General features: G+C 33.1%; 3 protein-coding genes and 1 pseudogene across 3 annotated transcripts; 2 read left to right on the top strand and 2 right to left on the bottom strand.

The window, feature by feature from the left end:
- Positions 1–31,759: 31,759 nt before the first annotated feature.
- On the top strand, positions 31,760–35,201 carry LOC122608970 (pentatricopeptide repeat-containing protein At1g60770). The gene is made up of 2 exons (XM_043782036.1): positions 31,760–32,080; positions 33,563–35,201. Exons 1-2 carry the CDS (start codon positions 31,841–31,843, stop codon positions 34,799–34,801), a joined length of 1,479 nt encoding a protein of 492 aa, XP_043637971.1. The 5' UTR covers positions 31,760–31,840; the 3' UTR covers positions 34,802–35,201.
- A 585-nt stretch (positions 35,202–35,786) lies between these two features.
- LOC122585291 (protein ALP1-like) lies at positions 35,787–38,085 on the top strand. Its single transcript, XM_043757412.1, has 4 exons — positions 35,787–35,959; positions 36,073–36,395; positions 36,590–37,263; positions 38,011–38,085. The coding sequence occupies exons 1-4, from the start codon at positions 35,787–35,789 to the stop codon at positions 38,083–38,085; spliced, it is 1,245 nt and encodes a 414-aa protein (XP_043613347.1).
- Positions 38,086–38,168: 83 nt separating this feature from the next.
- On the bottom strand, positions 38,169–40,430 carry LOC122585277. The gene is made up of 7 exons (XM_043757397.1): positions 40,344–40,430; positions 40,137–40,223; positions 39,603–39,809; positions 39,228–39,392; positions 38,902–38,955; positions 38,664–38,807; positions 38,169–38,540 (listed from the first exon to the last, which is right to left on the bottom strand). Exons 1-7 carry the CDS (start codon positions 40,428–40,430, stop codon positions 38,169–38,171), a joined length of 1,116 nt encoding a protein of 371 aa, XP_043613332.1.
- Positions 40,431–52,406: 11,976 nt separating this feature from the next.
- Positions 52,407–67,064, bottom strand: LOC122585254 (annotated as a pseudogene).
- Between the last annotated feature and the right edge of the window lie 5,025 nt (positions 67,065–72,089).

Below are 72,089 nucleotides of genomic sequence, written 5' to 3'. Positions count from 1 at the left end.
GGTGATGATAAATTTTCCACTTCATAATCCTTTTAATGGAAAATTTATTAACTACCTCTTCTAATTATATCTTTTTATTGTATCATGTATCATGATCATATTGTTAAAGAGAACTTTCAAAAAGATATCTCATGGATTAATCATTTTCATTACTGTATAACTTACTGAATTAAGCATATTGTTTCAAATTAAGTGCAAAAAAATACATTTTAATGTACATTAATTAATACAATATAATAAATAATCAGTTTTCTATGAATTATTATAGATGCATATTATCATATTTAGGAGAAGTCGGACTTTATTAAATACATGAATCATGATAACTAGTGTCCATGTGTCACTAGTTTGCAAATCTCATTTATGAATTACATAAGTATCAATCCAGGGCCTACTAACTTCTATGTACAAAATTTCTACTCCTTAAAATTAAGACTATATTCTTTTTTTTTTAATATAATTCGGGAGTTGGAAATTTTGGTTCATAAACTTAGCAATCTGATGACTATCTATACAAATGATACTAATGGCGGTGAATAAAAATGTCCCCGCATTTACTAATATATTCTCGTAGTTGTGTAGAATAATTTAAGAGCGAGGAGACTTATTAAAAAGTCTATGTTATTAAAACAAAAATTCGGAAAATTAAAAACAAATAAAAACAACAATTAAGAAACCAAATAACCGATTGAAAGCGTCTACACCCATACAACGACGAATATCCTACTTGTGTATGAGTATAATGCATCATCATTCGTCCAATTGGTTGAAAATTCTATATATCAAAAGCAAATTTCAACATCTAAGAAAGCTCCACCATATTTTCTATTGGAACCTATTGGAAAAGATGACAAAAATTGCAATCGGGGTTCTCATGGTTACAAAGTGATATTAGGGGTGTTCATCAATTCGGATCCGGTTCACCATATAAACCATATAGGTTATTTCATATACCAACACAACATGTCCTTTGGACCTTTCGCCCTTCCACCACCAATGAAAGCAAGTACCTTCAAGGAATTTCCATCGCGAATGATTCAATTCAACCACAGGTTACCCAATTGCTACCTTGTTACGTCTTTACCTTAGTAAAAAATGGTATGTTTGGCAGTTGTTAGCTGAAACTTTTTTTTATATTTAGTATTTGTATAATAGTTGAAACTTTAAATAAAGGAAACTGATTAATCTTTCTAACCAGTTTTTCTAAAAATCCCTTTAACTATGTGATCATGATACTTGGTGGAATAAAAAAAATGAGATTAGGATAAATAATAAATGGATTACATTTGTCTTCATTTAAGGTTCTTAGGAAAATTATTAAAAAGATATATCATTTCCCTTAAATAAAATGTGTAAAATGATCAGAGTAGACATAAATAAAAAAAACATATACAATTATGTATAAATAAAAAAATACTTTTCCATTTAAGTCCATAAGAATAAAGTTCAATTTATTTATATTCGTATATAAAATTGAATAAAAAAGAAACTCAATTTCAAATGTATAAAATAATTACATGCAAATTCTCACTTATATATTAATTTGTGTCTTTACAAATCAATTTACAAATCAAAGAACTTATATGTGTCATAAGACTAAACTAGGTGCTAACTCCAAAAGAATACTGGATTTCAAAACCATTTTATAAGGCCTTTCGGAGGAAGGAGATTCTTTCTCACATCTTCCTGATTAGCATTACATATTTCTCTCTCCAGAACACACCAAATAAGACTCCTTCACAATAGATCCTCTCTCTCACGTCTTCCTCAAATTTTTTATTTTCATTTTATTTAACCCCAAATTAAAACAAATATCAATTTATAATAATAAAACTTAATAATATGTTTAGATGATAATTTTGAAACTACTTTATCGATATTTTAATACTACAAGGGTTAAAATAAAAATTTTCTAAATACATATATATAACTTTGAATTTTTGAGGACTAAATATATAAAAACTAAAATCGTGTTTTCTTCAATGTAAACCCGCAAAAAATTATAGACACACATAGAGAGAGAGAGAGAGAGATCTATATGTGTATGTATACGTATACACGTTGTATTTGAAAAAGAAAAGGACAAAAAATAAACAGTACATCCTCCCACGAACACTTGTCCACGTTCTTCGACCAAGATGGGACAACAATGATACTCGATGAAGACACTGCCAATAGCGTCCATGTCAACGAGTTGGGTCGACTAAGGTTCGATGGGCTAATGGGAAAGGCCTAAGGCCACATCATGGTTACTTTTGTAATTTAATATGTCAAATGCTTGTAGCTCTTCAAAAATGCTAGTCCTAGAAGCATTTAACAATGGAGCTTTTTCTCAAATTCGAAAAGCTTGAAGTTCGTTAGCCAAATGAAACTTTTGGTCGGATAGGAGCTTTACTTAGAAGCTTAAAGTTTGAAACTTCTAAAAACTACAAAAACTATTTGCCTTACTTTAGGGGACTTTGGGGAATTTAAAAACCTTAAGCTTTTAAAAATAAGTTTCTTTCATAATGATTGCCCGGTTTAAATATTCATTTGAGATCAAAAATCCTAGCCCTAAAAAGTTCCTAAAAGCCTAAAAGATCTTTAAATTAAAAACTTGTGTAAAAATGGTTCAACTAGAAGCCTTAGCTTCTAACTTCATTTCTAAGTTCCAACTCTATGTCCTAGCAACAACCCTAGCTTGAAGTTTTGGCTAAGGAAGTCATGGATTTTTAATATCGCATATTTTATATATATTTATTTTATGCGATATCATTTTTTTTATAGTTGGTTTATGAATATTTTGATGGACTTTTGATGTTTTATATATGATTTATTGAATTGTAGGTTCATTTGGTGGAATACGAAGAAAATAAGCATAAATGATTAGGTTTTATCAAATCCGAAAAGATTACAGATATGATCGAGCTTATTATGAGAAACAATTTAGCTAAGGTCAAAGTCTACGCAGATTAAGGACAAGTCCATATTTAACCAATTTAATTATGGGCTTTCATTATGGATTTTCAAGAGATTTATTTAGGCTTTACAATTTAATAAAGAAGGAGCCCAAGTCTTTGTGTGAGGTCCGCTACAGTGTCACGTGGGCATCACAATTCAACTTCATAAAGCCTATATATATCATAGAAAATTAACGAGTTATGTCACCCAGGCGTTGCCCCGGAAGACATTACATTCATGTATACGGTAGGATATAAATTAATAGGATTTTTTAGAGATTACCCAATTATTTAAAACAAAGATAAAGGATCCCAGAACAAGGAAACACCACTTCAATTGTCTCCATGTTTGGTTCGGGAAGGGATCATGGAATAATATGTAAGATTTATAACGTGTTTTCAGAATCATTTTATACATAATTTAAATGTCATGAGGATTAAAAAATGCTACTGATTTGTCATTGAATTGTAGTTGTCATATAACATATAAGTGGAAGAACTCGGCTATAAAACCCAAAAACTGACAACATAATATGTAAAATTTAAAAAACCAAAACAATATATTCGAGTTTATATATTCTTTAAAAACATCTATATGAAAGAGGTCAATAACATGAACTACATATACGTAAAACTCATTTGTATCAATAATTTATATCGTCGTATCGATGCGTAAGTTCGGTAGAAGATGGTTGTTATTAAAAAAAGAAATAATAAGAAAATAGAAGGAAAGATAACCTGTTAGTGCAGTTTCTGTGCACTTATTATTGTCTGCTGCAATACAATTCTAAGGCTTATATTTTAAAGGCTTTGAAGTTAATTCATTGAAGTTAATCCTTTGATGTTAATCTTTTGCGGTTAATCCTTTGAGGTTATTAATATCAAAGCTATTATGTCACACACGAGTTTAAGAAGTCCATCCCATGTATGTTGAGCCTATATACAATTTTCTTAGGTTATTGTTTAGAGTTGATGGTTCTAGTTGCAACAAAGAGTGGTCCATAGGGATCGGGGTAGAGATCTATGCGCCGCCATTCCGCCACCATGTAACTCATTATCAAGAGTCGTCTCGATTGATTGTAATCCGGAATCATTGAGATGTATTTTAAACGGGTTCATTCTTGTAATCATTCGATTAATGATAAAGGAATTATTTTATGTCTTCTGTTCTATATCTATATTGGTTTGTATATATGCGTGTTTGTTTCTAGCCTCAAGAATGGATCTAGATGGATTCCGCACATCTAGATTCATACAGATCTCGATATGTAACATCCGTCAATTTTGACCGTTTGACATTTCGCATAACTTGACTAATAACTTAAATCATTAATGAAAATGTTTTTGTTTCGGAACAGTATGACTAACGGGATGCTTGACGGGTCAAATTATCGACTTATTATGTGACACGATAACTAACGACGATTTAATGGACTAGAAGTGTAGAAGGGTCAACCCGTGGGTCAAACCCACAACCCATGATCCAAGAACTTACCCAACCCTAACCCCTTTCCCCCATTTCATCCTCCCTTTCGTCCATTCATTTTCCTTTTCACTCTTTCTCTCTAAAATCCTCTCCAAGAACACATACTTACACATATCTCTCTCCCTCTAGATTTCTATTACATTTAATAGAATTTAAGCAAGATTAAAACTAGAAAATCGTCATCATAATCTTCTAAGCAACATATCAAAAATTTGGTTCTTCAAGCTTAAGAAATCATCCATTTTGGGTCAAATTCGGGTTTGAGCACTTGCTAAAGATTTTGGTAAGTTAAACTCATCCCATAATCATCATTTTATGTCTATTAAGTTTTTTTCTAGTTGATTTCAAGTATATTCGGGTCACAAATCGGGTCAAAACGATTAGGATTCAGTTAGGGTTTTGAAATGGGTCAAAATGGATTTGAGCAAGGATTTGATGTTATGAATCGAAACTAAGATGTAGGTTATGTTTGTTTATGTCAAATGATGTTAGTTTATGCTTCAAATGATGTCTTGAAGCTTCCTAGATCGATCCTTGGGTCAAATATGGGGTTTTAGTGTTGTTTGGCTCGTAATCTGTTGAACTGGGGCAGGCCTTGACCTGCTGCAACGCAATTGCTAACTGCTGCAAAGCAGTAGAATTTCCTGCATTTTGACTGCGGCACAGTGGGGCCCATTTCTACCTTGTCATTTCCTAGCTTCGATTCTAGCATCCTAGGATTGTCCCGACCTTTCTGGAATGTACTCTTATGACCTTTTTCGTGCCCTACACATGACAAACGAGTTGTTCAAAGTCGAGTGTCTTTTTTGAACCTAATTCAAGACATTAATATAAACTATATATATATATATATATAGTTAAGTTATTACGAGAACTAATTATTTGTCGAGAACCAATTATGTTCATTGGATTAATTAGATCAATGGTTGAAATGAAGGGATGACATTTTTGTAATTATGGTGAATAGAAATTAATTTATAAATAACTAATAATTGAAAGAAGGTCAGTATAGGAAACTAAAATAAAAAAAATGGACATGCGAGATTCTCTAATAGACTTCAGTCGTTATTATTTTCAAAATTTAAGGTGAGAATCATATGTTTTTCTTTGTCTTTTTAAATGACTAAAAAAATGTAAGTTATACACATGTATATAAACTTTTGTTTTATAAAATTATTAAAAAAGTAATAATAATTGGTTTTAATATATATATATATTAATAATGTAAATATTTATTCTTAATTTTATTAATTCACTAATATATTTTAAAAATATATTCTTATGAACATTTGATTATATTTAAATTGTGAACATGTGAATTGCAAAAATATAAAGTTTTAAAACCATAAATCTTTTGGCGGTACACATGTGATTATATTTAAAAATGTATAGATATATTTTTTTTAAGAAGGTTTATAAAAATATCATATATGAATTTCGGGTACTACACATGCGTACAACCATGTTCACATGTGTACAAGTGTATATATACACATGTATACAACCCTATTCACAAGCGTATACATATCTTTTCTTAACAAAAACAAAGTTCACACGTTTATCTCATATATGGATTGCGTCACAAGTGAACGAATAAAGTTTTACCTCAAAAGCAAATATGTACATAGCATGATTTTAAATAATAATAATTAAAAAAAACTATTCTTCTACATAAAATAACAAAACCATAACTTTAATATTTCACTAGTTAATATATACAAAATACGAACACACATATATTTTCATTGCCAATAGCATTACGAGTACTTGAATCATCACGAATGACAAATATAATATTGAATCAAATTATTGATATGTATAAGTTTTACGTACACGAGATACTTGTTAATTAAATATAATATTGAATTAATTTATCTTATAGTCATAAGAGATATGAAAAGTGTAAGACCTTCATATTTATCTTAATAGGACGTGCAAAAATTTGAGAAACATTTAAATTAAAAATACATGATAATCTAACTTTTTAAATGGTTTAAAATGAGAGTGTCTTATAACTGTATAAGATATACATGAGATTAGTTTTTATAAAAGCTTTTATTAATTTGAATAGCCATTATTAAAGTACTCAATTGCCCTTATAATTAATTAATGATAATTGGTTCTCGCGGTTCTCGACAAATATTTAGTTTTCCTTTTATCTTTTTACTATATATATATATCTATATATATATATATCTTTTGATCCGTAAGTCCGTTTTAGATGTATGACCTATCATTGGAATCGTGAGAAAGTCTACTTTCTCATAGTATCATCCTTTCAAAGTGAAACCATTTCCATTTCTAAAAATGTCAAGTCAAAGTGTCTTGTTCTTACTCGGGAAAGTTGTTTAAGCGTTTAAGAGTTGTGACTCGACTTTAATCTTGCTAAATCAACTTGTTTAGGATTATAGAGTTGACTTTGTTGATATTATGATATTCATTGCTAGGTTGTAAACACGTAGCGGTTGTTGAGCGTTAATAACTCTTCGCCAACTCGTTATTGTAGCTTGAAAACCAAGGTGAGTTTCGTAGCTCCCTACTCAATTGAGATTCGGGATGGAAAGTGCACCCATATGTGTTTGATTGTTTGTTTGACTTATTGATGTTTTGATTGGTTTATATGAGTTATTATGCATTCGTTTATGATCATATATTGTGTGATTGGATGATGAATAGAGTTGTGGTTTGATTTATGGATAGATTGTTGATTGTTTGATGGTTCATGCATATGATTGTGATATGATGATTATTTAGGATAGATGTACCTACATGGAAGTCGGTTATACCTAGTTTGAGATGTGGTGGGAAGGCTGCGGGTGACCCTATATATAAGCATCGAGAACTCGTTGAAAGTAGAATCCTCTTAAGTATATGTACGTATAGCTTTGGTTGGTTGAGGATTGATGGATTGTGATTGAGGTAACACGCATTGTTGGTTATTGATGAGATGTACGTAGCCCTAAGCTAATGGGAAACGTGAGCGAGAACGTACGCACCCCTTTTGTATGGGAAACGTGTGCGAGGCTGTTCGCTCCCGGGGTACGTAAACACGCATACGTATTGATATGGTTATTGATGAGACGCAAGCACCTCCAAGCTAATGGGAAATGTGTGCGAGGCCGTTCGCTCCCCTTATTGCTTTACATACTCTTGGATGTTGATATTACTCATGCATAATTGTGACACGCATCTCTCATTCTTGTTGATACATTATTGGCTTGTTATACGATGAGGCTACTTGTAAGCCTTTACTTACCTTATTTACTTATCGTGATATTTGTCGATGGTTACTTGTGAACCATTACTACGAACTCACCAACCTAGTGTTGACTTTGTTTAGTGCACTTTTCAGGTATACGTGTGAAGTTGGAGACTTGATGGCTACATGTTGTTATTGCTAGGACTTGGTCTGGGACTCTCATGGATCCGTGATCCGTTTGTCTATTTAGGGTTTATGTTCAGAACTTATTAATTTAGTTCACTTGTCTTGAATCTATTATGACTACTTGATTACTTTGTATATCGGATCTTAAATGTTGGTTTGGGTTCACCGAAACCTTCTATTTCATGTAGTTTATGTTCTACGATAATTCCACTGTGCGCTATATAATTTCCGTAATATTTCGAGCCCTAGCTCAGGGTGTTACACGATATTCATCGGTCAAACGGACCTAACATAACCAAAAAAATAAGAAAGATAAAAAAAAGATAAAAGGAAGAAAGAAATAAAAACTGAAAAAGATTAAAATAAATAAATAAATGCTGGCACGAAATCCAATCGACATAGTAATTTGTTGCGGGTGAGACATATTGACTTTGTTAAGTAATGTTTGATGTTAGATACAAAAATGTAACATAAGTCAATCTGTCTATTTAGAAACTCAAATAAATATTTAACAATCGTTAAGACCCGTTAGTAAAAAGGACATAACTCCCTGTTAGAGAAAAGAACCCGCAACAATTTTCGTAACTCCCGTTAAACACCCCAACAGAACTTAACGGTCGTTAGCTGAAAAGGACCATTATTGTAAGAGTATTAGAACATAGGGACTTTTGTTGTGTTCATAAATAGTTGAAGGAAGAAAAGACAAATAAAGTTGGCACACAAAACGATTCATGGTTTTTAGGATATATATAATTAGTGAAAGAGGAGGAGAGTTTTAGTTGTCAGCTAGTATGGAGAATTAATTCGTATGCGAGGTGCTCGTTCAAAATTCTGGATTTTAGTCGATCAAGATAACAAGCATCCTCAGTCGACTTTACATATTTAATTTCTTACCCTTTTTGGTTTCAGATTTCATTTTTTTTGAAGGCAGAAAAATCTATTATTCGAAAAAGACTATTAGCAAGTCGCTAGTCAGTCACCAAAGTACAAACTCATATACCTTTACAAGAAGAACTTCAAAACACCATAACAACTAGAAAGCTACATTTTAAACACCCTTTTATTTGAAGTCTTCATGAATCATAAAATCGCACCACTTTTCCCAAGATAAACTGTGATGTTTTGCACGATTCTTGATCTAAAGGAAGCTTAAGCTTTTTACCTCCTTTTTTAGCCGTTGCCACGTGGGAGGTACTCCATTAAAACATGCATCATTTCTCAATTTCCATAAACACCAACAAGCCGTGAAGATAATTGCACGAATGACTAAGTTTTTTAGACTTTTATCCTTTTCAAAAAGACATACGAGATAACGGATAGAAAAAGCAAAGATGGGGTTATATTACCCCATGCACTAATATAGCACCATAACATGTTAGCATATTCACAAGAGATCAAAAGATGATCAATGGATTCTTGGAACTAGTTGCATAAAGAGCAAAGGGAAGAAGAAACCTGAATCTTTCTTTTTGCCAATGCTACTTTGGTGGTACTCGATCCATTTTTGCCCTCCAGGCGAAGATATTAACTTTTGCAGGAACCCATTTACTCCGGTTGAAGTGGAACTCTTTAGCTCGAACATAGGAGTTTCTTAAAATATTTCTTGCTGAAGCAACTGAGAAACAACTAGAGGTGTAACACCCCATCGAAGGCGGAACAATTAGATGTACAGAAAGTCGAGTATTCAAAACAAATGATTATAAATAACATTCACCATAGCTTTATTTGATAAAAGCTCTTTATAATGCACAAGCATGTGAACCAATTTCCAAGTACAAATGCGTCCACCATACTTGGATATTAAGTCCACGAAACAAATAACAAGTACATGAAACGATAAACTACAATGATCAAGGCAGATTCCATTGCCCATCACAAGGTTTGATCTTTGACTCCAAAGTGCAATGCAAACAATCATGATGCATATAATTCTTCATAGCTTACACTAATTCCTGAAAAGCATGAAGAAAAAGTGTCAACTACGAAAACGTAGTTGGTATGTGCACATGTTTTTATATAAATCTTGGTACATATTCATTTTAACGCTTAGAAAACATATTATTGTTACATTTCGAAATACCCAAACCATATGACTGACAAAATTCTCATCTCCAAATATTAAGCTTTCCAAATACCATAATGTCATTTCAAGACTTGGAAAAATCCATGGTAACTTATAAAGTTCTCATTTGTCAAAATCATCGTGAGAGAAAAATATATTAATCGATTAATCATATGTCACATCAAACCATTCGGTCATCAAGATTTCAATATCGTCAATTTCAACAACTTTCAAGATTCCATATAAGGTCCAATACCCAAACCGTAGGTTCATTCCATAAAATCCATCCATAAACAATATCGATATGATTTAGCCAAAGGCATGATAAGATGAGTTTGTGCTTGAGCCACTACTAAGACCCTTTCACATCCAAACCAATATAATATCCCATTGTATAACAATAATAGCACATGCTGTAGCATATGAGTTTGTGTGTTAACCATAATTGGGTCGTGCCATGGAGACGACTAATAAAATAAAAAGTAGATTAGAGCACTCCTAGGTTGGCAGCCGTTGAGTGCGACCACGTAGGCGGCCAATCAACCTGTCACCATCTTCGTGAGTGAGGGGACGAATCCTAGTTGCTCAACTCTCTAACTACAGGCCTCAATGAGTTAATAGTAGTGTAGCGGGGACTAGACTTTGACAGTGTTCAAGCTCATCATATAACAAATATCACATTGAACATACACCATAAATTCCATATCATACACATCCTTTCAAAGTATCATTTCATAAAAGAAAACAATTTTATTTTTCATGCTTTTCACCCCGAAAGTAAAAGAGTTTGAAAGGGGGCTATGACTCACCTTGATATGCCGCATATTATATTCACTTATCCAAAATGGGTACTTCCCATCTATCGCTTCCTTGATCATGTATCCGTCATGTTCCTCAATCACATTTCAAGCCAAGACTATCCCTACGAGAGTACTAATACACATAAGTTTCTATCTTAAGCCATCACTTAAAAATGCCACTTTCATTAAGTTGTCATCAATTATGGAATCCAAGTGTATTGCCAATATTCGCATCTTTTTGGTTGTAGAGAGTGTTGGTGAAAAAATTCACATTTTCATTATACATGTAGTTATAAGTTGTTAGAACTTCGGTGACTTGCCTTCATTTGTGGTTTCGTTTGACATCTTAGGTTATCATATAGAAATGCCGTGTTAAGTTATGTTATCCTTATTCATCATTTGATGTGTAACCGATTTTAGCACGGATTAGCATTTGTGATATCAATTTATAGTTTGGTTAACGTAATTACTTATGTCCATTCCACTTAATTATCTTTTGTGTTACTTTGATTTCGCTTATCTTTCAAACTCACATACTTCTGGGTATGTCTTATGATTACCCGGTTTATGAAATTCATTTAAGTGTTATTGGCCATTATCAATTTGGGCCTAAGTGTCATGGGCTTCTAAATGTTTTGGGCTTAACCTTATTTGGGCCATATGCTTAGTGGGTCAAGTGGGTTATTGATCCAAATGGTCCTACTGATTTATGGTCCTTTTGGGTTCACTAATTAGGCCGGTTTAGCCCATCATGGCCTTTAGTCCATTCCTTAGCCCATTACACAAATTATTAGTTTACTTCAGAATTTTCTGTTTTATACTTTCATTTTTATAAAATGTTGGCTAATGTTTAGTGATTGAGACTATTTATTTTGATCCTCCTGATTTTTATACAATGACTTGTATGTGTCTTATTACTTCGTAAATTTTGGCTTAATTTTTAAGTAATGTTTACCACCTCGAAATATTTTTATAAATGAAAGTGGCCAAAGCAGCCACTGTTTTACATACCCAAATGTTTTATAAAAGTTCTTTGGGTCATGCTCTTAATAAAAATTCCATGATTTTATTTTAAGTTTTGGACACATTGAAGTTACTTTCCACCAAGTATGACCTCCTGGAACCTTATGGTTTAGGAGGAAAAAATTGTTAAAGTTGATAGAATATTCAGACAAAAGTGCAGTTTTGACCAGTTTTAGTAGAAAAATTATATCTTTTGTTTGGTTCAGTATTGTTGAGTAATTCTAGTTGGAGGTTAAACTTAACTCGTTTATCTACAACTTTTATTTTGAAAGTTTTTCTTGAAACGGCTCTCACATGCACAGTTTATTCGTTACAAGACAGAAGACCAATTCTGTCAGAATGTTTATTGGTTAATGCATCCCACCAATGGTGTTGGTTGCTTGTTTTAGCCTCTAAATTACCACTAACAAGATTATCACTTATTTTTTGTATCTCTTAACATCAAATATACAGATTTTAAACATATTCAAGATCATTCTTCATCAATTTAAACTGAATTTATACAAGACTTAATCAACAAAAATATAGTTCTTACAAAAATCATCTAAAATGTGAAAGCATGTAACCATCTAACCATCTTATGAAGAAATCTCTTAACAAATCTTTCACACAACACAAAAATAAGTTTATTCATGAAATCACTGGAAATAAGTCTCATCCATATCAACAAAAATCAATTTTTATGGAGATTCATTAACTAGTTTGAAAGCTTTCTCATGAATCATCACTTTTGGGTCTTATGTGAGTTGAATCCTTGAATCTTTCCTCTAGATCTTAACATGCAATGGCATGAAAGGAAAAATTCTATCAACATGCCCTCATTAAGTGTATTTTCAAGAAGAAAAAAAAACATGATTTTTGATAAAGATCTTTTAGTATATACAAAAACAAGATAGATTAAACATAGAGATGATGAGTTATACCCTCGATGAAATCGGATTTGAAAGTGATTTTGGGCAGAAATTTCGTGACCTATTAAGCTCCAAGTAAACCTTATTCCAAGCCTTAAACAACCCATAATCCTTGCTTGAATCAACCCTTGCTTAATCCTTTGTAAACCCTTATTATTGTTTAGATTTGATTTGCTCTTGTTTTTCTTGGTTATTTGTGGCTGGTCGAAATGGGTGAAGGAGGGGGAGAAAATGCAGAATTTTTTTTGAGAGAAATAAGAGAGAGAAGTGTGTTTTTGAGAGAGGAGTGTGTGTGTGTTGTGTGGGAAAGTGTAGAAAAAAAGATGATGGAGTGAAAGATTGGAGTGTAGGAGTATCCAATATGCCTTGGAAGTTGAAGAAACAAGTCTCTAGTTAAATTTTGATTGGACAAGTGGTTATGGGGCATGGGGGGCTGAAATTTTGGGTTTAAAATTTGAAAAGTAGGTGATTAATTTTGTTAGTTAATTTGTGTATATGTATTTGTTGTATGGATATGTTCTTGCAAAAGTATAAGTTAATTGTCCTAGTCGGAAACTAAGGGTTGTTACAAGAGGTGTCTCCCATCCATACCCAACTGTCTTTTTCTTTTTTGAAGAGATGGGAAACATCGAAGTTGTAATGCACCAGGTCCTTCTGCACTTTACTAATATTTACCCTAAGTACTCGAGAGTCCTTTTTTAATGGGTAACAATGAAGAGTTAACTCTGTTCTTATGGATTGATCTGATAGCTTTACTCCATGTGGCATTTGTTTCTTGAACTTATGTTGAGTTGTTTAAGTGATCAAAGTCCTAGCCTACCCTCATCCTTTGGTGCAATTACCCCCCCCCCCCAATAAAAACCGTCTCCTAATTTTTTTCAAGATCTTCAAGAACTTTTGCGGGTGCTTTATAGATTGAGAAATAGTATACTGGCAGGCTATCAAGAACGGCTTTGATAAGAACTACTCTCCCAGCTAGGGAGAGTCGTTTTGATTTCCAGGACGACTCTCAAAAGTATCGATAACTCCATACCTGTATTTACATCTGTTCATATTTGCCCCAATTTTGAGACCAAGATAATCTAAAGGCAAGTTTCCAACTTTGCACCCATTCTGTCCAGCAACAGAGCTGATCACATGTGGATCTACATTAATACCCGACACCAATGCAAAGCATCTCATAATTCTCCTGATATTTAGGCGTTTGTGGTAGACCATTCCCCTAGTTTGATTATGATGAACTCTTTTTCATTCGTATCAATTCATGATTCCATAAGTTTGATTATGTGTTGCTAAATCGTTTATCTACTTAAATGAAGTGAAACAATATGTGACGGCTGCATGATTTTTATTTAAAGTCGAATTCACTTAACGTTGTGTCGTAATCTTAATATATTTAATCTTTGTCACTTATCTATTGGTTTGTTGATAATATATGCATGACTTTTAGTGGTAGCTAGATTATGTATGTGTTATTTTAATTGATTCAGTAGAATTAATTGACTCTAATTCATGGTAGTGCATTAGAGAACAATCATTGATAATAAGATTAAACGTATTAATGTTTTGGTAGAATCAGTAGACATAACTGTTATTTAAATAATCGAACAAACTAGTTGATTAGGAAATTATAAAGTGGTTAGGGTGGTACTCACACTTGCAATGGAACTAGTTAATTAGAGGATTTAAGTAAAGGATACAGATTTGTCAGCGGATAGGGTGATACTCACGTGAACAAGTCTAATGATTTATTTGAGTCCCCATTATTGTTTTCAACATATATGAATTTGAGCTTAATTAAAGCGCAACCAGAACTAGTTGTGGATCAAAGTCTAAATAGATGGCTTTTTAATTAACTTTGATTACAATAATCTTCTTTTCAATTGAATTCTTAGGAATTGCTAACTTTAATTTTTGCTAACTTCTTTTCAAAAACCAAGGTGACGAGAGTCCTTAAATATAAATCTTTCAGAACTATATTATACTCGCTTTATTCTTAGAATCAGTCTCCGCAGATCGACCTGGTCTTACCTTTATTCTATACTATATACGGTTGGGTCAATTGTCCATAAGTGTGTAGTAATCGATAATTAGGTATTTCTAGTTTCTAAATTTAACTCGATTTTTACACATCAATTTTCTTGGTGGATCATGTGTAGGAGGCATAGTTCGATTCAATGAAAGCACCAATTAAATGATAGATTTAGAGAGAAAACTTACAAACTTCCAATAATAAAACTCGTAGAATGGGTCCAAAAATAAAAGAAGACAAAAACTAAACTTTCATAATTTCATTCCTAATATTTGATGTGTGAAATCGAGTAATAAAATTTATAAACACAAATTACGAAAAGACTGACTACAACGCACTTACAGGCAGTGAATCTAATCGCATGCAGTATAGTAAATTCAGTAAATCCAAGGTCGTTCAAAAGGACTTAATTAAGCAATTGTAGAAATAAAGTAATTTAAATAAAAGGGGGGGGGGGGTTGTGACCGAATTGTCACTTTGCAAGTAGTTAGTAAAAAAGTTAGTAATCCCTAAGGATTAATCAAAAAGAGAGTTTGTTTAAAACAATAATTTAAAAGGCATCTATCTTGATTTCGTTCGACAACATGTTAAGATTGCACATAAATGAAGTTTAAATCCAAATTGATTTGATAAAATAACCGAGACTCAAACTAGGCACCAACCCCGTACCCGTTAAGTTAATGACATAATTTGACTCTCTTGTTTTAACCAGTTTCATTACAAAGACTGGTACCCCAAGACATCTTTTATAACTTCCCTAATCAAACAATTGTTTTGGTTATTGAAATAACAATTATACATATCGATTGTATCCAGCCGTTAACACATTCCCCCTATTATCATTGAATGATTATCTACTTACCCTTATAGATCCAATTATTTGTACTCAAATAATCAAAACAACATATATGCAATCAATAATTACCATTAAAGCCACACATATATCACCAATCGATTCAAGATAATTTAAAAGGAAGAAACACGCTAAGATCTCGATATAACGTTAAATGAAATCAACTTTGAATTATAAAATTTTTGCAATCCTTACATATTGTCTCACTCCATCAAGATGGATGATAAAGTGAGTAGCCACTCATATTAAGTATGAAAGAACAAATCAAAATAGAAGAATTCATCGTTACCGAATACAAAGAATTGAAAGCAAATAACGAGAATAATCCAATCGTGTTCTTGATCTTCAAAGAAATCTAATTGGATGAAAAACCCCTTTGAAAAGTGCAAAAATCGGCTGGAACATCTAAGGTAAGGTTTATGAATGTTTTGCAAGCTATTTATAGATTTCCCAAAAATTGTCAAAAATCTCGAATCGCACTGCATGACAGTCTTGTGTTGACTTCCTTTGACTTTGAGGATTATTGACTTTATGTTGGCTTGTGTCTGGTCCTACTGCGTCGCAGTCCTTCACGACTGTGAAGCAGTTGATATCTCTGTTTTAAGACTGCGGCGCAGTCTTATGATGCCTCGCAGTTCTCTGTTGACTTTCTTTGACCAGTTTCCAACTTCAGTTTCGTGCCTCGTAAAACATCCGTAAGCACTCATTTCGCCTCAGAATCATCTTTTTTTCCAAAATGATGTACAAGTACCTGCTAATATCCTGAAACACTAACAAATATCATAAACGCACCAAAAGTATATGAAAAACGACTCAAAAACTACTTAAAATCAACTAATTAAATTGTGGGAAATGAGTATAAAATATGACATATCAATATTCAAATGAATTACTTACACTTATAGAAATACAATGAACTACCCGTTAGTACTAGTAACCACTAACTAGATATGTCACTAATAGTTACAAAATTGACTATTTCAAATATAAACGTTGTAGTAGAAAAACTAAGTACACATTATATGAACTAGACTTATGCTTGTGCAATGCGACGGTGGTGGTGGGGTAGTGATGGTGGAGGTGGTAGTAATGGTGGAGGTGGTGACAGTGGTGGGAGCGACAGTGAGAACAATGATAAGGACGACGATGGTGGTGAATGTTGTAATTGATGTTAAAGGTGATATTTTAGTTATTTTAAGTGTTGAGGGATCTGTATTGTAAATTATTTTATTAAGGGTATTATAGGTATATTAGATGGTGATATTTGGATTAATAATAAATGAGAGAGGGTATTTTTGGTTTTTCAAAGGTAAAGTTTAAAGAAAAAAAAGGATAGTTTGTTTTATTAGATAGTATAAAGAAGTAGTAATAATTAAATATTGAAATAAAACTAAAGAGTAACTTGAGCCATGTTGCTATCCTATCAGCAAAGGTTCAATCCCTTCAAAAACCGAAACATGTTATTTTTAATCCTGACAGCCTTTGACGTAATTTAGAATTACTTCTCTCACATAACCAGCAGATTGCTAACTAAGCAAATACGTAACAAAAAATAAGTCATATATGCCCATATCATTTCATATGATTTTGATGATTGTTTATATAGTGGAAGAGACTGATCATAAAGCAGGGGAATATGCATGCTTTGGGATATAAAACGTACACACACTTAAGTTTTATTCATGGAGTCATAAGACACATTAGTGCTATATATATATACATCATACATTCATAACTTTAACATAACTGGTGTCCATGTTCCTTTAATGAACACGATTATAGTTGGATATATATATTATAAACATTCATTTATGTATAGTTTTTAATATTTTGATGCCATAACCCTATATATCAATATAAGGAAAAAGACACGTATGTTGTGCAAGTCTTGAGCTCCCACTTTAGTACTAACAATTAAGGACAGTTCGGATTATTTCCAGGTCCTCCAAAAAAGATATAACTGCCCCAATCTTTAGTATTTCCTTTTATAGCAATATAACAATCGGGTTTTTCCGCTATCAAACGTAAACCCAAAGTAGGCTCTGAATTTAACATATTATTGTTATCAACTGTTTCCAAGTTTCTGGCATATGCTGCTTTCCCAAACCATTCACGCGGGAAGTGACCGCTGCCCATTGGGGTTGATGTATGACCCGAGTTCGTTGAATACACTTCTCCCCCATATTCTACCAACGTTGCGTAATCACGAAGGTCTTTGAACAAAGTTTTGGGCCAGTAGCCAATCAGTTCGTTTCCCACTTGCAACCACCAGTCGCCCCTCCTTGGATCCTAATAACATCATATCATACCACACATTTTATGGTTTGGTTATGATAAATTTTCAAACATATCAGAAAATTAAACTTAATTATAGTTGACAAAACACATGCAATTATAGTTATTATGTAGTAGTTCTATAAGTGATTTTTGGACGACTTATTATAACTTATACCTTCCAGATCAAAAAACAGATTTCATATTGGTCGCCGGCATATGTTGATATCGGACCTAACGCAGCTCCAAGAGCAATCCTATTATTGGTTTGGACAAATCCTGGACATTGCAAATTGTAGCAGCCCGTTTTTTCATACCCATCAGCCTGTGAGTTTTTTTTGATCAGTTTCAAACAGTACTAATTTAAAAGACTATTGGTGGATTTAAGTAATTAATACGAGTAATATGGTGAATGATAACAATAATAGACTAATTAATAGTACTCATAATTAATATATATATATTAACAAACCTAAAACTTACTGTCCAAAAATTAAAAAGTCTTGGATTGTCATCTTTGTTTAGATATGGGTAAACCTGTTATAATAAAAATAGATTGTAACATACATGCATACTTTATAATGAATTGAAAGAAGTAGAATAACCTAAACGTAAAGGAATCTAATTTGAAAACCAATCAATAGATTTGTAGTTACATTTGATAAATCATCCGATAAATAATATGATTGTTTACATCTCAAAATCTCTGACCGAAATAAGCATTGTTATTATTGTTAATATACATATATAGTACTTAACCAGCTGGGATGAACTTACATGCCAACCAGCTTCAAGAGTTTGAACGACATGAGTATCAGCAATAACCCAAATTTGTGAAAGGCTAAAATCATTTCCTACAACATGTGGTTTCCATATATTTAATTCCGCTTTTCCTCCATATAATTTTCCTCGTGTTGCAGCTACTGCATGCTGCAAACATATACAGTAAAACATATTAAAAGGAAAACGATACAGGGTAATAATAATAATACTGTAATAAATACCATATATATAAGGTGATGTAAATAGATATTGGTGATGTACGAATAAAAATACTGGGTTACATAAAACATGGCTAGTCATGTTAGGCTAACTTGAGAGAATCCGTTTCCTAGTGGTATACCTTATGGTAATCAGCTTCATCAGATAAGGCGTTTGTGCCAACTTTCTTTACATATTTAGAAATTGACTTGGATCTCAAAACATCACGTGCAGTTGTTCTTCTAATAGGAATTGTGCCATTTGGGCATGATTCACCCTTTGAATTCCATAACTGCTTTATCTCTGTTTTCATTTTAGTACTGTCATCATGTCCTTTTGGCATCTCTGGTGGCTCCTTCTTCAAAATAATAAAAATACGATCGACGTCAATTTGATAGCAAAAAATTCCGATGCTCTGGAAATAAAAATTTTACTTAAGTGTTATCTAGTCATTAAGTCATAATGATCGTGTAGAAAATCAATAGTTGATCCATTATCGACTCCTCACCAACCGGTCTCATAGATAACATCATGGGAGAACATAAATCACGTAAAATTATGATTAAAGAGACATCGGAATTTGAACTATAACCCATATGCAAGTATGCATGTAAACACATGTTTCATAATGAACATGAGTTAAATTTAAAGTACGTGATCAGATGCTAGTTGAAGATGAAATGCTAGTACATGAATTAAATTTAAAATTATGATTAAATTTTGTTTGTAAACACATGTTTCATAATGTACATGACTTAAATTTAAATTTGATAGCTTAATTAAACATATACCCATGACATTTTATCTTTTATCTCAGGGTGATCAAATGCTAGTTGAAGATGAAATAAAACACAATCGATTATGTCTCCATCTGAACTCTGTGTAAACAAACAAAAAAAATAAAAACACAGTTAGTTAATACTCGTATAACGATATAATAATATATAGAAACATTTTACATCATGACAAGTTTTTATCAACTATGAAGCATAATTTGAGAGTTACCTTAATTGACTTTAGATAAGGTCTGTTAATCTTTTTAAGATGAGCATTAATCAACTTCATTGTCTTCAACTTGTTACCTGGTATAAAAGTTTCGTTTAAGGGAGGGAAATCTTGGAAAGCACTTGTAGTTATAAAAACAGGGGAAAACAACAAGAAATACAACAGAAAATTCGAAATGATCAACACGGTCATCTTTGTGTTCTTCACAAAAATGAGATGTTTCTTTTCTTATGTATTTCGAAATATTTTTTTTATCTTTAATACTCAAACAGAAACAAAAACAAGCTAGTTTAGTAAAGCATAAGTGGAATATGATATTTCTTTTAAAAGTTGTCAAATATATATATACAGCTTGAAATACTATTGCATAAATAGTGGAGTATAATACAAAGTATTATTGTAAACTATCTAATATAATGTTGCATCTATCATTTTGAACAAAAATTAATTTTAATAAATTAAATTGGAGGTTTTTAAAAGTTTAAGTTTGATCCCAAGCATTTATGTAATTTGAAAATAAAATATGAATGTTTGTCGTTAAAAAGGTAACATAATGCGCTTATAAGGACAACATAAACTATTACTCGTATTAGTTTGTCACAAGCTTTTCAAGAGCTTTTCAAGAGTTTTAGTTTTTAATTTTAAACTAAAAGCTCCTAAAGTGTTAAAAAGTTTGTTTGGATGCAACTAGCATTAGCTTTTGGTCGAAAGAAAAAGCTCCAAAATGAAACGCTACTACAAGTAGCGTTTCACGAGCTTTAGCTTTTCGATGAAACTTTTAATCTTTAAAGCCTACACAAGTACCTCTTGAAGTTGCAACTACAGCTACCATACCAAACACTTTTAAAAATAAAAGCTACAGCTTACAACTCTGTAACACCCCGAGCTAGGCTCAGAATATTACTGAAAAGATATAACGTATGTATGGAATTATTGTAGAACATGAACTATATGACAGAAAAGGGATTCGGTGAACCCAGCATCAGGCATTCAAGGTACATTATACATAAAGAACATGAAAACATAAAAGGGCGAATGAATCATGAATCCACGTAAGTCCAAGTCCAAGTTCTAGCACAAACATCATTCAACCATCACATCTTGGATTCACTTGATTACCTGAAAAGTGTACTAAACCAAGTCAACAAGGAACCATCATCAAATAATTACAATAAGTATAAATAAGGTAAGTAATGGCTTACAAGTAGCCTCTAATAAGCCCAATATTTACCAAGATAGGTAAACTCATAGTAAACCTCGTCACATAACAAGCCGATAATGTATCAACAATAATGAGGGATGCATGTCATAGATATGCATAAGTAATTGTTGGTGCAGTTTCTGTGCACCTATTATTGTCCGCTGCAATGCAATTCAGGAGATGGGCTATAGGAGTCTCACTTGTACTACATTGCATATTTGTCTATGAGACATTGTGTATGAGACATTATCTATACTACATTGTGTATGAGATGATGTCTATACTACATTAATCTCTATGAGATGCTATCTATGCTACATTAATCTCTATGAGATATTAGAGGCTGATACGTGACATTAGTTGTATGTGATGATATCTATACTACACTAATCTCTATGAGATGATAGTGTAGTATACGTCCAGAAGCCCAAGTCCAGCCCAGCCCATATATTATGTGTCAATTATATATATGTTTTATAGGTCTAGGGTTTCAGTTAATGATTTTAGTCTAGACAGAGAGTCATTCACGGGTTGTGATAGAGATCTATATCACATATCCACCATGTAATTCATTATCAAGAGTCGTCTCGATTGATTGTAATCCGGAATCATTGAGATGTACTTTAAACGGATTTATTCTTGTAATCATTCGACTAATGATAAAGGAATTATTTTTGTTTATCTCCTATTCTTATCATTTATTCATGTGATTTTGTCAAACGCCTCAAGAACAGATTCAGGTGGATTCCGTACACTTTGATTCGTACAGATCTCGATGTTCAAGGGTCAACGGGACCTAACAGTAATGTCAATATCAAAGAATATGTGAAACAATAAGGATGCATGAAGTAAACGTCCATGAGATATTGCCAAGCAATGTGTGAATGTATAACAAGTATGTCTCCCACGTCATCAATGTAACAATTAAAATAAGCTTGCGTGTGTACCGCACAAAATAGAGTATGCTTGCGAGTCAACCGCACAAGTTAAGTATGTTTGCGTGTATCTCTGCACAACTAAATAAGTATGCTTGCGTTTATTTCTGCACAAATTAATAAGTATGCTTGCGTGTATCTCCGCACAAATAAATAAGTATACTTGCGTTTATTTCTGCACAAATAAATAAGTATGCTTGCGTGTATCTCCGCACAAATAAATAAGTATGCTTGCGTGTATTTTCGCACAAATAAATAAGTATGTTTGCGTGTATCTCCGCCAAATAAATAAGTATGCTTGCGTAACCAAATCCATCCACAAGTCTATCGATCATCAACCATCAAACCAACCAAAACTATACGTACATACACATAGGAGGATTCTACTTTCAACGAGTCCTGGGTGCTTATATATAGGGTCACCTGCAGCCTTCCCACCACATCTAAAATCCTTTGAAGGCATAACCAACTTCCATATATGTACGACGATCCTAATATAATCACAATATCACAATCATATACGTAAACCATTAATCAGTCAATCAATTAATAAGTCGTTAATCAAATCAACCAAACAATCAAACAAGCACGTATGTGTACACTTTTCAGCCTGAATCTCAATTGACTAGGGAGCTACGAAACTCACCTGACACGTGCAATACAATCCCAAGATGAAAGGAAGCAAAACTGATGTCCAGGATAGCCGAAGCCTATCATACACGCATCATGACAGTACAAGAATGCACAACTTGTATTATAATTAACTAAGCAAAAAGTAAATAACAAGAACAAAAACAAGTTCAAAATGCAAAGAATCTAGGCAAGTCTAATCATATGTATCATTGATTAAACGATGAATACATGGTAGATATTACAACTTGACTTACAATAATCCAAATGAACAAAGTAATTGCTAAGTCTAGACACACTAAAAACTTGAACAATTACAAACAAAGTGACACACACTTTTTATGGTGACAAACACAAAGTATATGTTGCGGCTGTGTTGCCTTTTATAGAGAAGAATTAGGGCAACACAGCCTTACAAAGATAGTGACTTGATAGTAGTTGTCGAGGTCCCATTGGCTCGAAGTAGTTGCATGCAAGAGCCTTTGTCTTCTTTACCAAAATGGGTATGAGAGAGAAAACCCTAGTTTTTGTCCCAACTGTACCTTTGCCATACAAGGTAAATTACAATTGGAGAAACCACCATGTGACTTTTGTCTTCATCTGGTTTGAATTCTTCCCGCCTTGACCAACAAATTGGGCAGCATACAACCCGCTGAAGAGAGTCATTGGACTTGCTGAAGGCATACTAACGACCCACGTCAGCGACCAAGTCTGGTCAGCGAATCCAAGACTCAACAATCTCCCCTTATTCGCTGATAAGACTTGCTGAGTAATGAGACTTAGAAAAGAATACATAATTGATGTAAAGATGTCTTTTTATATCATTTAACATGAAAGGACTTGACTCGATAAACCGAAAACGCCAAAATCTTCTTTTTTTTTTACACCCCACTGCGCCGCAGTGGGTTGAGCACTCCCCACTGCGCCGTAGTGGAAAGCCTCGGCACTGAAAGAGAAAATGCCCCACTGCGCCGCAGTGGGAGAAACAGAAATTCTTTACGTGGGATTCCACTGCGTCGCAGTGGGCAAAACCACCCCCACTGTGCCGCAGTGAGCCACCTGATCAGCAACCCTAAACCATTTCAACACTTGAACAAACTAGTAACCTTCACAATTCAACATGAACTTCATAAAACACATTTCAAAGATGACCAATAACAATATAGACACATTTTGAACAAATTTACAACATCAACTAGTTTCAAAACCCATGAACACCATCAATGGGTCAATTACCCATTTTGACGCTATTTTCGTCCAAATTGCAACTTCACAATGTGCTAAAACTTTACACTTGATCATTTACACACATTTTAACAAAAGCATGACCAACAAATCAAAATGTACCAAGAGCTATAAGGAGGGGGATTTCTAAGCCTCTAAATCAAAAGTGTGTCATTTATCCAAGAATGACCTAATACCTTCAAATGTCTTGCAAAAGTCAACTTCAAGCTCTAATCAACTCTTTCAATTCAACACACAAGTTCCTTCTTCTGGAACTACCTAGGACTTTCACATGTAACTTAGGACACCGTCATGCCACATTTACATGCTCACCTTCCACTCTATCAACACATATATGGATCCATATAAGCTAAACAATCATAACAATCACATTTATCGGGATTCTTAGGCCTCATATCATATCAACTATCGGGATTCTTAGGCCCCGGAAGTTTTTAGGCCTCATATCATATCAACTATCGGGATTTTTAGGCCCCAGAGGTTCTTAGGCCTCATAATCACAATGCCCCACATGGGCTCATGCCACATTAATTACCACACATGGATTTACAAACTTCAACATGAAATGGTCAAAACCACCATGGACAAAAGGCTTCAACATGATGTGGTCAATTGATCCAACTTATACATAAAAGTATGCAAATATACTCACCTCCTCCGCAAAAAGGACAACAACGCTAAAACGAAAAGCACAAGCAAGCTTCAACCTATAATCATATCATAAAAGTGCATAAGCTTACATTCACAACTTGACTAGCTCAACCTAGTCATACTCAATCACTAGCCTTTCTAAACCCAAAACCCAACCCATTTGTCATTGAGTTACTTTCATCTATAACAACAACATTAATCCTACCATTTTCATCCACATTTCCATAACTAACAAAAATTCATCTTTTCTTACAAACTCAATTTATCACATTGAACTCATCTATTTCAAAATCAAACACATCATATAACTCAATGACAACTAGGTTAACTAAGGAATTGAGGAAAAATTAACCATAATTCATATTCTAGCAAAAACCCCCAATTTGGTTTATCCATGAACCCTAATTTCAAAAGAAAGATAAAAACTAATTTAAGGGAATTCAATACCTCAAGATTCAATTAGCTAAATCAAGACTATAGGCTACAATTTCTTTTTCTCCCCTTTTTCCTCTTGATTTTCGGCCACTACCCAAAATCACCAAAACCCTAGCTTTTAAAATTCTAATATAAATGAAGATGATTAATGTTTTTGCTCTTGGATGAATTACTCTTTGATTTTGAAAGAATATGAGAAGGGATGCATGAAGGGAAGAAGAAAAATAGAAGTGGGAGATGACTCATAATCAAATGGATGGCTGGCACTTTGTGAGGATGCCACGACCCATCCCACTTTTGTGGGTATTTTACCCGCTATCCGATAAAGTTCCAACTAAATTAACCCCATATCCAAAGATAAAATACTAGGAACTTAATTTAATGTCAAAACTATGAAAAGGGGTTAATTTCTTTTACCTTAAAATCTTTGGGGTGTTACATAACAATATTTACAAGCTGATATAAATTTACAAGAGTAAGAAATCAGAGGAGTATGCTGATTCAATCTCCCAAGCATACTCTTTCTTGGCAATCCTCAGCACTAGATCATCTCTTCTGTTGGGCTTCATCAGCTCCTCATCAATCTTGCTGATGAATCCTCTGGCACTAATCATCTTGGCAAACATTTTCCTTATGCTGATGAGAAAGCCAGTGGAAGCCTTTTCAATTTCTGCCAGCCTGAAGAAGAGTTGATCATTCTGAAAATTTTGGAAGAATATGCCAGCAGGGGTCTCCAATACTCTCCCTTCTTCGAATTCACTTCTAGGGGGCAATCTGAGATTTAAAGCAGCATCTCCAGAGATAGGAGGATGGTCAGCAGACAAGGGTTGATAGATTTCCTTCCTCTTTCTTTGAACCCTTTTGCCTGCTGATGAAGAGATGGCTGCTGGAGTACCAAAAATTTGCCTTAGCATGGGCAGATCGGCTTTAAACTTGGTTTCGAACTCCCTTGCCCTTTCAAAGTAATCCATCAGCATCTGTTGAAGTTGGGCATAGCTAGGAGCCGTTTTATCCTTGATCAGCATATAGACCTCGAACCATTCTGAGGCACCCAGCGTGGTAGTCTTCACACCTTCAAACCTAGATGGTACGCTGAAGTCGGCTCTCAACAGCTTCAAATTCGTCTTGAGGCCCATTGCAGCTTTGAAGGCCTCAACAGCAACTATCTTCTCTGGCTTCTTCCTATCAGCCATGTACTTAAACCACTTGGCCTTTTTAGCTTCAAACTTGGCCCTCTTTTCTTTGAGCTGCAACTCTACATCAGCATGCTTTTGCCTGTAGAGTGCTTCAGCTCCACCTGTTGTGAGCAGGAGCCTTTGCTTACCATCTAGCTGATCCTTTTCAAGAAGAGGCAGCTGCTTAATGTATTCAAGGCTTTTTCTTTCATTTTCTTAATTTTCTTTAATTCTATCAATCTCTTGAATAGCCTCTTCTTGAGTTTTTCCCTCAGCAGTCAAGGCAAGAATATCAATCATTTGATGTTGATGACCTGTTGGGGTTTCGACATAAAGGTTTTCGGCAGAGAGTGAAGAAAAGGCAGATGGTTGCTTGAAAAGTCCAGACTCAGTGAGCTGTTTTCGACTAACAGCAGACATTGGTGTGATTTCAGCTTTAGCAAGGAATCGTCTATGAAAGACAGGTAGCAATTCCTTTGACCTGTCTATTTCCATTTCTCGAATGAATCCAGTTTCCCATGCATCTTTGATGGTCTTAGGATCCATCTGCTCCTCCACATCATCAAACCTTTCAATTTGGAGAGCATTTGCAACAATCAAATGTTGCTAGCTCTCAACCTCAACTTCCTTATCAACATCAGCAACTTCTTCATTTTTCTCCCCCTCAACACTAGCAATGGAACGTTCCTGAGCTTACAAAAAACATCACCTGTATAAATTGTTAAGAAAAGTAAAATCTTAGCTGGTACTTACTCCTATAAATTTTCATCCGATGATAAATAATATTAGCCTAATTAAAAGAATTAAATCAATTATTAATCACTTGAAAATTTTAATTAATCTTCTTTATATAAGTGGAAGAATTTGTATATATAGGTTATTGGAGTCAAGTCACCCGTACATCACAAGATAGATTTAAAGATGACAAACAACTCAAGGAATACTTAAGTCCTTGGTTCTGGAGCTGAGTTAGCTTGGATGGTTCCAAGCTGAGTCAGCCTGAACATCTTCACAGGAAGATGTTATCTCTCAAGCTGCATCAAAGAAAAACAAGCACTTGGTCTAAATTAAAGATTAAGAACAAGGATAGAAGACCAAGCTGATGGGTGGAAATCAGCTTGGATCTTACAGTCAGCTTAGAAGGTACATTGTCAACTTGGAGTCCTGCAAGTGCTCCAGAGTTGTTATAACTTTGCATATATCATCAATCAACTGGATAAGCATCAGAAAGGACATTCTAGAAGTGTCAGTTGTTGATTGTAAACATTATATGAGGTATCCATTGTATTGTTGTTGCACGATCAACCTTGGTGAGCAAGTAGGAAACAAAAAGGACAATGTCACTATCGCCTAGTACTGATCAAGCATAAGTCATTAGATCAAGACGCGTGGAAGAAAATGGACGACATCCAAGGCAGTGTTGATGCCTATATAAACCAGCCTTTGTGTCTCAAGAATGTGTGCATCCATTACATTAACTCTCACAACGAAAGCTTATCAGCTTGGATCCGTGTTGTACTCAGCTTAGGCTAATAGAGTTAATAAATAAAGTTGTAACTTGCTATTCAGCCATGTAGTTAGATTTGTTGTCTAATCTGTTCCACAACTATTTGTAATTCTTTTTATTCATCAATAAAAGAATTAGCTGAAAATCAATTTGCACTTTATTCTTGGATTGCACTTTACTTTACTGTTTTATATTCTGTTCATTAGTTTAATGTTTCATTAATATATCTATCTCAAGCTTCATATAGACAAATACTTTAAGATAATTTACATTCCGCATTAAAAAGATTTTTCCAGGCTGATTAAGTTTAAAAGTTGCATTCACCCCCTATACAACTCTCTGAGACATCTTGAACCATCCTGTTATCTCCTTGGGGACCTATCATAGGTATCAACAATCATTAATTAAAATAAAAGAAATGTTGGAGAATGATAAAAACAAGAACTTTTTACAGAAAAGTTGGCATCTATTTTAATTTAAATAAAAAGAGGATGAGTATTTAGGGATATGTATTACTCCATTCGTCCCATTAGAAGTGTCTTAATTTGAATATTCAAAGTCTTAATCTTTAAACTTTGACCTTAAATACTTTTTTTTGTGTTATATAAAAATAATGAAAATTATATCATTGAAAACACTTCTAAAACACAATCAATTCATATAAATTTCATCAAGTATTATTTAACACATATAAAATTATTTATGGTGAAGGTTGCAAAAGCCAGACGTTGCAAAATCAAAAACCTGACACTTTTAGTAAGACGGATGGAGTATTTAATTATTATTTAAATGGATCTATAGTAACTAATATTTTTTAATTGTTATTTAAAATGTAAATGTATATGATTAAAAAGACATTTGTCATTTTAATACAACGCTAAGTGTCGTTAGATGGAAATTATAACCCGTTTTTTAGTTTATTGGTAGATATTAAAACTCATTTTTGTTGAATTTTAAGTTCGGACAATTCATTAAAATCACATTACATCAATAATCTATCCTATTCACCGTCGCCGTCGTTACCACCAATCGTCGTCGCCGCTACCATCACCACCAATCGTCGCTCCCACCGACGCCGCCGTGACCGTTGCACGCCAACACCAACTGTCACTACCGCAACTGTCGCACGCCACCACCACTCGTCACTGCTACCACTGTTACCGTCATTATATTGTCCATCAAGCTGATACTTGAGTTAAAAATCATGTATTTATAACCATAACAATCCGGGACCTACTAACCTCTATATAAAAAACTCTTATTCCATAATAAGAAATCTAAGCAATCGGGGGTTAGACATTTTGGTTCATAAACTTAGCAATCTGATGACTATACAAATGATACTAATGGTGTCGATAAAAATGTCCCCCGCTATTACTACATATCCATGACTAAATTCTCGTACTTGTGCAGGATAATAATTCACGAACGAGGAGGCTTATTCAAAAGTCTATATGTACCAATAAACTATAAAAGTATTAATATAATTTTTAATCGATACGTGAAATTTTATTAAAACGACATATGTCCTTTTAAATCTATCCTTATAAATCCTATTTTTTAGATGGCATAAATAATTAATAAATATTTCTCCTGTCCGACTAAACTTCTCCACTTTTAATCTTTTAAAATCAAACTTTACCAACTTTGACCATATATATTTTTATTTGTGTTATCTAATAGTTGATTAAAGTTATACTAATGAAACACATATTTGAATACAATCAATTCATATAACTTTCATCAAATTTTATACAACACAAACGAAAATATTTATGATCAAAGTTTATAAAATTTAACTTTAAAAATTTAAAAATATACCAATTTAGTAGGAGTAGATAAAAATAGATACCTGATATAATTAAAACTCTTATATTGAAAATGATACTATGTTCATTATTACCAGAAAGAATACTATGTTCATTATTACCATAAGTTCAAATTTTCATATCATTTTTATTGTCGGTGGTAATATACTAATATGTCTTTTATGACATAGACATATTAGTTTATATAAAAAATAAAAATAAAAATTAAGTTTTGTTAAATTAGTTATCTATATTTCTAACTTATTATATATTTATCCATCTACTAATATAACGAAACTTTGATAAAAGTTATAGAATGATACCACCGTGTTTAAGCATAATGATTTTAGATTAGATGATTTTATTACCAAAATAAAAAATAATATTAAATTTTGGTAAATGCTTTTATGAATAACTATAAGGCTATTATTGAGAGACCAAATACATATGATGAGGTGTATTCAATCTATTTTTTTTTTATAAAAATCAATCGTACCATATATAGGGTCCATTCTTATAACTAATCATACAAAATATAGTCAAACGGATATTAATAAGTAAAACATTATAAATTTGATTTGCTCAAAGTGATAAAATCAATCAATTCAATACGAAGAAAGAAAGCCCAAAAATTCCATGAGTTGGTGAGTTAATTTTCCAATTAGCAGAATAGAAAACCCACAAATCACCCACTTTTAACCCATTGTGACCCAATATGTTTTCACTAACCAATTAAAAAGGCCACCATGAAGAAGAAACCCACCGTGAAGGAAAATACCTTTCACATAATCATTCCAAAGGTTTAATACCACCACCATTCCTTGAAGTGGGAAAGATTTTTCTAGGCTGTGAAGTGTGAAATACGTAGTACTATTTTTCTAGGCTGTGAGCCTGTGAAGGATTTTTCTATTTTTTTCAAGTACCCTTTATATTTTGGTGTTTTTATGTCTTCTTTTCTAAGATCAAATTCTATACTATTCGTATCCTACTTTTCTATACACCAAAGAAATATCATTTGTTCTTTTACACATGAATTATTCAAAAGTAATTTACTTGTAATGTAATGTGATTTTTTTGTGAATAATATAAAAGTAAGAAGTAATTAATGGTATGGCGTGGGGCTAACATCCAACTGTTGCGGGTTTCCCTCTTGGTGTTAATGGAGTGGCTGGTTAGTGTGTGGAGGCGTATGCCTTTACATTTGCATTAAGCAAAGATTTGAATTTTGAAGTGATCAAACTCTTTTTGGTTTGAAAAACAGAGAAAATGTTTAATGGATTCTTAATTAATATTGTTAGTTAAACATGACTAAAATTGAAATATATACATAATTATTTGTAATGTAGTTTGATTTTTTTGTGAATATATATACATGAAAATCATATCACTCTATATACACTAATCAAATATGAATCCCCACAATGAAAATGAATATCCTTGTTTAAGGTTACATGCAGTGAATTAAAAAAAAAAAAAAACATTTTGAACCCGTCTATTTCCTATTTTTTTAACCATCTATTTCCTTTAACCATGCATCCATTTTTATTGTACTTGATTTCGATAAACTTATTCTATGTTTTTTAATTTAATGCAATTCCCTGTCACCACACGCTCCAAAATTACGAAAACTAATGTTCATGTTAAAGATAGATGTTCCAATAACTGGCACTCACCGATGCTAAACTTGGCTTTCCCAACACAACTCGTTGATAATCTGAATAAACCAGATGTTAATGAAATTTTTTTAGCGGTCTATTTTTTTCATTCTTGGGTGAGGTCCAATTTTTAATTTTTCTTTTCCCCTTAGAGATAACTGTAATAAATATAATAAACGACTTCTAAATTTCTCCACTTACAAAAAACATCCTGGCTCCGTCCATGATTTGTGTATACTTTATTATACTTTGGTTATAGATTATGAGCGATAAAACTTTAAAAACGATAACCTTCATTAACCATTAGGTCGCGTTTAGTTCACAGAATTTGATAGAATCTGATGGAATTGGAATTGAATTCCATTTCTTAGTGTGTTTGGTTGGTTAAAGATGGAGGAATCACATTCCGTTGGAATGTTAACATTCCCTCATTTGATGGAATCTCCATTCTTTGGGGATGGGGAAAGGAATCTCATTCCGTCCCTCACTTGAATCTTCAAAAAATCAAAAACATTTCGTCAAATTCCATTCCTTCAGATTCCAATTCCTTTGAAAGATTTCATTCCTTCCAAAAACATTCCGCGAACCAAACGCGCCCTTAGTATCATCCTCAAAGCCCAGTTAGCCAGTAAACTAAAGACAAGACCCAAAACACAAATGGGCCCATAACCATAAATTCGACTGTCCAATCCAAATCTCACAATCCATTTCCGAAAAATCATCCTCCCCCTTTCTTCCTGCAAAAACCCTATTAGGGTTTCAAATTTCCATTACCAATTTCACATTCATATAATTTATTTACATAATTTAATAATCAAATCTAATAAATTCAGCATCTTGAAGAAAAATGTCATCATCTTTGTATCTTCAAAGATTTGGAAGAACAAAAAGTTTAACAAAAAGATCAACAAAAAAGTATCTTGAAGAAGCACTATACAGAAACCTGTACAAAAATGGTGGCTCAGAAATGAATGTTAGACAGAATTTAAATGAGTTTATTAAATCAAGAAAAAAAGCTTTTAAATGGGAAGTTGATCATACTCTTAAACTCCTTCGAAATCGTAAACATTATGCCCCTGCTCTAAAGGTACTGTGTCTTTTACTTCTTTTTTTTTTTTTAATTTAATTTTTATTTTGTGATTTGATATTTATGCAAAAGTTATGATTTTTTATAATGGGTATTTGTTGGTTTTCAAAATATGTATCTATCATCTTGCCCCTGCCTTAAAGGCTTTCATTTTATATGTTGTTGTTAGTTTGATTATGTGATTTGTGTTTTATGTAAAAGTTGTGATTTTTTTTAGTGGGTATATGTTGTTTCTTTGAAATGTGTGTATATAGTTGTATCTATCTCTCTGTATTGACCGGAAGTAGCCTTTGTATACTCGGTAGATGTATAATTGTTTTATGTTAGATATAGTAAATTTGTGGTCTTGAAATGAATGCGGTTTAACTATGTTATATGTAATATAATGGAAAGGTAGCTGTTTGTTTTGAAGTAAGGTGTTTGTTTTCGTTAACTAAGATCTTTGACGGAAGATATTGTGGTTTACCGAGTGATTGTGTTCGTTTGGTTATTGCTTGGAATAGGCTTTCCGTTAGAAACTGAGAAGAATGAAGCTGATGACATGGCTCATTGTCAAAACGTGTGTAGGTGTGTGATTATAGGTTTTAGAATATGACTGCAATGATTAGTTAAACATAAGAGTTTTCTCCTAAATCAGGCTTATTGTTTCTGCTGATTTTTTTGTTTTGTTTTGTGTGTTGTAAGGAGTATGCATTCATTTTGTGAAGTACATGGAACGTGATAAACAAAACTAAGTTGAGAATTTGTCATGAATCAAAGTTAATGTCATTTACTTCTTTCCGGCTCTAGGCGTAATTTTCTTGTTAAAAGGCTTATGAAGTGTTTTTTTGATACATAACCATGCTTAGAGGGTGTTTGAGAATGAGTAGAGTTAAGTGCGGGTGTGTGGGTAACAACTACATAAGACACGTTTTAGCTTTTTTTGTTTCTTTCTTTTTCACCTAAGCACTAAGATTGGTGCATATATTGAATGCAAAAAGTCCCTAAAAAAGCAATCCGGAACACCTTTTAAATAATCGTCTTCAGTTTCTGGCGATTTTTGTTAAAAAGCAGCAAGGCATGTGATTTGTGTTTGTATAAGCAATGTTTGGAGGTTAGACAGCTAATAAACAGACTAAAGCCTAAAAATTATCCTGCATAAGCCTGGTTTTCTGTTTGATTATGTTATCATATATGATAATAATAAAATAATATATCTATGTGATTAGTGTGGGCCATTTGCTTGAAGAATGTGAGCAAACTGATATGCCATATTACATTTTTCAGTTACTCATATGTGATTATATCTTTAAAGTACTCAGTTTGAATTACTTCCAAACTTTATGCCAACTGTATGCCCATCAAGAAACTATGGAAATAGATATTTGCTATTTATCTCTTGGGTTTTTGGGAAGCATGCTAATCATATTGCATGTTTTTTCTACACAGCACAAGTATTTTTGCTATTTTATGTAATCTCTTTAATGGTTTTTCTATAAACAGCTATCGGAAACCATGGCAGAAAGGGGTATGAACAAGACTGTCAGTGATCAAGCTGTACATATTGATTTTATTGCGAAAACACGAGGAATTAAAGCTGCAGAGGATTATTTCGTTGATCTCCCAGAACAATCGAAAAACCACTTTACATATGGTCCACTTCTAAACCATTACTGCAAAGAATTGATGACAGATAAAGCAGAGTCTATGTTTGAAAAGATGAAAGAGTTGGAGTTACCTCTAACGTCTGTTCACTATAATTGCATGATGACCCTGTATGAAAAGAAAGGTCAACCGGAAAGAATCCCGGAAATGGTCTCAGAGATGAAGGCAGCTGATGTGAAACTTGATACTTTGACCTACAACATCTGGATGAGGGCCGTTGCTGCCATGAATGATATTTCAGGGGTTGAAAGAGTAATTAATGAAATGAAGAGGGATGAAGTTTCTGAAGACTGGACAACTTATTCCAATTTAGCATCAATCTACATCAATGCTGGTTTGAAGGACAAGGCGGAGAATGCTTTGAAGGAGTTAGAAAAGAAAAATTCTCACAGGCATCTTTCTGCTTTTCAGCACCTAATTACTTTATACGGGAAAACTGGTAATATAATAGAAGTCTATCGTGTATGGCGTTCCTTGAAGCTAGCTTTCCCCAAAACTGCAAATGTTAGTTACTTAAATATGATACAGGTTTTGGTCAAGTTAAATGATTTACCGGGAGCTGAAAAGTGTTTCAGAGATTGGGTATCCGGCTGTTCATCTTATGATATTCGTGTTGCGAATGTTCTAATAGGAGCCTACATTAAAGCTGATTTATCTGAAAAGGCCGAAGAGCTTAAAGAGGTGTCAAGGAGAAGAGGTGGAAAGCCTAATGCTAAAACTTGGGAGCTTTTCTTGAATCATTATTTAGAAAAGGGGGACATTGCAGCTGCTGTTAAATGCATCGATAATGCAATTTCAATTGGTAGAGGGAATGGTGAAAAGTGGGTCCCCGAGACTTCGATTGTAAAGAAGTTTATGGCATATTTTGAGAGTACTAAAGATGTTAGTGGTGCGGAAGGATTTGTGGATGTTTTGAAGAAGGTTGATGATAATGTTGGTCGTGAAGTGCTGGAATCTTTGATAAGGATTTATGCAGCAGCTGGGAAAACGACCCCAATATTGCGTCGTAGAGTTAAGATGGAGAATATTGAGTTGAGCGATGAAGGTAAAACATTGCTTGAGACTATATCGGTATGATGCATGTTATATTGCTTTTACATTTAGAGATTATATGGAATTTTGATTTGAATGAAAGTTATGAAGCTTTATTGTTAAATGTTTCATTGCTTGGCTTTGCATTTGGATTTTGAAGTTGCAAATAAGGCTCCAGAACTCAAGATGTTGTAACATGGCTGTTTTAGCTGAAAGTTGTTCATTTTGGGTTAATTCGGTGCTGTAGTCATGCTATACTGGTAGATCAACCTCTGAAACTGTAGTTTGTGTCTTTAACTATAAGAGCCATGTTATTTTGTGAAATTGCAGAGAGCAAGTATGGTTGGTAGTTATTTTGTGAAGCAATTTTGATTTATCGTTTACGAACAATCAATTTCTAGTGAAAGAGAAAGTATGGTTGGTTGTTATTTAGGAAATGCATTCACATGGTTTGTTCAATATAGTGTTTTTCTTTTTGGGCTAATTGTATGCAGAAGTATGAATCACTTTTGGCATAAGGGTACTCTTATTTTAGGTTTATAAAATAGAATGTACCATATTATGTATGTTTTGGTTATGTGAACCTTGTCATATAATTTTGTTGCATCTCTTTTTAATCTATTTTTGGAATCACTGTTAAATGTATTACAAGGTTTATAAAGCTTTGAAAGGTCATTGGATAACTGGTGTGAGTTTCTAGGAAGGTTTATGATGCATATCGCTCCACAAAAAGGTTGGTTTGGAATGTCTGTGAGAGACCGTTAGAGCGGACGGAGTGGATAGGCACGGGACCGGTACCGGTGTGAACACCGCCCCGACCTACCGGTACCGGTAGGGAGGGGAGCACTTTGGCCTACCGGTTTGGGTACCGGTAGGGACCCACCTGCAACGTCTCTTTCTTCTCTCTCTCTTTCTTCTTTCTTTCTTTTCTTTCTTTTCTTTCTGCCGATTTGTTCCTCCTTTTTTTTCTCTTTGAACTCACAAAACACACACACAAATAACACATACATATATCTATATTTTCGTAATCATGAACCCTTTCTTCAACAATCCTTTATTTCTTGATAATCACGGCTCAACACCCCCAAATTTTCAATCGGATTCGAGTTCATCCGACGAGACGGACCGTTATATCAATCTATTCACAATGGTGCATTATGCAATTCAACAAGATGTCCGCAATACTGCCTCCTCTTCAAGAACGTATACAAGACGGGACGATCGTGGTGAGTCTCACAACCGTCTTTTTTGAGATTACTTTGCCGAAGAACCGAAATTTAATGAGACTTTTTTAGAAAACGGTTTCGTATGAGTAGACGGTTGTTTGTGAAGATAGCTTTAGATTTGGAAAACAATTTTAGTTTTTTTAAGAGGAAGATCGACGCGCGTGGTAGATGGGGGTTTTCGGCTTTACAGAGATGCACATCTGCAGTTCGCCAGTTAGGCTATGGTAGTAATCCCGATAGTTTAGATGATTACCTAAATATGTCGGAAAGATCGTCACGTGAAACCCTTAATGCTTTTTGTGATGGAGTCATTAAGTTATATCGGCATGAATACTTGCGTAGGCCAACGCGTACTGATACACAACGCATTCTTGATCATCATGCGTCTTACCATGGTTTCCCCGGCATGTTAGGTATATCTTAACTTAATATATATATTTTTTAGTTAATAATGTATAAATGTATATATATATATATTACGTAGTTTAGTTAATAATGTATAAAAGTATATATATATATTATGTAGTTTAGTTAATAATGTATAAATGTATATATATATATATATATATATTACGTAGTTTAGTTAATAATGTATAAATGTTTATAGGGAGTCTTGATTGTACACACTGGGCTTGGGATAATTGTCCAGTAGCTTGGCGTGGTCAGTACACGCGAGGTAACCATCACGGGCCGACGATATCGCTTGAAGCAATTGCTTCACAGGATTGTTGGATTTGGCACGCATACTTTGGTGTTGCCGGTTCAAACAACGACATTAATGTGTTGAACCAATCTCCTTTGTTCAACCCTTTTGAAGACGGCACAGCACCGTTGGTTCCTTTCACTGTAAATGGAACCGAATATCGGTACCCGTATTATCTAGTGGATGGGATCTACCCAAGATATGCGATGTTTGTGAAAACGATACAGCATCCAACCGGTGAGAAAAGGATTCGGTATGCTAAGGCACAGGAGGCTGCAAGGAAGGACGTAGAGCGAGCTTTTGGTATTATTAAAAAAAAGTGGAAAATACTTAGAGAACCGGCACGACAAATGGAAGAAACCTCCATCCGTAAGATCATGTATGCGTGTTATATTCTTCATAACATGATTTTAAAGGACGAGGACCACGCTATAAGTCCTGATTACATTCAGGATCCCCCAGTTGCGCCACAGCCATCGGATGAACAACTTTTGAGATATATGACTCAAGCGTTCACGAAGATCTTAAGATGGATCTCATTGACCATATTCATCGCACATTCATCCCGAGCATCGATCGTTAGTTTATTTATGTATTGTGTTGTCGTTTCGTTTTTAATATTGTAGTTTGATATTTGGATTTGTTGTTTTATTTTGTTGTTTGTTTTATTTATAATATTGTAGTAGTTTTAAATTATTAAATAAAATTGTTTTAGTTTTAAAAAATAAATAGAAATGAAATTAAATAGAAAAGGGTGGGGAGGGGAAGGGAGGGGTGGCGAGGTACTCCTAGCAAAAGAGGAGGGGAGGGGAGGAGAAGAAAAATCAGGGAGGGGAGGGGAGGAGTGGGGAAGCTCTCCCCGTCTTTTGGGCATCAACTAACTCTGTCCCTAGGATATCGTTAAGGTAATGTTCATTCTGTCTTTTGACACCATTCTATGGAGTGAGCCCGGATTCCATCCCGCAACCTATTTCCACATAAGTCCACTATAGTGGTCCCTCAAAGCATTCGCGGAGGGGGAATTAGTGCTAGTCAATCCTAGACCGATTTATGATGCATATTGTCAATGTTTCATTACATAGAAAATTTATAAACCTCTAATATGGTTTATCAAGGTTGTTTGTAGGTGTCAGTGTCATATCCTTTGATTATGTTGGCATTTAAGTTTTACAAAATTTGTTACCTGATTGATGGAAAAACTTGCAATATAAAGCCACAATCACACATACAATGGCTTGACCGAGTTAAATGCTATTAGATCATATTGTAGATTATGCTGACCTCTAAGATATAGTTTTAGAATGGTTTGTAAGTATATAATACAGGTTATGTTAGTAAAAGTCATGACACATCAAACCTTTAACGTAGTTTTGAATCATCTTATTGTTCCAAGACCATAAATTAAAACCAAGCAAGCAAATGCGCCACAAAAAGATAATCATATTGCCATTATCATCAAGAGTGAATAGTATCCAACAATTTATTAGGGACAGTTTGGATTATTTCCAGGTCCTCCAAAAAAGATATAATTACCCCAAGTTTTACTATACCCGCTTTTAACACCATAACAATTGGGTTTATCAGCTATCGCTTTCAAATTAGGCACTGGATTTAAGGTGTTATCCTCATTAACTATTTCCAAGTTTCTGGCATATGCTGCTTTACCAAACCCTTCATTTGGGAAGTGACCGCTGCCCATTTGGGTCGATGTATGATTATGCAAGTTCCGTGAATACACTTCTCCTCCATATTCTATTGACGTTGCGTGATCACGAAGGTCTGTGAATAAAGTCTGGGGCCAGTATCCTATCATTTCACTTCCCGCCTTTAACCACCAGTCGCCACTCTTTATGTCCTAGAGATTAAGTTACATACATCACGATTATGGTTTGCTAATATTTCAAATGGATGATAAAAGAAAATAGTTATGCATTACTATGTTATTTTTTTTTAAAAGGGGTGGATCATTTGCACTTACCTTCCAGATCAAGAAGGCGATATCATATTGCTTATCGTTATATGTTGAAAATGGATATATCGCAGCTCCAAGGGCAATTCTAGTATTGGTTTGAACAAATCCCGGACATTGCAAATTGTAGCAGCCTGATCGATAGCTGTTAGGCTGTAATTTTTTTTGTAGTTTCAAACTATAAGTACTGATTAATTGTACAATCTTAAAAGACTATTAAAAGACTCATCAAGTAATCGGAACTTACAGTCCAGTAAATGAATATCCTTGGATTATTATCTTGGTATAGAATTGGTACAGCCTGTTATTATAACAAAATAGATTGTATCATACATATATACAATTGTGTGCACATACTTAGAAATGATAGTGTAGATGGTAGATAAACATACATATATGTTTCATGAATGTTAATGATTTTATTTGAATAACTTTGTAGTTACATTTTTGATATATATATATCGTCGAATAAAGGTATGATTGTCACTTAAATGTCATATTCCAATACTTGGTCCTTGACGGATTGAGTATAGTTGTTGTGTTTTATTTAAATGATCGGAGGGATGAACTTACATGCCAACCAGCTTCAACAGTTTGGACATCATGAGTTGGAACATCAGAAGAAACCCAAATTTGTGAAAGGCTAAAATCATAGTATTTAGCAACATATGGTTTCCATACATTCATAAGTGCTTTTGTTCCATAGAATTTTCCATCTGTTACATACCCTGTTGCATGCTGAAACATACAATACAACATGTTAAATGGCAAACGATATAGTCATATAGATATGTATATCGATCAATTCATATGGCTTATACGGGATGAGTTGATAAGTATATATCCAGTTGTTGTACTGGGGCTAGAATACCACCATTACCCTTTTTTTTACGTTTATCAATCAACTTATAATTAGTGTAAAAGATGCACGAGATTAAAATTGTACACCTCATGGTCTTGAGCACCCGAGAAGCCTTTTCTACCAACTTTCTTTACCGATTTAGAAATTGACATGGATCTCAAAACGTCGCTTGCAGTTGTTCTTCTAATAGGAATTGTGCCATTTGGGCATGATTCACCCTTTGAACTCCATAACTGCTTGATCTCTGTTTCCATTGTAGTACTATCATGTCCTTTTGGCATCTCAGGTGGATCCTAAACATTTAGCGAAGAAGGTAAATTCTATTATAGAAATGAGATATGTACCTGAGAATGTAATGAGGTATACACAAATGTTTATGTTGAGTAATGAACTACTCGAATGTTTAATTGTATGCAATCAACTTTCAAATCCCGGTTATTTGATGTATCCGGGTATATGAGCTGCCACTTGTAAGTTTTTGATTGGTCAGATACATCCAATAATCTGGATTTCAAAGTTCATTACATACAATAAACATCCAAGAAGTTATATACATTCCTACGTACTTATCTCTATAGAATACATATAATTTATAGTACTAATTAAATACTTTAACATACCAAGTTCATTTTTTCTTTGATCTCCGGGAGATCAAATGTTGGCTGAAGATTAAATAAAACACAATCGATTATGTCTCCATCTGAACTCTGATTCAAAACATAAACAATTTAAAGATTAGTAATTAATTAACACCAAAAACTCAAGAATCTGAACAGAATAAAACACAGGTTTATAAACCAGGAAGTACAATTTTTGAAAAACGTTACCTTAATTGACTTAACAAAAGGTTTGTTGATTTTCTTAAGACGGGCATTAATCCACTTCATCGTCTTCAACTCATCACTTCTTGACATGTAGGTTCTATTTAACTGTCGGAAATCGTTAATAACCTTTGAAGCAAAAACAGGTGAAAACAACAAGATATACAACATAAAAATCAAAACGATCAAAGAGATAGACTGCATCATTCTATGTTATCGTGTTCAATTCTTCTTCAAAATTAAACGTATGCAATTTGTTATTGTAGGGTGTTTTTCCTACAAAGTTTGTCAACGTATATAATATATTAATCGATATATATAACATGTACATGTATATACTGCTATGCAAAACCATAATTTAAAGTATCGGAGATATTTAGAATTAAATGGAAGAGTAATTGATAATAAAGATCTTAATATATATAACACATCAAATCAAATCAAATCAAATTAATATATATAATATCAGTGATTTGACTTCGACTTTGAATGTGATCATATCGAAAATTTCCAATGTAGTCAATAAAATGTTATAATTGTTGTTGTGGTATCTGGTATTTTGGTATGTATATTAATTTGTATTCCAAATAAAACGAATTTTGTAGCTTGATATAATTACAGTATTAATTTCATTTAGATTTTGTATGCTAATCATATAGTCTTAATTAACTTCGGGATGATATTTAATGAATCGCCTCTATGGATCTATATCTTTGTTTCCTTTTTAATTAATATAAATTTAATAATTAGAAACCTAATCATTTATTCAAATTTTATGAATTTTTTTTACTTAATAAATAAAAGTAACCGTCATTTACCTATATTCTAATATTTTACTTAATGACATTATTTATGTATTCAGTCACTTAATACACTTAACATTTAATGACTGAAAAATAAAAAATAAAAAGCACTAAATCGTTCTTCGAATTCAAGGTTGATCCAGGGTAGTGTCCAAGGGTACCGGCCAGTGCCGCAGCCTGTGAACTACATGAACCGCTTGTTTTGCGTAGTATAAATTTTTTATGAGTATTTTATGAGGCTGTCTCAAATATTAGAGAGTTTAACCACCACTCTACCAGTACTACTAATGGTGTTGTTTTCCAAAGTTTTGTTCATTCTATATTTTGGATTGGATATCAATAAGCGAGAGATTGTGCACCAATGTCCAATGGTCACTTCTGAAGCAGATACTTTTGGAAATAAAAGAATGATAATCTTCATTGCAAAAAGAAATGAAATTTGTTTTTCCAGTTGAAAAAACCTTTGAAAATTTTGAGCGGCCCATTTCCCAACGACGGGTCGAGCCAAAATCTAATACTTTTCCCATTGCCAACAACCTTTGAACACTTGATCCAACCCAACTCCAGCCACCTTCACTCTTTCTACGGAATTTACAATATTTTTCCATACCCCTTCACTTGCTAACTTAAGAGAGAGGAAACACCAACTTTTAATACTATCATGTAAAACACAAATCACTTTTTTCCAAAAACTAGACAACTCACGTTTAAACCTCCATTGGCCACTTCGATAGTAGAGCAACATAGGAACATCAGCTTTAGCACAATTGATTAAACAAGTGTACATACATACAATAATGCCCTATACTGTATATGATAACTAATGGATAATGCGAATGATAAAAATTCTCATGGATACTTCTGTTAAACAAACTGTGATTTTCACAAAAAAATTTTCTATATACATATATATACACTTACGGGTTGTTATCATTTAAAAACTAAAATTTTCGTAAAAACTAAAATTTTCGTAAAAACTAAAAAACTGACCAACACACACTGTGATGTGAGCTTTACACAATGTGTTAATGTGTTTTTCAAAACACATTGTGTAAAGCTCACATCACAGCATGTTTGAACAATTTTCTGATTTTTACGCACTATCAAAAACACATTGTGATTGAAAACTTAACACAATGTGTTTTTAGATTACACTATAAAAACACATTGTGTTAAATTCATATCACAACGTGTTTTGATCAGTTTTTAAAAAATTTATTTTTCAAATGAACATTTCACATACACTCACATCTAAATCTATAACTAATATAGGTATAGTTAAAATAAAATATGTATTTAATTAATTAAAAACAAATAAAACAATATTCTTCTTTTTACCAGAAAATCAATATGATATCATGAAAATCATTGTGTATCAATATAAATATTTGTACTTCGTGAATCTTTCTGTATCAATTTTATCATAATTCAAGTATCAATATTTTATCTTATTTCTTTTACATTAACCCCAGCTAATGTAATATATTTTACATGATACAAAAGTAAAACAAAATTTCTTTTCTTTTTGTTTCTTGAAAAACCGACAAAGATGAAAGAAAAAAAAAGTAAATGAACCACCTACCACAATTATCCACACTTTGTTTACTCACATACCCCACATATCTTTTTGACCAACCTATCTCTAATATATTTCCTTTCTTTCCATCATTTCTCAAATATAAAGGAAACACAAGTCTTCTCATTCTCTTTCTTTTTATTTTTCATATATCAACTTCCATTCTCTTGGATTACAAAACACATGGATTTAGAAACTCATCAACTTTTGTAAGTCTATTTCATGTTCTACAAGCTTTTCATGTTCTACAAGCTTGTAATGTTACACTCGTGCGTTTTTTCATTCAATATTTTTTTTTCAAAGCTACTTGCTCAAATCTTTCTTATTTATTTATTTATCTTTTAGGTCCGTTTCTATAAGATAATTTTAATTTGTCATAATTTTTCTTGTTCTTAGAAAATAAAAATTATTATATATTGGATGATTTTTTTAAAACCTGCTTCAAAATTTATTTATTTTTGTAATTGTCTTCGATTGTTCAAAATCTTGTCACGCACCCATCGTTGTGTGAATATAACGTACTCAACGCCAACTTCACACAATACTCGTGTCTTTTTTACTTTTATTTTTAATGCTTAAGGGGTAAGCACGGTTTTGTTTGGATCGGTTTTTGGCTAAAATAAAAAACCGAACTGAATCTTTCGGTTTTTTTAAACCAAAAACCATTGAATTTAATTTTGGGTCGGTTCGGTTTGATTTTGGTTTTTTTATTCGTGACAGGGTAGTTGGAGACATATATAACTTTCATGTTGGAAATTGAAGATGGCATATGAGTAATGAACGTGAGATGATAAGAGATGACACATGAGATGGTTTATAAATCTATACATATACGTAAATTATAAAATATAAAACCATCACTGAAGCAAAGCAGATATTTTAAAAACTTATGGCATCTAATTTCTGAATATAGTTTCTAATAATGAATACTGTACTTGTAAACACATACATTAACAGTTTCTATATTAGCTTTTATTTGTACACTAAAAAGCAAGAAAGTTACCGTGAGTAATGGAAATACAAGTACAGTGATATAATTACAAAATACATTGACTTATAAATGATGTTCAGCTCGGTTCGGTTTTCGCAGTTTGGTTTTTCATACGAAACCGAAAACGGAACCGATTTTCATTTGGTTTTTGGAAAACCAAAACCAAACTCGATGGTTTAGTTCGGTTTTTGGTTTTTCGGTTTTGTTTTTCTCAGTATATTTTGATTTTCGGTTTGGTTTTTGTTCAACCCTACTTAATTGTATGTTTGTGTTAAGTATAAAACTATAAATAAATAGTTTATTTAATTTGTTATGATTTTAGGAGTTTTCTATTGAGGTTTGATAATATATATATATAGCAATTCTTTAATGACACTTTATTCAACTTCAACGGTTCAAAAGACATATAGATGTGTTTTAAAGTTTCAAAAAGTATTTCTAGGTATCGTGATACAAACCTAATCCCGATCAGACTAGGTCAGGTCAGCAGCGGGATTAAGAAACAGAGGGCAAAGGAAATCAGATAGTGGAAGGAAGGAACTCCCTCTCACTATATACCTGTTAGGTGGATTGGTTATTGCATATCTCACTACCCTTACTTGTCCATTTACCTGCTCCTGTCACATACTCATCCTATAACTTGCTAAAGGATCGTATATCTTCTAGTATAGGATTAATATTGTTTCCTAATATTTGTTTCCTTGTTTGTCCCCTGATTTCTAGTTTTTTGCTTGGGCCATAAGATATATGTGGCTATATATTGTATCGTGACTTTTCTGAATAAAATAACAAGAACCAAAAACTTAAAACCCAATCACAATTTTCATGGCATCAGAGCCACAATCGTAAACAAACAAAAAAAAAAAAAAAAAAAAAAAAAAAAAAAAAAAAAAACCTTATATTACGACGTCACAATCCAACTCAAAATTCATTCTGTTTGTTTCATTAATTAAAGTGAATGGTTGATTATTTTATCAAAACTAATCCCATTGGCTGCTTTAGATTGTAGCCGTCAAAAACAAATCAAACAACATAACCCTTTTTGAATATCATAATTTTTTTATGGCTGGAGAAAAGTCCAGCAGCAACAACAGTGGCAAATCCCCCGCCATTGATGCAAGCTCGCCGTATTATATACACCCATCCGACCTCCCTAAACAATTACACGTAAACGAAATTCTGAATGACTCGAATTACAACGATTGGTCTAAGGAGATGGCCAATTTCCTGTTCGCAAAAAACAAGATGGGCTTCGTTGACGAAACGATCCCTAAACCAGAAAAAGCATCTGAAGACTACATGCCTTGGATGCGTTGTGATGCTATGATCATTGGATGGTTCACAACCGCAATGGACAAAGACATTAGGACGAGTATTCGATATGCTAACACATCCGCTGCGATTTGGAAAGATTTAAAAGAAAGATTCGGCAAAGAGAATGCACCTCGAGCCTATGAATTAAAGCAGTTGCTTTCTTGTTCTCATCAAGATGGATCATCCGTTTCTTCCTACTATACCAAGCTTCGTGGTATATGGGATGAAATAAGTTCAGTGTTGCCGATTCCACAATGCACGTGTGGTCACTGTACGTGTGAGATTGGAAAAAGGTTAGTTGATTTTAAGGAAAAGGAGCGTCTATATGAATTTTTGATGGGACTGGACACTGAGTTTTCTACCATAAGAACTCATGTCCTGTCTATGAAAACATCACCAACCCTTGGAGAAGCCTACCGTCTCGCGTCTGAAGAAGAACAACAAAAAATAATTGTGTCGACCAAACGAACTGCTGTGGAGCCAGCCGCATTTAAAACACAAGGTTGGCGTGATGGACCTTCTAATTTTGGACGTAATTATAAGGGAAACTCTAGGGATTTCAAACGAAACACGGAAGAGAAAACTGAGAATTGTAGCGAATGCGGGAAAGATGGTCATAAACGAGAAGGTTGTTTTAGAATTATTGGGTATCCTGATTGGTGGCAGGGAAAAGGGAAGAATGAGAAGATGAAATCGAAAGCAGCTTACGTAGAGGCCAAACCTGGGCTGGCTGGACTCACTGATGCACAATATCAAGCGCTTATGAAGCATTTCAATGTGAATGAAAAAAGGGCAGAAGCAGATAACATACGTAAGGCAAACATGGCTGGTAAGATCAATAAACTACCTCGTGATTGGATTGTGGACTCGGGCTCAACTGACCATGTGGTTCACGCGCTCGAATCCCTTGAAAGTAATTCTTCCATTACACAAGAAACACCCATTATGATACCTAATGGTGTTAATGTTCCTGTTCATGCTAAAGGAACTTGCATGTTGAATGGAGAAAACAAAGTCAATGATGTTTTATTTGTTCCAGATTTTAATTGCAATCTACTTTCTGTAAGTAAATTAGCGAAAGAATTACAATGTGTAGTGAGTTTCTTTCCCGATTTTTTTGTAATGCAGGGCTTACGATCGAAGAAGTTGATTGGCACGGGCAAATGCGTGAATGGTCTATATCGGATGGCAATGGTAGCACAAGCAAGGAGAGCCATGGCAAGCAAGGTTGACGCTAAGATTTGGCATTCAAGATTAGGTCATGCTTCCCATTCTAAATTGTCGCATATAGATTTTTTAAGAGATGTTTCTTTTGATTTTGGAGATTATGTTTGTGATTCTTGTGTTAAAGCTAAACACACACGAACCCCCTTTCCTAAAAGTTTTATTAAGACTAATGATTGTTTTGAGTTAATTCATTGTGACATTTGGGGTAAATATCGTAAATCGTCAACCACTAATGCCAATTTTTTCTTGACCATTGTTGATGATTATAGTAGAGCTCTTTGGGTTTTCCTTATTAAACATAAAAGTGATGCGAGCGGTTGTTTGATAAATTTTCATAATATGGTCAAAAATCAATTTTCAAAATCCATAAAACGAATTAGAAGTGATAATGGGGGAGAATTCACCTCGAATAGGATGAAAGACTTTTATGCTAGTCAAGGCATTTTGCTTGAAACTAGTTGTCCCCACACCCCACAACAAAATGGGGTTGTGGAACGAAAACACTGACACCTTCTTGAAACCGCCCGGGCTCTAATGTTTCAAGCAAATATTCCGAAACGTTTTTGGGGAGAATGTATAGAAACCGCCACCTATATCATTAATCGCCTCCCATCCAAAGTGATTAAAAATCGAACTCCCTATGAAATAATCTTTGGACAAAAACCAAACTATGATCATATGAGAACGTTGGGGTGTTTGGTCTATTATAGTAGTATTGAAACGGGAGGCGATAAGTTCGAATTCAGGGGGAGACCAGGGATATTTATGGGATATCCGCAAGGTACTAAAGGATATAGAATTTTTGATGTTGAACATGGAAAAATAGCTATTTCTCGTGATGTCAAATTTGTTGAAAATAATCTTCCTTTTTTGCATCTTAAGTCTCATGATAATATGGATGGAATTAGTGACGTTTTGAATTGGACTAAGCATGGTTTTGTTGAAATAGATGAAACAGAGACTACCACCAATGTTCCCATTGAACCAATTCCCATTCAAGATACCCCTCACATTTTAAGTAATAGTCCACCTATTAACAATGAAGAAATCGAACCAACTCATAATGAACCTCCAATACAGAAAGTTACTAGAACTAGGTTTCCTTCCTCAAGGCTGCAGGATTTTGAAGTATCGCTACCACCATCCATCGACCATGCAAAGCCCGTGCACGATCGAACTTCTTCTACGGTACATCCTCTTGCAAATTATGTTTCTTATGATAATTTTTCTACATCTCATAAAGCTTTTTTAGCGGCTATAACTTCGGTTATTGAGCCGAGTTCTTTCAAGGAAGCTATGAAGGATAAAAACTGGCAAGATGCAATGCAACATGAAATTAAGGCTCTCGAAGATAATGAAACCTGGGTGTTGGAAAAATTACCAGAAGGAAAGCATGCAATAGATTCAAAATGGGTTTATAAAATTAAATATAAACCCGATGGAGAAATAGAGAGATACAAGGCTCGACTTGTGGCAAGAGGTTTTACTCAAATAGCAGGTGTCGACTATCACGATACGTTTGCCCCCGTTGCGAAATTGGTAACCGTTCGAACTCTCATTACTGTGGCAGTAAAAAGGAATTGGTTGTTACACCAACTCGATGTGAATAATGTGTTTCTTCATGGAGATCTACAAGAAGAAATATACATGAAGATTCCGCAAGGTTTTTCTGACAAGGAAGAAACTAGAGTTTGTCGGTTAAAGAAGTCATTATACGGTTTGAAGCAAGCTTCTCGTACTTGGTACCAAAAGTTTACAGATTCTTTGTTAAGGCTTGGTTTCATACAATCAAAGGCAGATCACTCCCTTTTTACCTACAAAGAAGGTGATAAATTTGTTGCAATTTTGATATATGTTGATGATGTTATTGTTACCGAAAATTATGTGGATTTGGTCGAGAAAACCAAGGCATATCTACATACAAATTTTAGCATCAAGAATCTTGGTCCTTTGACGTATTTCTTGGGGATTGAAGTCGCCTACACGGATGATGGAGTTGTTCTTAGCCAACATAAATACTCCATGGACATTCTTTCTGATTGTGGACAACTTGGATGTCGACCCAGTGCTTTCCCTATGGAGCAAAATTTAAAGCTTGATCAATGTTCTGAAGGTCATAAAGTTGATGCAACCCTTTATCGTCGTCTCATTGGAAGACTACTCTATCTTCAAGCCACGAGACCTGACATTGCTTATGCAGTAAATATTCTCAGTCAATTTGTTTCTGATCCTAGAGAAGATCACATGAATGCAGCGATTCGAGTGCTTCGGTATATAAAGGCTACTCTTGGACAAGGTATATTTATACCGAAAAATGGTGGTTTTGATCTTGTTGCTTTTTGTGATGCGGACTGGTTGGGATGCCCTTACACTCGACGATCCCGGACAGGTTATTTGTTACTTTTAGGAGGCGCTCCTGTGTCTTGGAAAACTAAGAAGCAATCCGTGGTCTCACGTTCTTCCGCAGAAGCGGAATATCGAGCTATGGCCACCACAGTTAGTGAAGTTCTTTGGATGAGGTGGCTGCTCAAAGATTTTGAAATTAATTTAACCGAAGCTACTCCTCTTTATTGTGACAACGAAGCCGCTCGACACATTGCTAACAATCCAGTTTTCCATGAGCGAACCAAGCATGATGAGATGGACTGTTTTTTTGTACGAGAACGAGTTGAGTCTAAGGAAATTTTACCAATATATGTGGCGAGTAAACAACAGGTTGCAGATTTGTTCACTAAGCCTTTGGGAACACAGGTGCTGCGTGATCTACTTGACAAATCGTATATCTCCTAGTATAGGATTAATATTGTTTCCTAATATTTGTTTCCTTGTTTGTCCCCTGATTTCTAGTTTTTTGCTTGGGCCATAAGATATATGTGGCTATATATTGTATCGTGACTTTTCTGAATAAAATAACAAGAACCAAAAACTTAAAACCCAATCACAATTTTCACTTGCACATTCAAATCGACCACCCCCGACACTTTCTCAACTCCCGCTAAACTTGCTACTATGTGGATCCAAATCGGCCATCCCCGTGACTCGCTAAACCCCTATTCAGAAGATAACATGAAGATTCGATAAGTTGCAACCGCTCTCCTTCCACACTTGCTCCAATTACTTGTAGATTCAAATCGAACAACCTCGGTATGTGCTCAAAACTACCCTCAATAATTGTTGTCACAACCTTGGTACCCAAATCTTCGAAAGCCTTTAAATCGAACTCTTTTATGGGTACCTTATATATTTTGCGAATCTTCCCCTTGACTTCACCTCACTGAGAGTTAGGTGTACATAGGAACAAGACAGATTAGTTTATAACTATGAAACAATTTATGGAATGAGTCGCCTAAAAGTTTGTTTCGGGAACCCTCACATATAAGAAACATGAAATCAACTATATGATGTTTAGAATATGCTCCAAGTTGACTCGTTTTTAGCGGTTTTGAAAAGGTAATGATGGAGTCTCTGAGAGTGGGATAACCAAATCTGCGGATATTATCTCCATCTCCAAAGCTTAGGTAGCGGATATGAACCTTTAAAGGAATACAACCTTTGATATACGTCGTATGCCCGCTCTCTCTTAGTTCATGAACAACTTTTTGATGGCGATTCCCTTTCATTAAACACAGGCAACATGCTATCAAATAGAAATTATTAGCCCGAATTTTTAAATCTATGGCGGATATCATAGTATATTATATCTACATTTACAAACTTTTCTCTTTTCAGATTACGTCTCTTCTTAGTGAGATGACTTCTTCTTAAATTCCTAAACTCATCGTAAAAACTTCATAAAGTTAACCTTTGTGAAACTACATCAAATATGAAGTATTGATTGCCATCAAGGAAAGGGTTGATTACATTTTCACCAGCTATTAGTCGAAGAATAAAACAATTAAATATTAACAGTAGCAAAACCTAAAAAGGAATAAGAGATTACATAACCTAATTGATTATTATCTCATGTCATTGATTTTTAATTAATTGAAAAAAAAAAAGGTTTGGCGTATTTAACGTAGAGAGATTAAAGCGGTCGACTCCTAATTACACGTAATTCTTCTTCTTCTTCTTCTTCTTCTTCTTCTTCTTCTTCTTCTTCTTCTTCTTCTTCTTCTTCCTTTCAAAGTTTTGCTATTGTTAATATTTAACTGTTTTATTCTTCAAAGAATAGTGCCGAAAATGTAATCAACCTTTTCCTGGACGGGGATCAGTATTTTGTATACGATTTAGTTTCACAAATATTAACTTTAGGATGTTTTTATGACAATTTTAGGAATTTAGGGAGAAGCCCTCCCATTAAAAAAAAATGTAACCTGAAAAGAGAAGAGCTTGTACATGTTGGTATTTTATACTACAATAGATTTAAAATTTGTGCAAATAGTTTGTATTTAATAGCATGTTGCCTGTGTGCAATAAAGGGGGTCTCCATAAAAAAAATTCATGAATTTAATTGGGAGCGGGCAGATGTCGTATGTTAAAGGTTCTATTCTTTTTAAAGCTGATTTCGCCGCCCAAGCTTCAGAGACTCCCTCATTGCTCTTTCAAAATCACTTAAAATGGGTGATATTGGAGCATATATCAAACCTCATAAGGTTGATTTTATGATTCTTATATGCGAGGGTTCTCGAAACAAACTTATAGAAGACTCATTCCATAAATTGTTCATAGTTATAACTGATTCGTCTTGATCATACGTACACCATACTAATCCATCATTTGGGAAAATACTCTGAATACCGGGAGGTGAGGTCAGGGACAAAATTAGGCCAAATATATAATGTACCCATAGAGGATTTCGGTTTAGAGGCTTTCGAAGATTTGGGTACAAGGGGTATGGCGTGACAAATGATCGTGGATGGTTTTGAGCAAATATTGAGGGTTGTCAATTTGAATCTATGTACAAATTATTGGAGGAATTGCAGAAGAAGTTGAGCAAGTGACGGGATGACCGATATGGATCTGCACAGATCAGCAGGTGTAAGTTAACTAATTACGTTGCTTTTAAAGTTATATGAAAATTCTATAATAATTCTTTTTTAAAAAATCTAATATAGCATATGTGGCTTTTAAAATTTAACAAGGGAAACATGACCGTAATTCTTAGTTTAGGAGAAGGACATTGGACGGGTCTGATAACAGAATATTATATGTAGACATTTTTGATAACTAGAGATCTATAAGAACCAGATGTGGCCAGGGTGGCGGTAAGTTATGCATGCCATTATAGGAAAAAGTATCACGTTCAATTCTTATAATCTTCATGATACTTTATCTTGATTTTTGATATCCTTTTCAAACAAAACAAGACAGACATGCCACATTGGTTGATAATAGTTATTCGGTCAGACTTAAATGTTCGATAAAAGTGCAAAGCTACCAAGTTTCATTAAAGACAGAACAGTTCTCTCATTTTGATTAGCTACCCAACCCACCCATTTTGCTATCTCTAGGCCAAACTTTCAATCATTTTGTTTTGTCAAAATTGTATTAACAGTCAGGTAGAGGGAATCATATCAATCGATTGATATGAAGAAAATGCATTATTGTTAACTAATGTCAATTGACGTTGCCATGTCAACTATTACAGTTAACCCATTTGTTTATGAATATGTTGATTTAAAAAAGGTCAAAACTTTAATTTATTAATAGTCGTCCTAAAACCAGTCAAAACTTGTCTTGCTTTTTTTTAACCTTTAAATTATTAATGGGCTTGACTGTATTTATACATTGACATTCGTTGGAAAATTTATACATTGCCAATATATATATATATATATAATACATTATCTACTTGTTGATCTGTCTAATGTTGCACTTAGATACTAAATTATGAACAGATGCTTGTAAGCTGAGATCCCAATTCCTCTGATTACATGAGTAGTCACATGAGTTACATACTAAGTCTTTGATTTAACTTTATCTGAATCAGACTCGTCGATTTTTTCCACAGTATGTTAGTGTAAGGATTTTAAACATACAGATACAGGTTTCATAAGCAAATCTGTTTTTCTTCTCCTTGCAAAATCCAACGTTATGTTAGTATAAGTCGTTTTGAATTATCCTTTTGTCTCAAGACCATGAAAACAACTAATCAAATATGCAACAAAAGATAGTCATATTTCCGTATCATTAACAATGAATAATATCCAACATTTTTATTAGGGACAGTTTGGATTATTTCCAGGTCCTCCAAAATAGATATAAGTACCCCAATCATCATTATACCCGTTGTTAACATTATAACAATTGGGTTTATCGGCTAACAGATTCAAATTAGATACTGGATTTAACGAATTATTGTTATCAACTATTTCCATGTTTCTAACATATGCTGCTTTCCCAAACCCTTCATCTGGGAAGTGACCGCTACCCATTTGGGTCAATGTATGCTTACCCAAGTTCTGAGAATACACTTCTCCCCCATATTCTACTAACGTTGCGTTATCACGGAGGTCTGTAAATAAAGTTTGTGGCCAGTAGCCCATCAATTCACTCCCCGCCTTCAACCACCAGTCACCGCTGTTGATGTCCTACAATTAAGTTGCATACATCACAATTATGGTAAATGAAAGTGGTATATGTACGGAGATACAAAACTTTAGTTATTTACTAGTATGTGCGTTTACCTTCCAGATCAAAAAGGCGATATCATATTGTTTATCGTTATATGCTGAAACTGGATCTAACGCAGCTCCAAGGGCAATCCTAGTATTGGTTTGAACAAATCCTGAACATTGCAAATTGTAGCAGCCTGATCGATAGCTATTAGGCTGTAAATTTTTGTAGTTTCAAACTATCAGTACTAATAGTACTCCAATAGAAGAAAGTATTAGTCATTAGTAGTAATTAGTAATATATTAACAAACATGTATAGAACTTACAGTCCAGTAAGTGAACAGTCTAGGATTACTATCTTTGTTTGTAGTTGGATCAGCCTGTTATAAGATACACACATTTGTATACACATACTTTGAAATGATTGCTTAATAACAAAGTATATATATTAGGTCAATTAGAAGTATTTGTTTTTGACTTAATAAACAACCAACCTAATTCATTAAATCAATATGAACTTACATGCCAACCAGCTTCAACAGTTTGGACATCACGAGATGGAAAATTAGCGATAACCCAAATTTGTGAAATGCTAAAATCATGTCCAATAACATTTGGCTTCCATACATTTAAACGACCTCTTGCTCCATGGAATTTTCCTGCTTCATGATCTGTTACATACCCTACTGCATGCTGCAAACACAACACAACATATATTGAAAGAGAAAACAATACGTATGTATACCACCTTATTAGTATATAAATGACAAGATTAAAATCGTATACCTCATGATCGTTTGCTCCTGCGATGTCTTTTGAAGCCATTTTCTTTCCAGATTTAGAAATTGACATGGATCTCAAAACATCACTTGCAGTTGTTCTTCTAATAGGAATTGTGCCATTCGGGCATGATTCACCCCTTGAATTCCATAATTGCTTGATCTCTGTTTCCATTTTTGCACCATCATGTCCTTTTGGCATCTTAGGTGGATCCTACTTTTTAGAGTTTTCTGATGAGTTCTGTTTGCATTTGAACCATGAAATAGTATACATATATGACCAATGCTTGAGGTTGGTGGCCTATTGGTAGAGTCTTAGGTTGCGTTTGTTTGGGACTTAATAAATTAAGTCATTTAAGTCATGACTTAATCAAAAATACTTAATCCATTAAGTCATCAATATATAGTATTTGTTTTTTTGACTTAATAAACAAAAAACAACTGTATTGACTTAATCTATACAGACAATACTTATCCATTCAGTCACTTAATCAATTTAATCACTTAATGGTTAGAAAAACAAACAGGCCCTTAGTGCCTTAAGTTCGATAATCATGACTTGCTCCTCATAATTGTGGAAGTAGGTATTTGGGGTGTTTTTAGAAGTCATGGGTTCATTCTTAGCCTCTTAGGCATTTAGGCATTTGGGCTAGTTTAAATTTGCAACCATATGAGTAGGACAATTTGCTGTTTATAAAAATAAATTAATACATATATGTATGTGAACATGTTGGATCATTACATAAAAAAAAGTTTACAAGTAGAATTCTAAATACTTTAACATACCATCTGTTGTTCAAAAATTAGAATAAAAAAACTTCAACATACCAATGACATATTTTCTTTTATCTCGGGGATGTCGAATGCTGGCTGAAGATGGAATGAAACACAATCAATTACGTCCCCATCTGAACTCTGATACGATGCAGCGGTATACTTTAACGATTAATTAACATCAAAAAGACCAAACAGAAATTTATAAAGTATAATTTAAAAGCTACCTTAACTGACTTAACAAAAGGTTTGTTGATCTTTTTAAGACGAACGTTAATCAACTTCATCGTCTTCAACTCATCACTGCGTGACATGGAGGTTTTATTTAACTTCCGGAATTCGTTAAAAAATTTTAAAGTGAAAACAGGTGACAACAACGAAAAATACAGCATCAAAGTCAAAACGATCAAAGGGATGGACCGCATCATTGTATGTTATCGTGTTCAAATTTTCGTGAAAATAAAATGTGTGTGCAAATTGTTGATGTTTAACATATGTATCTCTTATGATAAAATTAAACGAGAATAAGTTTTAAAAACGTATGTATATTGTAGGATTTTTTCCTACCAATTAAGTTTTCAACGTATAGCGAATATATGTTACATGTGAATATAAATAATGCTATGCAACCATATTTAGAAGTTCCGAGATATTGAAAATCATATATATGCAAAAGAGTAATTAAATCAAGATCTTAATTTATAGCGCATTAAATAAATAATATGATCAGTGATTTGACTTCAACTTAACTGTTACCATATCAAAATTTTCCAATCTAGTCAATAAAAATGTTATTCTACGTTGGCATGGTATCTGAAATATTGATTTGCATTCCTAATAAAACTAATTTTGTAGCCTGGTCAAAACGGCTCTGAAACAAACAAAAAGTTGTTAATTGCATTTTTATTGGAGTTAAGTAAATAAAAAGTTGAGTATATAAAAAGTGTCACTAATATATATCTATACTACTTATATAAACAAACTACTCTTCCAAATTAAATACTCTACCTTTAAATTCCCTATTTTACCCTTTTAATTTACACTACCACCAAACATTTTAATCTCAAAATATCGAAAATACCCTTAAGAAACCTTAATTTGTCTCTCTTCCCTTCCCCGGAAGCTGCTCACATATGATACCAAAAAACATACTCATACATCCCCCGGAACAAAACACACACATACATTCCTTAAGAACCGTTTCCCTCTAGAACACACATAGCCACTGCCCCCAAAAACTGTCGTTCCCACCATCTAAAACACACATAGCCATAGGTACGGTGATTTGGATATCACGCGGGTACCGCTACTTAACCAATATTTTTTTCCTATGTCGCGGGTACAAGGCTAGTATATATATATATATATAGGTATGGTTAACGTGAAGATCACAAATATGAGAGAATCGTGAGAACCACTAGGTTAATTTCCCTCCCTCCTTCATTTTTGTATAGTTTTTTTTATTTTTTTTATTTTTATTTTTCATTTTTTGAAAAATTTTTTTGTTTTTTTATTTTCTTTTAACAAAAACTCATTCCAAAAAAAATATATATATAAAAAAAAAATTGTAAAAAATCATGAGGTACGTGTTAAGAAAACGTATGGATACGGTATGGGCGTTGCCCTACATCCGTTCTAAAGGGGTTGTCACCGGACGCATATGGGAATGGTATGGATTTGATGGGCAGCGATCCAAGAGATGGTAACGGTTGTTACGGTACGGGCGTAGCCCTTAATTCTAAGGGCAAAGCCCTTAGAGATGATTTTTCAATGGTTCTCACCATATATGTGGTTCTCACTTGATCCCTTCACTATATATATATATATATATAATTCCCTATCTGTATCAATATCTATACTACTTTATAAAGCATTTTGCCTTTTTTCAAAATTTCAAAAGATGATTTGAACTACCTAAATTACCCATCTTCTTTATTCACTAATTAAACATCTCTATCTAATATATCTATAATACTCAATTTTTTCTCTCTCCTCCATAAATCATTTTATTAATCTAATTTATTCAAAAAAAATTTATCTCAAAAACCGTATATCGATAAATTATACTCGTAAAATTGTATGGATGTTCTAAAATTTTCATGTTTTTTCATTAAAGATGTCATTCGATATACTTTCGACGAATTTTTAAACCGTATATCACATTCTATGACTTATCACCTTATACGACATATCACCCCACCATCTCACCGCCGTAATGCGCGAACACTTTCTCTCATATATTATGTATATATATATATATTGCGTGTGTGCTTTTACGTGCCTTCTCACAAGCTTCTCTTTTTTTTATTATTTTTTTCATTTCGGCTGCACACAAAGTTTTCTCTCTCTGTAATTTTATACCCCTGCTTTCTAAACTTGTACAAAATTTCACCCAACTTCTTTAAGCTTTTCTCTTCTCAAACCATAGCACATACACATACACATACTGACATACACGTAGACACACACAATCATCCAAAGTCCAAACAACTAAAATACGAGTAACAAGTTAACTACAAGATGAGGCAGAGAACATGAGAACTACTTTCATTTATAAATAACAACAAAAATGAACACAAATATACTATCACAAAAGAGAAAATACTCTAGCAGGATGTGAAAATACTCTAGGAATGTGACTGACTTTGTCACCGACATTCATGGTGTCCCGACAACCACAGTTGCATTTATAAAGCTCAAGTAGAATAATAAATAATAGACAATAAGGTTTACTTCATCTTCTTTAAACAAAATATCCACATATGACATATATATTATCAACATGAAACATAAATCGCATCGGTGTTGTCGGTGGTTGTTGCCTATGATGTTGGGTCATGATGATGTTGGTGGTCGGCTACGGGCTACCTCGACCGGGAAAGACAAGGGACACTACCGGATCTGCTGGGCCGGTGTGATGGCCGGTGATTAACTCTTACCTTTTTCTGGGGGCTCACAAATCAGCGGTCAAAAATATAATCAGCGAAGAACATAATATTTGATGGTAGCAGGTGATGGGTTAAGTTTACTTTCAAAGTTGATACAAGATAAGATTTTAAGGCAGTGTCACGGCTGGCATTTGATACAACATAATATATATTTGATGGTAGCAGGTAATGGGTTAAGTTCACAAATCTTAGAATACCTTTCTGAAGTCATATTTTTTACATATACAAAGTGCTTACATCAACTTGGGCCTGTCCATTCTTTGCTACAAAGTAGATTGTATATATAGTTTCATGGTGATTAATATATAATTTACACTTTTGTAAAAAAAGAAAAAAGTGCTTACATCAAAAAAATTTAATTTATTGTAAGAATATAATCATAAGAATGGGAAAATAGAGATTGAATGGAGGTGGTTGTAATGTTGTGAAAGATATGGAGGTAACTGAAAAAATAGTCAAAAATACAAATTTACATCATGTGAGATGTGAGTTGTTTAACAAGAAGTGATACATGATAGAGCATTGGGAATGGAACCCTAACGCCGAACCCCGGATGCTTACTTGGACATCGGCGGCGTTCTTCATCCATTCCTCCATGTTCTTTGCCGACCCATTTATCAAGAATTCATAAAGATTTTTGATATATTTTCCGATACACGGCATCATTCCACTCTTTGCTTTTGTATATAAATGTGGGTCATCTAACATATTTAAAGTTAAATTAGTAAATATGACTTTAAAGGTTGAACTGTTGAAGTATATAATTATTTACTAGATGGCATAGAGATGTTTTGACATCAAATTTAGATGGATATATAATTGAGAACTTTTAATATATTCTTTTACAAAAGTATGTTTTGGTTTAAAAAAGTGAAGTATATGTTTTTTTTAAGGTTTATCTTATTCCAATTTTTATTAATATATTACCAGATACATATACATACTAATAATAATAAAACTAGTTTAGATAATTTATATAAGTAAATAAAATATTAAAAAATAGTGTTCTGCGTTCTAGATGGTTCTGCAACCATAACAGCCTAAAAGTAATGAAGTGATAAAATCTGATGTGGCGTTGAGTTGGCGTTCTGGATGGTTCTGCATACCTGGACCATACCTGATGCACTAACTGTTGGAAATAACAGTATAATAACAATATGTAATTCCTTAAATATATATATATATATATTACAAAATGATTAAATAATGATAAAGGAATTAAACAAGAACAGAATGGAAGAACTAAATAAAAGAGGCAATTTGAAAGCTTCCTGCAAAACAAGAAAATGTAATAACAATAAAGAAGAATCGGGCTTGTGTTTGACATAATTCCCTTAAACAGATTCGCCGTCTGTTCCTAGGGTACACCGGTTAAAAGCAGCGTACTGCCGGACGTTGAACACTTGCCTGAAAGACGAATGGAGCACAGGGATGGTTGCTTTTTCGTGACTAAAATTGCAGAGAATGTCTGTGCGTACTGCCGGACGTTGAACAGGGAGCACAGGGAGCAGCGTACTGCCGGACGTTGAACACTAATGGTGATTTAATTATTTATCAGTTTCATGAGTTACAAAACTGATATTTATGACATCAGTTTCAGGAGTTCCAAAAGCTTCTTCTAGATCCTTCTTGAACGGGTCAAAAACCGGGTCAGTTTTCTGATGGGTCGCAGCAAAAAGGAGCCCTGCACGGGCCCAATTTTTTGAAATTTTGACTCAGAAACCCGTTTTCTGCACCCCCTACACGCGGGTAGGAGCCAGAGTAAAACACAACACAAGATCTTGACATAGCTTAGAAACCTCCACTTATAAACTAGTAAAAGTTTATATCCCACACCAATGTGGGACAAAAAGCTTTTTCAACTCCAACTTATGCACCAAACACACAACTTTGAGACTCGATATCTCATTCACCTTTAACCCAATTTGGATGCATCTTAGTTGTTACGTAGCCTTGGCCAGAGACTACAAAACCCACTAAACGGTTCGCAATATATGTCGCACGACTATATACTTATTGATGTCCAAAGTGGTGGAAAAATACACTTTTCTCAACACTAAAAGCTATTAAAAGTTGATAGCACACTGTTAGTTTCTCCAATTCGTAGGTGGTATGGCTTACCAATTTCTAGTGGTTGGCTGGTGTTTAAAAAAAAAGGTTTTCTACCACTTTTTATATAGCTATAAAAAAAAATTACTTCTTAATAACGTTAATAAAAATAATGATACACCAAACAAAAGTTAAACATATATACACAAGCATATACAAAATACAATAAGCAAAATATCGATGTTCCAAAAAATTATGTTTTATACATTTTTTTATCTTGTGTATATCATGTGTTAAATTTTATTTTGATGTTACCTCTTACAAGTTGGGTGAAAAAAATTTTTTGTTACTTTTGCGGGGATTTTATTATAAGAGGTTTGTCAAAATTTACATATCACCGTCTACATTTTTTCACATAATAACTCCTAGGGTGAAGCCTGGGCATCTTAACTAGTTTCATTTATTTTCAATAGACTAATAATACTTTTAACTTCGCAATGATATTTAACGATCTTGTGTAGTCGGCTTAACCTTTTTGGTGGCCTTAAGAGAAACTAATTTTCGAAGTCCTTTTTGAAACTTTTTAATAAAAACCATTCTCCTTCATCCCAGTTTGAAATCGGCAAAAATAAACTAAAAACCATATAAATGTGGATTTTTAAACAACTTTCACTATTAGAAAAAATGCCTTTAATGACGTCGATTGCGTGTCATAAAAAGGGTCAGATGACATGCTTTTTGGTGTCATAAATCGACCCGTCATAAAGCTTTATGACACGTATTTCGCGCGTCATGAATTTACGACACGCTTTTATGACACTATTTTATGACACTTTTTTGTGCGTCATGGTTCAATTTTTTTTTTTCAAATTTTTTTTATAAAATTACTAATATCCACACATTAAATTACAGTTAATCTCATAATACAAATAAATACACAAATAGCAAAAGAGCGCATTTTATATGTATTAAAACAACATGTTTCATACAATCACAAATTATTTAAAAACCGGACACAAATTGCAGTAAATCAAACATGTCTAAGCTACGTTGTGCAGGAACCATTATTGAAGGTCGCGAAAAATGTACATTCATAATGAGTTTTCTTGGCTTATTGCTAATTGGTTGTCGAGGCGAGACATAAAAACTGATACTTATGGGCTTTTTTAGTATCTTGCTAGTTATTAATAAAGAAATGTTAGAGTGAGAGACAAATATTTAATAACCCTCATAAAATTGTTTTTTCCTCCCTTTCACTTATATTGTCTCTTTATTTTATTGGCTCACGTGTGTTTGTAAACTTTGTTAGCAAAATAAATATTTGTCATTGAAGTATTTTTCGAATTAATAATAAAAATATACTTTTCCTGTACTAAAAAATACACATAATCTAGTATTATGTGAACTAGGTGATATTCGGTTTTTGATCTGTCAATTTCTTGAATCATTCTTTAAGTAAAAAAAACTATTGAATGAATCACAAGATACAACAAAAGTCCATTTTAATTGCATATATATCAGTAAGAAATTACTCCCTAGTATTGCTTTCTCAAGGGCAATTAGGATTTTTTCCAGGCCCCCCAAAATAGATAAAATTACCCCAATCATTATCACTATACACTTTAAAATGTTTGATTAGTTACCTTCCAAATCAATACGGAATAATCATACTGATCACCATTGTATGTAGATGTTGGAGTTATAGTAGCTCCAAGGCTTAGCAAGTCACTTATTTGGACGAACCCCGAGCAAAGCAAGTTGTAACACCCGCCAGTGCGATCACGATATCCATTATTCTGTAACAAAATTTAATATAAATATTTTGTATACATACTTCAACAATTGGAGATACTTAACAAATCGGTCAAGCATGCACTAAAAAACATTGTACAACGAAATTAGTATCATCATATACTTGGCGAACATAATAATATTAATGGTAACAAAAATACAAATTAGCAAAGATATACTAGATTAATACCCGGTGGGTGACCGGGTAACTATGTAAGCTTATCTTGTACAATTTTAGATAACATATAGAGTCTAGTTATTATTAAGATTGTCAATATTTGACCTTACCAAAAATTCGACTTGAAACTGAATCCAAAAACTGGATTAAGGTTGTGAAATATCGACTCCAGTAACTCGTCAATTTGGTTTTGTTTATTTTTTTTTTTTTGGGTTAAAAGTTGAACCCGTCAACTCAAAAATATTTAAATTTATATAATTTTTTATTAGGTCGACCCAACAATTTAATTGATTCACATCTCACAACTTATTTGGCTTGAAATCAACCCGTCAACCCATATAATATGAGATCAACTTACCAACCCATTCAGTGTATCAAATTGTTAGAAGATGTATTTTAAAAAAATGTGTAGTTTTGACTTTGATAAACAAATTTTTTGTTTTATAATATTAATATTTTTTAGTGTTATAAATAGTATTTACAACTTATAAAGATAAAATTTTACTAAATTATTTTAAAAATTTTCATCATTTAACATGAAGCTTATTATGATATATTGAACATAAATTTTATCAAATATCCCCGAAGGGACAATTGAGCATAAAGTCATGACAAACTTTAATATATGTTTAACCGAACCAGAAATCCATATTCGGGTTGGATATTTTACCCGAAATTTTTTTTACACTAATTTAATATACTTAGTCTTGACCCTTTTGACTCGCTTGTCTCAATACTAAACCATTTGATATGTCAATCTATCTAACCCAACAATAACGTTGTTTGACTTAGTTAACCTAAAATAAACTCATTTAACCCAAAATCAACCTATTTGACTTCTCAACCCATTAATATATGTATTAATCGGTAACATGGGTCACTCATTTGGGTTAAAAATTTTCACCTGTAACTTCTGTTATGTTAGAGTAATAGATTTTCAACCCGTCACCACGACAAATGTCGATCTAAATACCAGTAAAATGTTATACATAGAATTAAGTGTCCCATAAATTTGATTTTCAAATTGTTATGTACAATACGTACATAACGCGTTATCTATAATCCAACGACTATAAATAGCAAAGTTTTTTTTATATAATTCAATGAATTAATATTTATAAGGTAAAATTTAAAAGCTTTCTTTTTAAAAAAAACTATTTACTCATACATACATCTCTATCTCTATTAACTAAAGGGAAGTGATATTTGTACCACTTCTTCTAATAAATGTACCACAACTGTGCAGTGTTAACTTGTACAGTCAGCTATATAGCTTGTACAGTGTGATACATATATAAAGATTTGTGGTACGAATATCACTTCCCTTAACTAAAAGAGGATTGTCATGACATCATCATTTTATAAAAAATCATTTATTTGTCACCTATTTTAGTTCTTTTTTATTAATTTACTTATAATGTCATAAACATTTTCCTTTTTGAAATTTATTTGTATTTTTATTTTTGTTATTTTATGAACTTTTGAGTTCTATCATCAAAATAATTTTGTCATAACAGATTTTTAAATTATTCATATATTATGCGGGTTAATAAGCTAATTATAAGAGATATTATTTTGAGTTTATGAATACCGTTGGAATGTCGCAACTTCTATGACGAAGGTAAGTTTTTATAAAACTTTTATTAATATGCTTGTTTTGAACTCAAGTTAATTAGCTAACTAATTAACTAAGTTTAAAGTAATAACTTCTTTAGGGAAAAAAAAATCAAGCAGTAGTTTCGATTAGAAAGAAAAGAAGTTTGATTTTTAATTTTAGTGTAAAAACATATTACTTTTTCATCTTTTTATTTAAAATTTTGACATTTTAAATTGAAATGAACTTGTTGTGATTTTTAATTCGTAATAATATGAATAGATAGAAGATATGACAATAATCATCTATTTGGGCTTTTGTATCCATGTTACTTGTGGTATGGACGTACACTCGTTTGAAAATAGTTTGCATGAAGTAAATAATTACCATAATTACAAGAGTATACATTAAAGTTAATTATAATAAGATAGTTATTATATATAATAAGTCAAAGTTGACTTTTAATTTAGATGGCCAAGATTAAAAGTTAATCTTATTTTCGATGGTTAGGATTAAAAGTTCATTTGATTTTTTTATCAGAACTTACGGTCCAAAAAACAAAAAGTCTAGGCAAATTATCTCCTTATAACGTTTGATAAACCTATCACAATTAACAAACAAGATTAATTGTAAACAATCTTTGTATTCCAAATACTGAGTAATTAATATATTGAACCGGAAATGATTATTTAAAAAGAAAATTTTAAATGAATCTATATATAGGAAATTGGCAAATTAAGACGATTGTAGTAATTTTAATTTTGGGTATGTTTAGCATCAAGCTTTTTGGACCTTTAAAAAGCTTTAAGCTTCAAGCTTTTAAGAAAAAGCTCCTATCTAATGAATAGCTTCGTTTGGTCATAAAATTTAAGAAAAGGCTTCAAGCTTTTAGATGGTGAAATACAGCTTGAAGCTTAACGTTAATCTCACTAGCGTTTTGGGAATGGAAGTAGCTTTTCGTCTATTCTTTACATAAATAGCCTTCTAATGACTTTATACTTCAAGTTCTCGTTATTTTTACGGGAAAATCTATTCATTCTCCACGTAACAAATAAGAGGGAAACATTTTGTGGCAATGCTTTAGACAGCAAAGCATATAAAAGTATTATTATATGAAAGTAATCTTATGACACCAACTTTAACATTTATGTATATACTGAGGTGGTACCAGAAAAATATCAAAGAGACAAAATTAAAAAGTTCGTGAAAAATAAATATAAAGGGGGTCAAAATGTTAAACCTGTAATAAATTTTAAAAATCGATGAAAAATTTAAAAATACATGACAAAATCTAAATTTTGAGGGAGCATTTGCCCCTTTACCCCCATGTAATACCGCCACTGTGTATATATTAATGTATTCTTACCTATAGGTATTGAGTACCAACTTTAACATTTATGTATATATTAATGTATTCTTACCTATAGGTATTGAGTTAAATTATGTATAGTTTATATATTTACAAAACAAACATCATTATTTCCATTAGTATATACAAGGAAGAAGTGAAGGTGATATTATCTCACATCTAACTCAGATGAAAAACTGCTCACATTTTGATTTTTTATTCCATAAACATCATGGGAACCCAATAATTTATTTATTCATTATAAACAAAATATTTAAAAAATAATATGTGAGAGGTTCTTCACCAAGTTTACTCTGAGATAACACTACATTGATTTTTCCCATATATATATGTACTAAGTAATATTTTTATTTATGTCCATTCTGGTCAATTTACACATTTTATTAAAGTTTCAGCTATTCTGTCAAACACGTAAATATATTTAAAAGCTTCAGTTTCCAACTACCAGCTATCAGTTATCAGCTAATAGTTAATAGCTACCAGCTAACAACTGGTGTTGCCAAACATACCCTTTGTGTGAGTAAGGGGGAGAGATGTAGTGCCACTAAATTAGCTAATTGGCAAGTTTGGCAAGCTATCGGCGTATCATATATCGCCACGTGTCGTTGCCAAAAACTAGCCAAAACATGCGGTATAGTATACGAAAAGTAACCAATTTGCAAATTTCAAAACTAAATAAATGTAACCGGAAAACTAAAAAAAGTGACCGTTTTTTGTAAAAAATAAAACTTGGGCTCAGAACTTGGGGGTCGGGAATTTCGGAAGTCGGAGACGCCATGGCTGCTAACCCGAAGGGTTTACCCCGCCAAGATACGCCCCGCATCATCCGAGTCCCATGTTTACGAACATTTCTATCATCATCGCCCATTTTTTCCGGCAACCTAAAAAACTGTTCAACGATATCATCATCGGCTATGAGCTACTTTTTCCGGCTACCTATTGCTTTAATGGAACAAAATCCGGCAACGCCGCCAAGGAAAAATCCGGCATCGCTACCGTAACACTACCAAGGAAAAATCTGGCAATGTAAATATATAAATATACATATATAAGCAGGAAGTCTAACCGGAAACCCAAAAAGGGGTCACCGGAAAACATCCCACAGTAGCAGAGCAGCAGCAGTTAACCAAGAACCCATAAAGGGATCGCCGGAAAACCACAAGCCACCGTAGCAACAGCAGCAGCAACAAAGGGCTCACCGGAAAACCCAAGAAAGGGCTCACCGGAGAACCGATGCAACATGCAAGACCACAAGAAGAAGCAACAGGAAACACATCGGAAAACCGGAAACCCCAAAAAGGGATCGCCGAAAAACCGAGGGAACAAGTAGTAACATAGCCAACTACACCCTTGTCAAAAACAAAGTTTTGGCCGTAAAAGTGAACGTTTTTGGCCGGCGACGACCGGAAACCCCAAAAGGGGTTTAGGATCTCATCGGAGGGGTGATATATCACGTTGGGAGCATCGGCAAGTTTTATCGGCACGTATTCCGGCAATATAAGCCAAGAAAACGTAAATCGAGCCTCAAAATCGAAACCCCCCAAAAAAAATTTAGGTTTCCGGTAAGCACAAGAATCCAAAAAAAAACGGTCACAAAGTACACGCTCCCAACGTTCACAAGGATCGGCCAAAACTAGCCGATATATATAGCCAATACTAACCGATTAAACTTGCCGATACAAGCCAATGGAGATGCTATAGTGTAGCCGATTAGACGATGCTTGCCGATGATTTTTGCCGATAAAACTAGCCGACTACACCTCTCCCCCTAATATATGTGAGAAAGTTACTTTAAAAATAAATAAAAACAATAAGATAAAAGTGTGTACCGTCCAACCAGCTTCAACAGTGTTCATGTCATGATTTGGGATATCGGTGGAAACCCAAATTTGTGAAAGGCTAAATCATATTGTTACATTTGGAGCCCAAACATTTAAACGTCCTTGCCCTCCATAGTATTCTCCTGTTACATACCCTACCGCATGCTTCGAATATACAAATACGTACAACAAATGATTAGTTAATTAACCCTTTCTGTATCACTTGTAACAATTTATAGTTACCCAATCGATCTCAGCTCGTATGAAAACAAACTTAATAAAAGTGTCACAAAAGTTTAGTACCTCATGACCAATATCATTTTGGGACATTTTACCCGTCCTCTTGGCCATATTAGAAAATCTCACTAGGTCACTTTCACTAGTTCTTCTAATTGGTATTGTTCCATTTGGGCATGATTCACCATTTAAATTCCATAGCTGCTTGATCCCAGATCCTATTGCAGCATTATTGTCATGTCCCTTTGGTAACTTTGGTGGGTCCTGCTTATTTTTACATTTTTTAAGGAATGAAAATTAATTAAATTCACATATTTATTCATTACAGATAATTATTACTCGTATTAGTTATGTCAAAACAAAGTTTTCTATAGAATACATAAAAAATATATATTAAATGTACCAGGGACAATGTTCCTTTTAAGTGAGGAAGATCAAACGCTGGTTGAAGATGAATTAAAACACAATCTATTATATCACCGTCTGGACTCTGAGTCGTGATGAAAAATAAAAATAAAACTCTATCAGTTAATTTATAAAGTGTAACAATCGCATATATTTTACAGCACAATGTACAACTGTTTAATGCATGGATTGTTATAGATGGCTAATTTTAGTTGTAGATATATCACTTCCCAAAACAAAAATGTGATACTATGTACCTTAATTGACTTGACAAAAGGCTTGTTGATTTTCCTAAGATGAGCTTTAACCCACTGCATTTTCTTTTGCTTTATACTTGAGTTGAAAGCCCGTCGAGTTTGTCTGAAATCTTCAAAATTTGTTATAGAAAGGACATTAGTAAACAACAAGAAAAACATCATAGATATAAAAATTAAAGAAGGCATCTCTTGACAGGAATTAGGCTTCATCATATCTGTATATGTTATTTATGTTCTTTCAAGTAAAACTGTATGTAATGTTCACTATTGTTTGATTCAAGAGAACTTTTAGTTAGTTTTCTTTAAATATACATCACATACACATATATTTTGTGGTTTAATTAGGGTTGTAAACAAACCGAACGAACACGAATAAAGCCTTGTTCATGTTCGTTCATTTAACTTAACGAACGGTTCACGAACAGATAAACGAACATAATGACTTGTTCATGTTCGTTCGTTTGTGTTCATGAACAAACATTCGTTCATGAACACAAACGAATGAACACTAATGAACGAACACAAACGAACGAAATATATAAAAATTAAGTATGTTTATTTAAATGTTTCTTAAATAATTAGGTATTTATATATATTATATAAAAGAAATATTTATATTTAAACTATTTTTTATAGTATAGGTTATTATGTGTATATATATGTAAACGAACATAATGGATTATTGTTCACGAACATAACTATTGTTCATGAACGACGGTTCATGAACTATTGTTCACGAAAGACCGTTCATGAACATAAACGAACGAACGTTCACGAACATATTATCGAACGTTCGTGAATGTAAATAAACGAGAGTTTTGTTCATGTTCGTTCATTTAGCTAAACGAACCAACACGAACGAACTTTCCGCCGAACGGTTCATGAACTGTATGTGAACTCTTCAGTTCGTTTACAGCCGTAGGTTTAATCAAAAGTCAGATTTTGTGTAAAGTAAATAATTAAATATAAGTCTTGTGCAATAAATAAATAATGAGTCAAAATCTTTTCTTTTTTAGTCATTTATTGACTCTAAATTTTCTATAAACCCTTATAAAGGGTATTGAAATTAAGTTTAAGCATATTTTTCATTCTCATAATACTCTCCACATTTATTTTATATTTTACACATTCTATTCCTAACTACCGAAATTACCCTTACAAAAAATTAAACTTACAAAAATAAAGTGATCTTTAATTCTAATTTAATTAACATTGATCTTTTCATATAGTTTAAAACAATCGACAAAATCACGTAATCAATATTTTTGACACGTAATGTAACCAATGTGTTCATCCACAAAAGTAGTTATAAAATTCCGTCGCAACGCGCGGGTACTATGCTCGTTTTTAAAAAGCAATAATGTAAAAATATTTTTTTTTAAACATAATAATGTAAAAAGAATTGTTTGTTCGATACTTCATAGTGTTTTAATGCGATGCCATAATCAGCTTAAGGCTTGTTTGCTTTTTTTTTCCCATTAAGTTATGTCTATTTAGCATTAATTAATAAATAAATAATTGTTGTTTATTAAGCGTGCTTAATGAATCAACTAAAATGTAAATTACTTAAATACTTTTAATAAAGTATTCCTTTTGAACATAAGACTTTTTCGGATATAATAAATATATAAAAGTTACTAGCACGTTACCCGCGCAATGCGGCAGTTTTTGTGGTGGTGAGTCGGTGACGGTGTTGTGGTGGGGGACCGCTGTTGATGGTAGTGGCGGCGTCAAGTAATGTTAGATAATTGATGTAAAGAGTTAATGTATATATTATAAAAGAAAAGGGGTTGATAGTGTTATATATAGTTAAGGGTGTTTTAGTCTTTTCTCCCATGTAACTTTCAACATGAGGGCTATTTTCTTTACTATATACTAGTATGGTACCCGCGCGTTACAACGGATACCATTGACAATGCGTTTGATGTCGTGATTACCAAAAACAGTATCAGTGAACAATTAATTAAGCGAGATACCACGATGATACCGTATCTTCGATATCAGCCAACATTAACAAAAAATACATGTATTAACAATATAAGTGGATATTCAATTGAAGTGAGAATGTAAAAATAGTTTAAATAGGAATGCATTTGAATTGAAATAAAGGAAGGACACTTTCATACATTCACATGGTTACATTTCAACATTTGATGAGAGAAAGTGTTATTTCTATTATATAATAGTATAGATAGATTTCATCAAGACTTTTTAATTAAGACAACACTTATTAATTAAGTCCTCAACAAATATTTGTATATGACTTGAATCTTCCCATTAAGTCAAAACTTTAAAATTAAATTCTTACCAAACACTACCTTAAGCTAGAGTTGTATTCATATGTGTTTGGGGTGGAATTTTTGACCGAAACAATGTGCACACATAAATTTGATTGCAAATGAAGGAATAATTTCTATCCACTGGATCAACAATCAAGATCAAAAGAAAACTTACAAGTATATATCATCTTTCTCTCCGATCATCTTCTTTCGTCATCTCCGGCGACATCTCTGGCGTTCATCTTCATCTACATCAACGACGACGTCATCTCCGGCAATATTTCCGACGATCGTCAGTTTGTTTTATGGTAGATACGATACGGGATTTGCCCTCATCCTTTCCAAAGGGGTTGTCACTGGACGCATTTGGGAATGTTATGGATTTGATGGGCGGCGATCCAAGAGATGATGACAATTAGATACGCTATGGTATCTACCCTCACCGTCGCTGAAAGAGGAGAGAGAGATTAGACGTGATGATCGGAGATGATGGTGGCAGTGGTGGTCGGAGATGGAGGTCTGAACGGGGATCGATGATGGTAGTTAGAATCGCCATCATCGGTGATGAAGGTGGTGGTGTGAACGGAGATGTTGGTGCTGTTGTGCTGGTGCTGCTGGTGAGAGCGAAAGAGATAGTGTGTGTGTGTGTATGTGTGTGTGTAATCGTAAGTGGAAGAAGGAAAAGGAGATGTAGAGAGAGAGAGGGGTTAAATCTAGACCACAAGATGATATTGATCCAACGGTCAGAATCTGATCCTTCATATGCACACAAATATTCATTTGCAAATGAATATTTCTCTCTTAAGCTGTTAAAATAATTTCTTTAAACACAAAATTACTGTGTTTATTGTTGGAATCAGGGACGGAGCCAGAAATTATTATGTGAGGGGACAATTTTAAAATTTGTCCGTCATACTTAGAAGAGACATATTTAGTAATGTAAAGAAAAATATGGACCCTAGCTTGAGAATAAAAAATGAACCCTCAAATAAATTATTACTCTCACTGAGTGTAACACTCACATTTAAAAATACCAATTTTTTTTTAATAAATAAAGACCACTGTCAGACCAGGTACCTATTAAATGAAAACGTATTCAATCATAATATACGAAACCAAAAAAATATACTTTTTAAGAAATGATTAGCTTGTAAAAATATCTTTTCTACATAACTATTATCATTATCATTATTAGTTGTTTATTATAAATATATATAATAATTTGAAAGAAAATAATTTTTTCATAAATATATATACTATTAATGTATTACACATTTACGTACTCAAATGGAGAAAACTTTTTTTAAAACCTTTCTTTATTCTTTTAATAAAAATCTTTATTCCCCAATGAAAATATATATTTCAAAATTAATATTTCGATGATAAGTGGACTTTTAAAGAATAAGCTTATAACAACGAAAGTAATATTTGTATTTATTTCCTACTTATTTTTTCTCAATTTTAGAAAATAATCACAAATATACCATTTAAATTGTGAAAAATTACATTGTATAAAAATCGAAGTGGAAACAGGTGACCCCACTGCCCTATATTGTCTCCGTTCATGGTTGGAATATGATATTTTCTCCTAAAAAAATCATATAACCAAACCACTCTTATAACCGAACATATAATCCACTACTATATTTCACTGAAATCATTATGGAAGTGTGATTTGCAATCTATATAAAACATGCCATATAAATTAACATTAAAGACATAAGTATTACATAATTATACTTACCATTTATCAATAAAGTTAGTAAAAAGGCCATTCAAGAGATATTATAAGTTATAAACAAACATGAATGTAAATATAAACATCTGGCTTATACAAACAACTACACAAAAATGATAATATCAAATCACCTTTATTTACAGAATCAGTTGAATAAATGGTTGCTAAATCTGATGGATAAAGAGATGATAAATCGACACAAACACCAAGTAATAAATCTAAATCTAAATGTTAAAATAAAAACACAGTAAGTACTAAAAACAATCAATGGAAATGCCTTTTTTCTCATCATCATAATTTTGATACCTCATTCTGTCTTTGCCTCAATTTCTTCTTATTCTTCATACTTTTACCATTGTTAGCTTGATTAGGAAATTTTTTTTTACTAGACTAAAGAGTTTTTGGACATTTATTATTTTATTTTATTTTAATCATTTATTAAAAATCTAAAAAATAAAATAACATACCCAAATCTAATTATATGTACCTTTTTAAAAAATCACTACAATAAAAATGTCAATTGCTCACGATTATTTCCCCGCATTTCTAAAAAGTGTGAAAAAATATGTTAATTTGTTCACATTTGTGATAAAATTAATAAAGTCATAATTTTTTCACAAGTATAAATGTATAAACAAAATGTTCACACTTAAAAGTATGAAAAAATATCAAACATTTTCACACTTAAAAGTGTGAGAGCTAATTTGTCACACTCAAATTCCTCGCACTTCCTCTTGTGTGAGGATATTTGGTGTAACAAATTACTTCCACACTTTTAAGTGTGAACAATTATATATTTTTACACACTTGAAAATATGAACAATTTATTTCTACATATATAATTGTGAAATATTCTTTATCCTTTAACTTTATTCAGACTTTTAAATGTGAGTTCTTTTCACACATTTAAAAGTGTGAACAAATTAACAATTTTTTTAAAATTTGTTAAAAATGCGAAGAAATGAGTGTTAAGATATAACATATTTGTTGTAATGAATATATATGAACAAACCCCATTATATATTATATTATATTATACTAATAAAAAGTGAAGCAAGTGAATTGTAA

The sequence above is a fragment of the Erigeron canadensis genome, chromosome 1 (genome assembly GCF_010389155.1).
Source record: "Erigeron canadensis isolate Cc75 chromosome 1, C_canadensis_v1, whole genome shotgun sequence".
Lineage (NCBI taxonomy): Eukaryota > Viridiplantae > Streptophyta > Magnoliopsida > Asterales > Asteraceae > Erigeron > Erigeron canadensis.
Note: the sequence above shows the minus strand (reverse complement) of the source record. Positions and strands in the feature narration are given on the sequence as shown.

Coding starts and splice junctions, on each gene's coding strand:
- LOC122585291 (XM_043757412.1), top strand. CDS start 35,787: ATGAACCCTTTCTTCAACAATCCTTTATTTCTTGATAATCACGGCTCA. Junction 36,396..36,589: donor TGGTTTCCCCGGCATGTTAG/GTATATCTTAAC, acceptor AAATGTTTATAG/GGAGTCTTGATTGTACACAC. Junction 37,264..38,010: donor ATTCATCCCGAGCATCGATC/GTTAGTTTATTT, acceptor TATATAATACAG/GTTATGTTAGTAAAAGTCAT.
- LOC122585277 (XM_043757397.1), bottom strand. CDS start 40,430: ATGTCAAGAAGTGATGAGTTGAAGACGATGAAGTGGATTAATGCCCGT. Junction 39,393..39,602: donor CGGGTGCTCAAGACCATGAG/GTGTACAATTTT, acceptor TGTATGTTTCAG/CATGCAACAGGGTATGTAAC. Junction 38,808..38,901: donor GGATATTCATTTACTGGACT/GTAAGTTCCGAT, acceptor AAAAAATTACAG/CCTAACAGCTATCGATCAGG.
- LOC122608970 (XM_043782036.1), top strand. CDS start 31,841: ATGTCATCATCTTTGTATCTTCAAAGATTTGGAAGAACAAAAAGTTTA. Junction 32,081..33,562: donor ATTATGCCCCTGCTCTAAAG/GTACTGTGTCTT, acceptor TTCTATAAACAG/CTATCGGAAACCATGGCAGA.